At 39.6% G+C, this 72089-nt stretch overlaps 1 protein-coding gene across 1 annotated transcript; it reads right to left on the reverse strand.

Moving 5' to 3' along the window:
• Nucleotides 1-4962: 4962 nt before the first annotated feature.
• On the reverse strand, nucleotides 4963-41959 carry MACC1 (MET transcriptional regulator MACC1). Its single transcript, XM_063324982.1, has 5 exons — nucleotides 41815-41959; nucleotides 22278-22392; nucleotides 17976-20014; nucleotides 15424-15612; nucleotides 4963-9469 (listed from the first exon to the last, which is right to left on the reverse strand). The coding sequence occupies exons 1-5, from the start codon at nucleotides 41815-41817 to the stop codon at nucleotides 9254-9256; spliced, it is 2562 nt and encodes an 853-aa protein (XP_063181052.1). The 5' UTR covers nucleotides 41818-41959; the 3' UTR covers nucleotides 4963-9253.
• Nucleotides 41960-72089: the final 30130 nt, after the last annotated feature.

A 72089-nucleotide genomic window follows, 5' to 3' on the forward strand; every position in this document is an offset into this window, starting at 1 on the left:
AGGACTCCTCTATCAATGTCTCTGTCTGCTAAAGTTATTTCCCAGCTTTTATTTTTATTGGCCATATGGGCATTGCCAAAGCTGAAATAAAAAAATAACAGCAGTCAGGATTTCTACAAAAACATCCTGTTTCAGAGGTCCACTGGTAAGTGAATAAAAACATCTCTTACATAGTTAATTTTATAGCTTATCAGACTTCATAGCTTATGGTTTCAATCCAGGCTAGGTCTTTTTTCCTAAAGGTCCATCCCACGTCCACACATAGTGTGAGGGTATCACTGACCCCCCACATGACTGCGCCTCCGGTCAGGCGGAGTGTACTTTCTCTATGTGCAGTGACACGCGTAGATAACACATGGCAGAGGACGCCCACAGTTTGGTCAGCTGATGGATATGTGTCTGGTTAACGTGACAGAAAAAATGTTCACTGTATACAGCCTGCAAATGCTGCCTGTGAAGAACCTGTGAACCTTGCTGCAGTCAAAAGACCAGTATTTCTTAACATACTGCTTCATGATAAGCCACATAACTATAAAGGCAGCAATACCCCATGGATAAGGCCTGAACTAGCATTTGGAAAAATCCTGGAGTGACATCCTTTGGGTGACCTTGAAAAAAAGGTTTTGTCGCTTCACTTTTCTTCTTGTGCTTTTTCTCACTTTCCATTATTGGAGATCACTGCGCAATAAATCTTCAGCCTCAAACAAGCCATTGATGTAGTACAAATAGATAACAATAATAATCATCCAAGTAATAATAAACTCTCTTTCCTACCCCGCCCCCTCCTTTTTTAGCTTCCCCTCCTCTCCAGACATACTTTAGAGCAGACAAAAATAAACTGTGAAGAGGGCTTGACATGTGTTGATTGGCTGTTAATATCTTGTAGTGGTTTTAATTACTGTATCATCCACGTCCTGTGTTTTGGTATATTTTCCTCTCTGGTGAAATAACGTGACACAAATTTAAGTAGGAGTGCAATCGTCCCACATAAGCTCCATCAATATTGTTCCTAGACTCTAACATGCCGTGTTTCTGTGCCAGCAGTGCTTACCTTTATGCAATCCAATCTCCAAAGTATAATCCTACTTGCAAAGAGTCTTTCAAAAGGACAAAAGCCATGTGAGGTTAAAGCGACTGTTAAGAAACAGGAGACTGGCCTCAACTTCTGTGCTGCTGTGAAATTTCTTGGCTTAATTCATTAAAAAAAATGTATAAAATAGCAAGAAAGCAGGAACCTGTGAGAAGGTGTCTTTTGTCTAGGGTCAAAAAATCATCCTTTGTCTTTGTCTTCTCTCTATTAACGGACAGGGCTATCACGTTTCTGTGTTCTCTTTCGCTCTTTGTCTGCATATGTTCTTCTCTCCTGCCTTCAAAGTTATGCGTGGGCAGATTATTTTGGCTGAAGCAGCCTGTGTCCAGGTTGTTTTCAACCTCATTAGGGGCTGGATCCTGGAATCTATTCCTGAGCAAAGAGCCAAAGGAAGGGCTGAGCTCAGCCACTGTGGCACTAACAGGAGAGCGTCGCACACGATTGTCCAGGGGACTAGCAAAGGGCATCAGCAGCATTTGTAAAAACCCCGTAAGGACCCACAGGGCTGTGAGGTGGTGGGCACAGGGTAGAGCTGGAGAGATGCGCACAGAGGTGCCGTATAGGTGGTAGAAAGCCTGGGGAGCTGAGGCTGTTGGAGGTGGGGATCCACCTTAGGAGGAGCTTTGGGGGAAGGAGAAGGTGCAGAGGGATGGGTTCAGAGGAAGTGGGGGGGTCTCAGGGAAAACCAGGACCCAGGGAGGTGGGTGAGTGAGGGTGGCTGAGATGTAAGGTGGGGTGGGAGTCCGCTCAATGGCTGCCAGATACGTCAAGGAAAGGACACCTCTGTGGAGAGAGGCAGGAGGTTTTTAAGGGATGAGCAAGCCTGGGAAGGCAGGCTGGCAGCATGGGTGGCAAAGGGGTCTGCGTAACCAAGGCGCCAATGTGAGCTCTTCTAACCAGCACCTGTGGCGTGAAATGCGACCAAGACAGCTTCCACACGAGCCTGGACAGCTCGTACTCATTCTCCCCATCTCAGCAGCACCATCACATCTGCTTTATGGAGCAATATACGCCTTTTATAGACAAATAAATACTGGGAAAGGGCAAGGTCCATTTAGTTTTTCTACAGCAGTTCGGTATGTTTGATACCCTCACATGCAGTGTATATGGACAGCCGCTGACGTCATTTTGCTGGCTGGAGGTCTCCAGGTAAAGAGACTTGTTTGTAGGTATGAAAATGGGGCTTCTGACCTAAAACCTTTAACGATGCTTGCAGGCATATGGATCCAGTTCAGATTTCTGTTTCTATGAGATAATCCCCTGGCACTAATGACTAAAGGTCTGTAATTTATTCAGCAAAATGTCCCACCTCCCTCTTGCTTTGTGACTTCTTCTTCAGGCTTCAGGATTATTTTTTTATATTTTTTTTAGATTTGATAATCCTATTTAACCCTACTGCAAATGGGACCCCAGGGAGAGCTTTTCAGTTACGCACAATTAGTTTTATAAGCAGCATTATTAAACCATCCATTAGCTGTTGTTTTTTTTTTAAACTCCTTTATTAATAGCAAGAGAGGCTTTTGTATGAAGAATAAAGGGTGGCATTATATGAAATGGTTTCAGACTCTAATAGTAACATTTCCTACTTGTAAGTAGAATTTAGAAATGAGCTTTCTCATGTGAGATTTCCTTTAAAATCTGCCACTCCTTTCCCCCACACAGCCTTTGTCACCTCCTTGTTTTTCCCTCTGATGTGTGAAGTACGGCTATGCTGGATCCTGAGAGAGAAGAAAGGTCACGGAGCAGGGCCAGCCCTGGGGAAGTGGCTGGGTTACCAGCAGTTTAGGATTGTGCTCCCGCATCACCAACCCCATTGCCAGAGACAGCTGGCTGGAGGATCATGGCTCAATCCAACCAGCAGCTCTTGGCACTTGAGGCCATGGACCATAAGAGGGGCCACGGTTGTTGCTGAATGAATTGCAGCTGGGGGCAGGAGGGAGACGGGGTGCTAAAAAGGAGCATACCAGGCTGTGTGAGGACTGTGCCAGCCTTATATTTATAAGACCACTGGGAGAGTCAGGGTGAGAGCAGGCGCCTGCCTGCTCCAGCCCCACAGTCTCCAGGGAAGAGTGTGAGAAACAGAGCAATCACGGGATAATATTTCTCCCTGCTGCATTTTCAGTATCTGACTCTGTGTTACACAAAGCTGCTGGCTGTACACAAACCACCACATCCACAAGGCACTTTTTTCCATAAATTCGACTAATTGCCTTCTGCACCCATTTACGCTTTTGTCTTCTACAATATCCCATAACAACACATTCCCCAGTTCCTCACTGAGTGAAAAGGTATTTTCGCTTATTTTTAAATCCATCGCCTGATAACTTCATTGTTATGAGACATACTGAGCAGCCATTGCTTAGTCACTTCCTCCCTGTCACTCCTGATTCCCTTTGTTCGCAGGGTATTGTATTTGACAAGGCTGTATTTAGGTCTTGTTCTGAGTTTACCACAAACATAAGGTTTAAAGCTCTGAAGTTGTGGAGTGGAACTGAATGCACTTCGTCTTTGTCTGCTCTCTTGGGACTGTTGTGCTGCCATCCCTATTCCTGGCAGGCCAGTTCATTTACATTTTAAAACCTGGGATTTAGAATGGATATGTAAATGGACCTTCTAGTCAGTATAGTAATTCCTTCTACTTAGTTTTAAATTAAAATACTGATCATAAATTTAGGATTGAAGATATAGGCTGTACTCTTAGCTAATTCGTACTGAAAAGATCTTTAAGTAAAAATTTGATTTGAGAAAATTGAAATAAATATTCAGTTAAAGCCAATCAGCAGTATTATTTCTTTCTACTGAAGGTTCAGAAGCTTGTGTCAGTTTTGACTGACCTTTTCAAACAAAGATTCGCCTTTTCAAACTTACTTTCATGATTCTGCAACAAAAAAAAAGAGAAAATTTGAGGGCATATTCTTGTGAAGAGGCCTGGCTTCCCCGGCAAGCTCCACATACAGCCCTTTTTTCAATAGCAAATTCATTCTGTTTCAGGAAAAAATCTAAACAAATTACTTTTGCTTATGAACACATGTTGTGGTTTAACCCCAGCCAGCAGCTAAGCATCACACAGCCACTCACTTGTACCCCCCAAACGGTGGGATGGGGGAGAGAATCAGATGGGTAAAAGTGAGAAAACTCATGGCTTGATATCAAGACAGTTTAATAGGTAAAGCAAAAGCTGCGCACACAAGCAAAGCAAAACAAGGAATTTGTTCACCGCTTCCCATTGGCAAGCAGGGAGCCATCTCCAGGAAAGCTGGGCTCCATCAAGCGGAATGGTTACTTGGGAAGAAAGACGCCATAACTCTGAACAACCTCCCTTCCTCCTTCTTCCCCCAACTTTTATGACTGAACATAGTGACAGACAGTATGGGTTATCCCTTTGGTCAGCTGGGGTCAGCTGTCCCAGCTGTGTCCCCTCCCATTTTCTTGTGTCCCCCCAAGCTACTCGCTGGCAGGGTGGTGTGAGGAGCAGAAAAGGCCTTGACTCTGTGTAAGCCCTGCTCAGCGGTAATGAAAACATCCCTGTATTATCAACACTGTTTCCAGCAGAAATCCAAAACATAGCCCCATAGTAGCTACGATGAAGAAAATCAACTCTATCCCAGACAAAACCAGCATAACACAGTAAAAGGAGCAGACGTTAATCCTTTTAACACAGAGAATTTTTAAATGAAGAAAAATTAGGATTAACAGAACCATGCTCTTTCACCCCGTGGCCATTTTCCTCTTCTCTTCTTTGTCTGCCAAAAGCAAAACCAAATCCACGCAAGATTCCAGTGGACAATATCATTTTCCTTTATTTTGTTTAAAAATATATATTGTGAGTTAAAAAAAATAGATAATATATATATACACATTGGCAACAAATATAAAATGGCACTTTCTGTTCTAAGACTAATCACAGGTTATTTGAAGAACGATGTCCCATACTGTCTGGAGACATTTATTGACAGCAGAACTCTCAAGAAAAATGGTTATCACCCACACTGGACTAACATTTTCTTTACATATCTACAATTGCTTTAGGACTTCTCCAAAGAATTTAATAGACTGGCTGATGTCTCACACTAATGTGCAGAATACCATTTGCTACATGCTTTTCCTAGGGTGGGAAAAAAAATCCAACCCCCTTACTCTCCATTGTATTGTCTTTTCATGGGTAATTTTCATAGCTACAACACAAACAGAACAAAACAGCAAAGCTTTATATTCCTATTTGGTTCAGCTGACCACAGCTGAAAAAGCTATTAGATGATAAAAAAGCTAGATCACTGGGTTTAGCTGGGAACATGGTATTACCATCTTCAGTTCTAAACAATAGCCTTTATTATTTAGTAGACCATTGTTGGCTTGATCACTTACTGAATCCAGAAGTACTTTAGGAATAAGTCTTCAGAGTCAACTCCACAAAACAAAATAGAGTTGTTTCTTTGGAGCTGCTTAGTGTTTGCTTTTCAAAGAGCTTAGGTTTACGAGAAGAATTTGTGAAAATCAGTCATTTTCACAGCAACAACAACAAAAAAAAGGGACTTAAAAGAGACACTTGCCCACCTCTCCCCATTTTTCCGGCCTCAGTAGGAAGAAGGATGTCTGATGGTTCCTCCCCTTCTCTTCCCTGGACAATTCCCCAAAGAACGCCCTTCAACCTGCAGCTTGCTCTTGGTGTCTGACCTGCTGCCTGTAGACTTTCTTGGGGAGTAGCCCTTTACTTATATTTTAAAAGAAACTTCCTTTCCCTTCCCTAAACCTCTGCTTTCCAAAAAAAAGTGAGTGAAATCTAAGGAACAGAATCCTTCCCAAAACCCAACTGGACGACTGGAACTTACGTGGGGGAATAATTTACCTTTTCTCTCCTGTCTTGACTCTTCTTAATTCAGAAATATGTCACCTTACTGTGGTAGTGGAGCATGGAGCTGAGATACCTCTGCACTGTAACAACAGCAGTGGCTTCCAACTTCATTGGAAAAACATCATTTCTGACAGCTAGATTTTCCTTGCCGCTGCCCACTGTGGAAGGTGTCTGCCCCACTCAGGTGCAGCCAGGCCTGAGGGAACCATTTTTCCAGCTCTCATGGGTAGGTGGAATTGTAAAGCAATCAGTGCACTCACAAGTTTTTCATTTGCTCATTTGCTTAAGAAACATACCTATTCAGAGCTTAGAAGGAAGGTGAAAGGGGTGTTTTTTCTGCCTACACATACAAAGGGAAATGGAACTGGCTGACACAGCTCTTTTCCCCAGGCTACTCAAAGAAATTGGTAAACTGGAAGCAGAGGGTCATTTAAGGCAAAGACCAGGGGCTGGTATTTTTCCTTGTCTCCTCCCAAGGAGTTGTTAGTCTCATCCCACTTCGCAGAAATCCAAGAAGGTATGTGTGCAGGCTCATGGGAAAGCTGTTCTCTCTTGACAGGGTGGGAGGAAAGGAGAAAAGGTCAAGAACAGAGTGTGTTTACCAAAGCCATGTGCTCCTAGCTGTGTGCTGCCGCTGAGTGCAGCTGCTTCCACTCTCAGTTGGCATTTTGTGGTTTTGAATATTAGAGAATAAAATATGGGGTTTTAATACCCTTTTTTTTTTTTAATATATCCAGTGTGGGCTGCTAAAGTAAACAGAATATTGCACGAGTGCACATTTCATTCATATGAGCAGAAGCTTAAAGTAAAAATGGGGAGCGCAATTAGCAACCAAAGCCCACAGTCGAAGACCCTGGAGTACAGCACAACTACAGACAGATATAAATTCCCTTTTAAAGAAATATTCTTGGAGGATCAGTTGCATAATTCTGCAAGCTAAGGAGAACACTGACTCACTAAGTCAATATTTGCTAAATCTACTGGGCCAAATTCAACTCATTCAAGACAGAAACAACTTTGCCGTTGTTTCACAGCAATGAAAGGGCCTGGCCATGAGAAGAACCGGCAGCAACCTCTGCTCCCCAGGCACTTCTCTTCCCAATCCTGATCACTGACCACTTTCTCAGGATGGATTGTCCTTCAGCCTTGAAGACTTTGGGCAGCTTGTCCTTCATATTTGGTAAAATCACACAACTAGGAATGGGTGCTTTTGGTAGCTTTTCCCCCTCTTTCGACTAGTAGCAATAACAGAATAATTCAGGACTGAACCAAGAAATTACTTTCTTTTTCAATAGGCCGTGTAGTAAACACACATTTAGTAAAGGTAAGAAATTAAGATGTGCAAAAAAAAAGGATGGAAGCAGAGACCTGTCTTCAGAAACAGGAGTAACCTGAGTTGCTTAGCTGCTGCAGCCAGGTTAACAAAAGAGGGTAAAAAAGAAAAAAAGAAAAAAAAAAAGAAAAAATAAAGGTGCTTAACAGGCTTTAAGTAAGTGAGCATGGCCTGCTGGGACACGGGAAGAACAGCTGGTGAGAGAACATCGTGAATCTGAAAGATTTTCTCTGTGATCTCCTCTGGTATTTCAGCTATTAGGGAGCAAAAAAAGTATTTCCCTGCAGTTTTAAGCAGGCAGATGGTGTGTGACCTGTTGCACAACTGCAAAATCCTGTTCAGGTTTCACAGCAGCAGTCTGAGAAACCTCCAAAAAGTTTTCCTGGGAATGTGCGGTGGTACTTTGTAAGTATTATTTTAAAGAATTTATTTTAATTTAAGGTCTATTCTGCTTTCTATTTCCTATTACTGAAGCAAGTGCTCTTTCCTCAGCCTCCTTCCTGAGCTATGTGTGCTTTGCGAAAGCCTAATGAAAGTAGAAAAGAAAGCAGGTTAGAGGAAAGGGGAGGGGAAGAAAAATATTTAAATGTACAGTTTTGTTTTAGAATCACAAAACCTCCCTTCTTAGTAGAGATCAACTAAGTGGAAGCACAGGTTATGGACTGAAATGTTACTCCTTTGCGGTACTCCTGAAAGAATTTAGCTTTGTCTTGTCAACTGCAAATGATGGCAGAACACCAATTTTCTTTTCAACTGGTTGTCATGAGTATTTGCTGAAGTTTCTGAATGAATGTTGATCAAAGCTGCTCAAAATGGCTTTAACCTTTTACATCTACCACTTAACTAAAAATATATTTAACATCATGTTAAAAAATTAAATAACATCGGTTAGCCTGTAGCTATTATTCATCCTGTATTTTCTGTATTTATAATAAGCTACTCTGGAATCGAAATATTTTTGTTGATAGCAGCTAAGCAGGGTTCTTTTTAGAGCATATGACTAATGATAATTAATTGCTCCATAAATAAATGCATCTAAAAAGCATGCCACTGTTAACTTTTTTTGAGAAAATAATAGCCATCACCCCATATTCTTCATACAGTAAGGTGGAAGAAAATTATTAACAGAAGCAGGTGTGAGCTGTCTACAGCCCTTGTACCCACTCTTCCCTATTTACCTATTTATTAACAACAGAGTAGGAATAAGCAAATGTTCAGAGGGACGGACAGTGTACGCCGAGAAGGCTTCCTGAATTTCCGCTCAGCAGAATCTAGACAAATTTGCTGGAATGTCAAAAAAACCCCAAAACAACAACAACAAAAAAAAAACACCAAAAAACCCCCACATATACAAACAGTGTTGAATTACATCAACAAACCAATCACCTTTGACCATGACATCGCTTTTTTCTCTTCCAGTCTCCAGAAAAGACAGCAGAAGTTGTTTTGGAAGGACTGAGCAGCACACATCAATTTTTCCAGGTGCAAATAACTGTTGAATTTCTGTTTTGTGAGATGAGATTAATTTCGTCTCAGTTGAGAACAGAAAAATCCTAAAGTTTTTTTCTAGGCTACCCTGCACCCATTGACTTAGAGTTGAGGGTTTTGGGCACGAATTAAAATAATGTATTAAATATTTAATTTTAATACCCTACTGCAAAAAATGTAAACCTAGGCCCCGCAGGCTGAACTCAACCATGCATAGTTCTGTTTTTAAAACTGATCTCCACCTGAAAGTCAGTTGAATCAGAAATAGCTCCTTTTTGCAACCTACAGTGCAGAATTCAAGTCATTTTTGTTGACCTCACTAGTTGAATCCCCCACTCTTTTCTTATTTATTTGGTAGTCCTTAGCAAGTTCTGACGATCTGTAGCTGAGAACCATGGGGCATTCTGTCCTGTTCTGCAAGCATCACTGAAACACAAATATCAGCAGTACAGTTTCTCAAGAGATTTCCCCAAAAACATATCTTGGTGAACTATTCCTCTTCCTCTGTTTTGGAGAAAGCACTTGCCCTTAGCACCTCCATGCAGTTCACAAGAATTAACGTTCCAGTTAACTCTCGCCACTGTTTTGTTACTGGGTTTTTCATTTTATCCAAGGCTGATTGCAGATCTTGCAGTACATCCCTGTAGCTGTCTCCATAATGGGCACCCCACGTGTAGAGAAAGTCATATGCAGGCTTCCACATCATCTGCAAATAAAGCAGAAAAAGGAAAAGAGTTTAGCGGCAGAAATTGAATTATTGAGCAAAAAATCTAAATCTTTCCAATAGTGGAATAGTCATCAAAAAGTAAATAAGTGTTTGATACCTAGCCTCACTGAAATGCTGTATGATAAAAGACATACTGATATAAAAAGTGCACTAACCTTACGTACTTCATTTCTATGAAACTCTCAAATTCTTAGAGGGGTAAATAATGGAAAGATAAATTCTTCATTTATCACCAAGTCGAAATATATCCCCGTCTGAAAATATAATTCAAAAAACAGGGGTGGAAGGAAAACACTTTCCTCTTGGTCATTTTTGCAATGCATATACCCAACAGCAGTTTCCCTATTTGGAGTTTGACTGGTTTTGATGGTAAATGCCTCCCTTTGTCTCATTAATCAACATGCCACTGTCCCCCTGCTTAGCCTGGAAATTTTAAACATGTTTCTTATCTTTACAAAAATGTCTTCTGGTAACAGCAGCAGGAAGATGATCTATCTGTAAAAACTCTGTTTAAAAAAAAAAAAACAAAACAAACAAAAAAAAACAAACACTCCAAAAGCAAGACAGTCAAAAGCTTTAATAATTAATTTTTTAAAATCAGGACATGCAATTTAAAAAGCGTCCTGGAAGAAACAGAGGAAATGAAAAGACAGGTTACCAGTGCTCCTTCTTTCAAACTACAATATGTTTATTTTATGCCAAACAAATATGGAGGAGATCCTTAGCAGGTGTGATCTGTCATTGATTTAGTGACATTAATTAAGCTATGACAGCATGATTCAGATACCAAGCTGGACACACATCTTTCGAAGTGCTGATGTCCAGAGTAAGTTTGCTCAGTTTACAAACACAAAGATTGTTTTGCCAGCTGCTGCTTTTCCAATTTTAACTTTGGTTATCCACTTTCTAGTTTCCCACTCATCATTGGCAATAAAGGTTTTGCCAACAGCAATTGGGTTAGTAATTGCATCAATGATACACAAAGCAAGAAACCCATCGCTTTCCTAAAAGGTTCTGGCGTTTGCTGTTTTAACAGAAACACACTTATGCATAGTAATAAAAGCATACAGACTGATGTGTGCACATTTTTATATACCTACACACAAAAGTGATCAGGAAGTCCAGATTTTTTAACATCTTTTTCTCTTTTAATGGAAAAGCAGTTTTCATGGTTCTGAAGGATAATTCAGCAGGAAACTGGTTATTTCCTCAATATAATCCTATTAATTTACAAATAATACACAACATAAAGCTCCGCTTCCTTGATTTAAGCTTTATTTACTTGATCCATTGAAGAACTGAGTAGCAGGAGAATTTTTTTACTCATAGTTCTGCGCTTTTCTCCACATTTGGACTAAGAACTCTCAACTTATCCCAAGATTGATTCTATCATAGTTTCTGTAAACATCTCCCTCAACTTCTGCTGGCTTTGTCCCCCATTCCCAAATGGAAAAATCCATCAAACTCATAACCCCAGTAGCGTGTCTTGTAGTCTGATTAGTCTGGCTTCTGCCTTCAGTTTAAGATGTAAAAAAGTGCCTATGTTTTCAGTGCAGTTTCTCATTTTAGGTGTACAGAAGGGAAGGGTACCATCATTTACCTAAAATCAATGCTGCCTACTTCTCGCTTTAAGCAAGTCTATCTTAAATCATAACCATCAGGTTACAAAAGGAGGAAAGAAAAGTAGTTTGGTGGTAGGTGGGAAGAAGGAGAATGATGACTTCTTCCCTTTTATTAGACAGACTATGTTGAAAAAGGTTTTAATGTACTACTGTAAATACTACGTATTACAATATATTTTAATGAACTAAAGCAGCTCACCACTGTTGTATTTATGGTGACACCAGAAAGTGTCTGTTTTTAGCTTGATAATCAAAGCAGGCAACAGGAGAAGCTGGGATTTCCTGATATTCTACTGCTGGCTATGCCTTTTCTCTGTCTTATGCTTCCTTTCCTGATACTCCTGACAGACCAGGATATTTGAAGAATTGGGGTACCACCTTGGGTCTTCACCAAAATATGAAGAGACAGTATGAAAAGATATGATGCTTTGAGTTATGCTGAAGGTCAGTCTGACACTGCAATCAGAGAATTGGCTGAAATGTGTTTAAAATACAAATCCTGCTTTCCTCTACTTTGTCACAATTGATTTTTTTTTCCCTGGGACAAAAGAAAAGAAAAAAAAAAAAAGGGGGCGGGGAGAGGGGGCAAGGGGGGTTAAAAGTTTATAAACTGGTCATCAGTGATACACGGTTAACTCAGCAATAATCTATGCCCTCACCACAATGAACTAACACTGCAAACCAGGCTTCTAAGGCAGGTCCTTCTCCACATCCCCATACTTTAATGCAGTGGCTGAAATGAATTGCATTTGACTTTCCTGAATTATATTAAAGCAGATTTTCAGGCAAAACATTAAATCACTGCAGCATGCTGGGCCAGTCTCATCTCAGCTGCATGCATGAGTTTTCCCTCTGCTCCCAATGCCTCTGCTGAGTAGGTAATAATGATACCTACATCCTCTGTAAAGTGATTTGGAATTTACTGATGAAAAGCACTTCAAAATCTAGGCACCAATTGTATGTACCTCAAGTTACCTCCGTGATCAACTGGGAAAAGACTTCTCCTACTATAAAAATATTAAGTTTAAAAGTAGAAACATTTTTCAGCCAATCAATTCTCTTGATGGGAGAACAGTCCTTGATGGGTAATGAATTGCTTAATGTTTTCAGATAATCCTCAATAATTAGCCAAGACGTATTACTCCCTCATCTGTGTTTGGCTTCCTATTTTCACACCAACAACTACTATCAATAAGAAAGCTTTTCCATTAGAAAACTCCAGGCTAGGACAAGGTGGTTTTAATCAGGGTTCTGTTATGCTTGCTAAGTAAATGTGAGGATCAGCAATCATTCTGAAATTGGTCAGACTAATGCTAACTTTGTAACAACGCTAGGGGCATCTCCACACAGGTATGAATTTACACTGCGTTAGTTGCATAAATTTTGCATCCCTACTGAACAACATACTCAAAACTTTATAAACAGAGTATTGCTTTCTCTATGTAAAGGTTCAAATTCACCAGAACACTGAGAAGTTCAGAGGTCAGAAGAAAGCACTGAAATGCAGTAGAAAGTACTGAAACTCAAGGTTAGATTCACAGGACCATGAGGATGCTGAGTGTTCACGTGAGATACCAGGGCTAGAAACACAGTGTGCTTTGAACTCACACCTGTGTGGACAAGCACTGGTACAAAGCTCACACGAAACCAAGAAATTCCTCATGGGCCCATCCTAAGTCTTGAGAAATGACATAAAAATAAAGCAAAATTCTGATCTTTGATTGCTTGTTGAATGTTCTCTTGAAAAATAGAACATACTCTATTATTGGCTTTTTTATGATGAATTTGACTGTACTATCTTCTGGCAGCAGACACTGTCACTGAAAGGCAGAGGATCTTGTAGGTGGTTTATCATAAAAATAATGTAAAAAACTTTTGAAAATCAAAGAACAGAGTGTATGAAGCAGAAGATGAGCCTTATAAAAATAGACACACATTTAAAACAAAGTAAGCATACGTATTTTTTATATATTTATATATAAAACTAAATAGTTATGGTGCTGGAAAAAGAGTTTTAAGATTGTTTTTGTTCTGCTGTCTGTTAGCAAGGGAGAAAACATTTCCAAATACCATGAAGACCAGTAGAGTCACACATTGTTCAGATCTATAATTCCTTCTGTAGAAAGCTGGGGTTTTGTCAGAGAAACACAGAAAGCTTAGTAAGTAAAACAAAAGTCTAGGAAGTTGGGCAAGGCACTGCATAAAAGTTAAAAAAGAAACAAACAAACAAACCATAATGGAAATAACAAACATTCACATTCTGTTTTATTTTAGTATTTTAGAATAAGGTAGTGCAAAAACAGAGCCAATAACAGGGTGATTTTTTCGGTAAAGGAGAGTAGTAGACTAGGGATTGATAGACCTGAGAGTTTTATGAGAAAAAAATTTAATGAGAAAGGTGCATCCAGGCACAAGTAGTGTACCCAGAACAACTTAAAAAAAAATAAATACACAAAATAGCTCAAAGAGAAAAGCAAGATCAGAGGAGGCGGCAGTGTTTGCAAACAGCAATGATAGAAATAATTTTGCAGAAAAGTGCAGAACCTTGTAAGTAAATGTGTGGAATTTTGGTCAAATATTGATTCAGGAGGGAGAGTGGAGCATACAAAGGGAATAAGAGGTGGTGGTGCACGATTAGAGCAGAAATCTCTTGGTAGCTATCACCAAGCAGATAGAACTGAGATGAAAGACACTGGATTCAGACTATCGAAAGGAGGGTATGTTTAGCAGGGAATAGGAAGAATCAGCTACAGGGAAAGAAAAAGGAAGAAAAAGTTATCTCAAGTAGTTGAGAACCTGTGAATGGGAAATAGCGATTCCTTTGGTACTAAGAGGTAAGAGAGAAGGAATTCAGGCTGGATTGTGAGCATTACCTGCAATAATTAGGGGATGACGGTACAGGCAGAGGGAGCAGAGCCTGAGTGTAAGCACTCAAGGCAGAAAGGTCATCTTGAGTATCATTCAGCAATGTTTATCATAGAATCATAGAATGTGTTGGGTTGGAAGGGATCTTTAAAGATCATCTAGTCTTGCAGTAAGCAGGGACATCTTCAACTAGTTCAGATTGCTCAGAGCCTCATCCAGCCTGGCCTTGGATGTCTCCAGGGATGAGGCCTCCACCACCTCTCTGGGAAACCTGTACCAGTGTTTCACCACCCCACTGTAAAGTTCTTCCTAATGTCTAATCTAAACCTACCCTGCTCTAGTTTAAAGCCATTGCCCCTCGTCCTATCACTACATGCCACTGCAAACTGCCCCTCCCCAGCTTTCTTGTAGGCCCCATTCAGGTACTGGAAGGCCGCTATAAGGTACCCCCTCTTATAAAAGAGGATAATCAGGGTAAAACCCAGTCTGGGACCTATAAGTCATTGGCATATAACTCTGTGGTAAACAGTGGATCTACTGCATGCTTTGATGTTAAAGTGAGAGTAGAGAAATGGAGGAAGCAACTTGGCTGCGTGGGCAAAGGTGTGCCAGGAGCACGGGCTGGCTCTTGGCTCAGAGGCGCAGATGAGGGCCCACCCTAAGTCTTGTGGCATATCTGACATTGCGTAGATGCCATGGGTACCTCTGGGCACCTCAAATGGTACTAGAGATATAATTAGGCAGATAAAATTGCACTAAAATACATCTGAGAGGACAACTTGACTTTTATTCAGGACTCATACTTCTGTATAAGCAGAGTGCTTTACAAAGGAGGACAAATAGCATGACCTACCTGATAAACTATGAAAGTAGAGCATGTATTTGCCATGTTCATATAGCAAGACAGAAGTGGAATTGGTGTCAGAGCTTCCAACCTCTTGTCATGCTACCTAAGCTAAATGACCACAAATATTACACGGGCACAGAAAAGCGTTACTGGTGGCAGTAAGCTTCCTTTCAGTGGAAAGAACAAAAGCTGTACTGAGGGTGATTTGAAGTAGCTTTTGCAAGGACTGGATGGTCTTCCTCACTGTGTCTGAAATGACAGCGGAGGAGTGAGTAAGATTGCCAAGAGGACAGGACAATAAGAAGGGACTGAAAATGGCCCTTGGGGTGGGAGTAAAGAGCTGAAGCTCAAGACAGAGATCAGGACGTCCACAGCAAATTAATTAGGCACAGTAACACCAAACAATTGGCCTCAAAGGAATATCTATATAATTGCAAACGAAAGTTGGTGACAATTCCTCACATTGAAGGGCTTACAAATTAAATAAGGAGGCTGGACTGCAAAAGGGAAGAAGTGCACAATGCAAGGACAAAGAAAGGTCCCTGTCTGTGTTTGTGTGGAGGAGCAAGTGTGCACGCCCCATTACACCGGAGCCTTACCTCCAGAGCTACCACGCCATTTTTCCCTTGGTGGGGTACTTCATAAGCCTCGATTTGCTGCTTTGTGAGTCGGGCTAGCTTCTCCGCAAGCTCCCGCCAGTATTTGCCAAGCTTGACAGCTGAAGTCAAAATGATGGTGTCCTGGGTAAGACGTGCCACTAATCCCTGGCAATCTATTTTCAAAAGTGCCTGCAACAATCATTGTCATCAGTGTTCCTTCAACAGTAATTACAAACAGAACATTATCATTTGTTTTTATAGCACTATTCTGCATTTCTAAGCAGACAGAAAGGCTCTTTGTCTATTTTGTGTTCTTACAAATATGTAACTTTTTTTCCCTACAAAAAGTGTTGCCAACAGTTTCACAGGAAAACTGCCGACAAGCTTCAGAAAAAATTAAGCTGGCATTGAGCTACTTCAGCATTCCAGTGTCACATGGATCCTGCCAAGCTTACAGATCCTAAACGAAAAATATGCTTCTCCAACAAAAATATTTGCGACATCAAATTTAGCTTCTTAAAAGTATGACAGGAAACTTAATGAAGTTAGAGCATTATTATACTAAGGTGCGGTCCTTCATCTACTGCTTATCTGGAAAATCATTGATTACGTTGGCCGGCACCTTTTGATTTACTCCTCCAACAGAACTGATAATTTGATCAATATTAAGCAGAAATGCAAGCATAAAACTCTCCCCTCCCCCATACCAAATGAGCTTTTAACAACAAACAAATTAAAATGGTTCCAGGAGTGAAACCCTGAAATGCAGATATGTTGCATTCTCCTTTCTTTATTTGTTTGGATAAGAGCTAATGAGAAAAATAGGTTTGTTTTTTCTTCTCCTTAAATTAACAGCAAAGAGTTCCACTGAAAATGTTGACTTTTTCAGTGAAAGATCAAGAAAAAAATCCAGAAGTTTTCCTTGGTTTTAGATACTGATTTTTGATAAAATATCAAACATTGCTGCAGAAATCAGACATTTGTGTTATTTAATCGTAAAACATTTTTCTGTAAAAAAAACTCATTGTGAACCAGAACTTTTGGTAGGCACAGTACTGAGAAGGAGACTATAGCGTACAGTACCGAATCCCCCTATACTTTGGCAAAGTGGAGACAAAGTTGTTCAGTTTGCCTTTGCTCTGGTAGTCAAGAACCCTATTAAACATAAAAATAGGAGATTTATTAAAAGAAATAACCAGTAAATTCTACCCAAAAGTGACATGGGTGGTATCCAGCTTTAAGTCTAGCTTTACAAAGACAAGAACCTGCATCGGCATTTCATAGCTCAAGATCATATGCATCTCAATAAGATTAAGATTGTTAATCTTATTAATTTAATAAGATTGTTAAAAAGATTGTTAATCTTATTATGCCCCATCTTTCGCCTGTTATGTAATGAACTCTGTTTCGCTGTATTCAATTAAAAGTTTGGATCGTTTTCACCTTTAACTCACCCCTCCCCTTTTTGTGCAGAGACGTGGCAGACTAAACTGTACTTCACACTTGCTCAGTTTTATTCCACACAGTTTAATGCAGTCTTAAGAGTTGTAAGTAGCCACTATTACCAAAATTTTCTGAATCCTTCTGAAATTGCTGTCAGCACTTCAAAGGGCATGTACTAGTCATGAGAAGTAAACCCTGTTAAGGTCTGCAATTCAGGATAGTCAAAAGGCTTTAGATGAAAGGCTACAACGTGAATTTTTAAACACCCACTTTCATAATACTTCATTTTTATAGGAGAAATTTAATTCTCTTTTGTCCCTAAATAGGCTGGTAGACTTTTCAGTCAGAGCCAAGAACAGTACTGAGTAAACATTAACTCCAAATTAATTTGCACACAAATTCATAAGTAAATTAAGATGGTACACAACGAAACCTATTACCTGGAAGCATTTAGACTAAAACTACTTTTGATTCACATGTAACAGCATTGAATCATATAGAAGTTGTCCAGTGACTTACAAATGAGGTCCATGAAAATGTATATTGAAATATTTGCAATAGGACTTAAGTTGCTACAACATTGACTGTGAAGTTGTCATGTACATAAAATATCTTGTCTTCAACATGTGGGTCAGGATTTCCTTGCCTTAAAAATACAAAGTGAACTTAGACATGCACCTTTATACACAAGATATATAAATAATGGAGTTTCCACACTACAAGGTTAGTAAATACTTCACAATGGGAATGTGAATTGCTCAGGGGTGCAATTTACCATGATGAATTCCATGACAAAAGACAAAACTATTTCAATCATGGCCGTTTAAAAACAAACAAACAAAAAAGTCAACTCAGTCACTCTACCAAATGAGCAAGGCTCCTGGAACGTTTACAGAACACTGTTCAGAATTAATTTATGAAAGTATTATTCTTCATTAGAATCTGGATGTATTTTCCATCCACAGGTGTCTATAACTCTTAGTAAGATGTTCAGGTTTGTAAAGATTCCCACAAGGGTGCAGGAACATTTTTTGTTGTTCACACATTACTACTGAGTAGTTTCTTGGCAATGCATTCCCAATAACCAAGCTAGTTCATGCAATACTTACAACAATGAGCTCATAAAGAAATAGTCTTTTTTTTCTGTTCGCGTGGCAATCTTCCTTCATCCTCTTCACAATGTGCGCTACTCTCTCTGATTCTTTATCAGCAAGTGTCTCATTAAAGTCATCCAAAGACAAGTGTGAATATCCTAGCACCTCAGCCAAAGCTCTCCAATCATAAACACTCTCTGATACTGTAGACAGAACTACAGAGTAGATGTAAGTCAGTTTTTTGAATGGCAATGCAATTTGTTCAACAAGATTCCTGGTTGTTAGCTCACTATCAGCAGTGTCCATAGCTTGTTCTTTGGAAATCACTTTAATGTTTTTGCAATGTACAAGACCAATCTTTTTTCTGAGAACTCCTACATACCACTCTTTTATTTTAGTTTGTCCAATGGCTTTTACTTTATCTTCACCTAGAAGTGCTATTGTGTCCCCTTTAAAATATTCTAGCAAATAGTCAATCTTATTTTGACGTAACACAGTTTTCAAAGCCACTCCATATGTATTAACACTCAAAGTTTTATCTTGAAACTTTGGATATTTAACTGTTGGTATTAAAAGCAAAGGCGCAGACTTGATTTCTTTGCGGTTGTGTAAGCGCTTTGGCTTATTGATAATTCCACTTAATTTTGGAGCTGGATCAGGAGTCGTAACATGGAACTGCATTACTTGGCTACTTTTTAAGACTTTAATCTGAACGAGGAAAACAAAGAAGTGCATCTCCCTACATCCAAGCATGGAAAACAGGAATTGTTGGCGGACCATTTCACCAGTTTTCAGCTCTTCCTCTTTAATATTTTTGCTTTGGTCTTCCAGCTTCACTTCAAAATCTGGATCACAGGATACCAAAGAAATGTTTAGATCTTGTGGCTTTTCAAGCAGAAATGTATGTTTTCCCCACAGTTGAAACACAACAGGAGGCATACTTTTCCCCCCCTTTTTTATATCATAAATTGTAAGTTTTCCTGGAATGTAGTTGTGACCAAAGACTGTAAAAACTGCTGTAAAAGATGGATGAATATATTTGGGACCATAAATTCCAACTGAGACTGTTCTATGAACGTAGTCCCAGACATTAGTTGCTGGAGGCTGAATTTTGTTTGCTTGTACAGCGATCACCGCATACATCACGTGACTTAGGTCCGTTAGCTTCACTTGTATGGTATCTTGATAAGTGTAGCAATTCTCCAGTTTCTTAAAAGGCCCTTCTTTATTGAGACTAAAAAAACACACAATATCACTCATAACTTGGCTGAGTGGATCATTCTTCACTTTAGCTGCAACTTTCACCTCTAGGAAAATAGCTTCCTTCGTGTTGAGGTTGCTCAGTGTAAGTTCTATCAGAGGACTTACGGTGCTAGACATTTCATTATTAAATGATGATGGAGGGTTAAGGATAGCCTTTAAACCAACTTCTTGGAATTCCCCAGGTAACACATGGCCCACAGGCACGTGAATGTTGATATCTGAGTCAGGTAGCTGTACTGAACCCCCTTCATGATTCAGTTTACAAACCACGTGAATGTCTGTAGCTTGCGTTTGTGCCCATCCAGGACTATGGCTCATGGCTTCTAAATCTAGGCAAGACCGGGTGAGTTGTCGGTGACTCAACCAAGCCATCTTGTAGGCTTCACGGTCATTTTGAAGCCACGTCATGTCTGAAGCTATAGTTTTTTGAGGTGGTGTCTTGCGAGGATTAAATTTTCGGTTATCAACAATATCCAGGAAGTCAGAGACACTCTTGGATCGTCCAGATCTTCTTGATGAAGTCTTTCTTAGAAGACAATCAATATCTAGCTCATCACCTGAGGAAGCCAAAGAATCCCTGTTGCTAGAAACTTTGGAGAACAAATAGGGTTTTTCTTTTAAGATCGAAAGGTATTTGTTATTTTCATTTCTATTTGAAACAGCTATGTCATGTACGAAAGGATTGGAGGCTGATAGTTCATTCCAGAAAGGATTAGTCTTGGAAACAGCACGGGCATGTTTGAATACATCAGACCAGTGAATATCCAAATCCAATTTACTTTCATTGACATCTGTTTAAAAGAAAAAAACAGAAGCATTTCCTAAAGCACAGCGTCTTGAGACATTCCATTAATTTCCAACTGATAGTCTGTTAAGCTAACGGGTAACTAAATTTATCCTACTAAAATACATATAGATCATTTGTATATTTCTTCTTCAGTTTTTTAAAGAGTATCAATATTGATTGCTAAGTAGCATTAAGAATCTTTGTTAATAGAAAGAGTGCTAACAAATTAGTGCTGAAGGATGTAAAGCATCTTCTGTGAAGCGCTGATCATTATCAATTACTACAACTATTAACTGGCACCAAGTATGCTATGGACCCTTAAGGTTTAAATCCTTCCATTTCAGTAATTTTTGGCTTCTAACAAAATGCAATGGATTTCTTGCCTTTCTGTCTAATTCTTTGCAAAGCTTAAACAACTACTGTTTCATTTGTCAAACACTGTAGACAGTACAGATAAATGCATTATTCAGGATTCCTTTTCATGCTAGTGCACATGCATTTAATTGATAACAGCACTCTTACAGTTTGTGTCAGTGTGTGTGGAATTTGCTATACTAGCTTTCCATTAAAAAAATTCATTGCTAAAATTTATGAGGTCTTGTACAATTTGAAACTTGGAGAGAAATGTTTTTGTGGCTACTAATTTTTCTGAGATCACCCTTAAATAGACAAATAAGGGTGTAAAATTGATATTTTAATATGCTTTCTAATAGAAATACTCATTATTAACAGTAATGTCTATTTGTTCTGAAGACAAGATGTTCTTATTTTTTGTATTAATATGTGTTCACAGAGCTGGTTTATAAGTTGATCGAGACTCACATTTCCAGCAATGAATAGACTATCTGCAAGTTTTTGTGCTAAGGGCTTCTATTACTTCAGTTTGCTGTTATTTTTCTATATACAGAGGTTATACTATCCCTTCTTTCTATATCCTTGTAAAGAATTTTAATTTAAGTGGGAAAATTCAGCATTTCTATTCTTTCGGCAAATCTATATCCTTCATTATTGCACTTCCCATAATACCTTCCATATCCATGGTTACTAATTATTGATCAACTGCAAGAATGACAGTGCTTTCAGACACACACAAAATATTTAAATTTTATTACTTTTCTTTTTGTTTCATTTGTCAAGAATTGTGACAAAAAGCCAAAACCATGAAGTTTTCCCACAGTTCCAAAAAAGTCACAATTTGGAAGAACCAAAGTGGAATTTACCTGCTTCCCAGGTGCCCATCTGGAAGGCTCTATCATTGTCTTGACAAGAGCCTTCCAGGTGAGCTGTCACGGGGAGCAAGCCCAGGGGCAGCATCTGCCCCTCTGGCACCCAGCCTCGGCCAGGGCCACCAGATGAGATTGGGCTGCTCAAGCACCAGCTGAAAAGTCCTTTTGTTTCTGCCCACAGGCCAAAAGCTTTCCTTGTGCTGTGATGCTATTACAGTCACATCATTTTTGTCTATTAAAAAATAAATTAATTAATCCCAAAGGAAACATTAGGGGTTTTTTCCCTACCCTAAAGGGCATGTTTCTATATGAAAAGTCTGAGCAGAAAACTCTGGTAGAAACTGAGTCATTAGGTTGGACACTTTCTCATGTCAAGGTAATACACCACATTATTGGGGTGCAGTAGGTTAGCGAGGAAATAATTCCGGCTCCTGAACTCACATAGCAAGTGCCAGGCCCGCCATTACTCACATCTGCTACTGGACAAAAAGCTAAGAGAGTGCCTACCTTGTGGAGGGGAATGTTTTCTTAACTTTTGGGCTAAAACAGCAATGAGGTTAAATCAACTTTCTTAAGACTCCAGTTTTTAAACTGGGCTAACTCCAAAATTACCTTGCCTTCCTGGTTCTTAAAAACCTAAATAATGTAATTTGGCTAAGAACTCCCTCTTTTCCTCATCTCAACCCCCAGTGAACATACTCTAAATAGCATTTATTTACGAAATGTTAATGATTCCAGCTCTCCCTCTCAACCTGCCCAACCCACGTTTGTTATGGCAGTGGACAGAGGACTTCTCAGCAAGTTTCTCCTAGGGGACCTTCTGACAACACCTTGTGTTTTCGCTCCAAGGACATATGTGACGGCCTGAACAGTGCAAACCACACCCCAACTGAAAAAATGAAAGGAAAAAAAAAAACCAACCAAAAAAATGGTCTACAGCGGTTTTCAGAGTAGCTATGGCTCTTGGCACTACTGAGAGTTTTGCAAAAATACAGGCTTTAGGTGGAGAGCCTTAGTATGGAAAATAGCAGAGAGACATACTGTAGCTGGCTGAAGGTGTTCGGTCATCCACGTCAATCAAAGTCCCCTCTGACCTGCTCCGTGGAATCTCTCCACTGGTTAGGGAAGCTGTTCCACTACTGGAAGTGTTTTCCTCCTAGGAAACAGTTAAACATATAAAATGGCAGCAAGTATGCAGTTTGAAAAAGGGGAAACTCTTGAAGAATAATTATGCTTTGTTCCTGTGATGTGACACAAACAACAAAAAAAGTGAAGTTATGTTTTATGAGTAAATTTACAGAGTCTGCCCAAGAGCATCACAATCCTGAGTCTTACCATATAATTTGCAGCAAAAACACCAGATGCTACAGCTGTAGTACAATACAGTACCTCAGTCCATAGTGAAGCCCAATAACTCACATAATTAAGTATCTTGCAATTGGAACTGATCCAATTGTGCGATAACTTCTGTTCAGAAGGTCTTGAATATTTTTTTTTTTAAATAAACATCCTAATTCCTGTTTTCAGATAAGTTTGACCACAAACATTAAAGGGGAAGAGCTAGATCTGTACCTTCCTTTGCCAATTAATTTAAAGTATTTCCACCCTTTCTGCTTTATTATTCTTCCTATTCTCTTCCCCGAGAGAATACCGGGTCAGATGTTCTTTCTGTTCTGTACAAGAATAACTTGAAGTGCCCTTCTGCAGTGCCCGTGCCAGCACAGCAACAGCCCAAGAGAGAACATTCAGGTCTCTCCTCTTCCTTGTTCTGGCTACAAGAAGTTCTGTTTGGTTTTGATGCAGTTTGCACATGGAGTGCACGTGCACGAGCCTGACACGAGAGCTGTAAACCAGATGCTGTGGTTGAAAGAGAGAGGGTCAACAGCAAAGCTATCGCCAGGGCAGGGCAGGAGGGGCATCCCTCTGAGGCAGGCAACAGGAGAACGAACCTCTCAAGGTACCACTGCCCAATGCTGGTTTTGGCTGCCCAGAAAGGGGAGTTGCAGGTCTTCAAAGGAGCATTGGGTATCCTACACCCTGAAGTTACTGTGTCCCAGAAACAGAAGCTGAAGGAAATAAAACATTTTAGACGTTTTTGTGCAGGACAGCTCATTAAATCAGTGCCATAAACCAAGGGATCATTTAGTGATTTTACCAGAATCCTCTCTCTGACCCTATACATAGTGAAACAGAAATGCTGATGGGCAGTAGAGACTTTAAGACATATGGTTAAAAAGAAAAGAAAAACCAAAACATCAAAAAAAAAAAAAAGGAGAAGGGGTAAAAAACCCAGAAGTTTTTCTGGGTCCATCCACAGGATACAATAGTCAGCTTTGTTCAGGAGTCTGAAATATTGTAGCCTGCTGCTTCTGCAGCAGCAAATGCAGCCTAAGCAGATCTCATTTTACCATCTTTAAAATAAATTAAAAAAAAAAATTAAAAAAAGATGCATTGGGCATAGTTTTACTGTGGCTGTAAGAAAAAGGAATCTTCAGTTACAGTTCTATTAGGTGAGTTATGGGAATAGGGAAGCATACCTTATATCAAAGAGTTACTGAACAGAAACTGGAAGTCGGCTCTCTGTTTCCATTGCACAATGCAATGGTTTAAGACATCTTTTCTTTCCCCACTACAAATGTGGGAAGAACAAAAAGTACCGATTTACAAGAGCTACCTTCAGCTAATGGCAATCTGCTCAGCTGCTGATTTGCTCTCAGGCAGGACACCATGCTGAGGTCAGGCTGAGCCTGACAGTCACGCAGCCGCGCCGCTGTCACGGGACTGTACCAACTTTCAGGTTCCTCTGTTACCAGAAATCTCAGGTGTTGGCCCCAAAAGCTCTGATTTCAGGTGGAAGTGAAAACTAGCCTCCAAGACGAATACTTTGTGGCTTCTGCTATTAATGCCCTACCGGAATCAAACTGGAAACTAAAATACATCCTTAATCCCAACACTGTAGTTCCAAGATCAGACATGCCACAACTGTATAAAAATATCACCGTTCCCTCCATCTCTAACCAGGGACAGTATCTTTGACAATGTGTACTGATTCATTCAAAAGAAACCATTTTTGCTTTCCTGCTGCATCTCAAAATGGTGAAAAACTGAACACACTGTAAGAACATGCAAAATTTTTATCTTGGGCTTCTGCTTCAGGGATTGGGGAGGCTTAATCACCAGTGTAAGGTATCCATAGTCTAGAACTCCAATAAGTGTACAAAAGGAAAGTCTACTTTTTACAACACCCGTGTATTTGTTGCCAGTACTAATCTCTGATGACTTATTGATCAATTGACATACCAATCCAAGAACAGTTCTTTAAATAGTTAAAAAAAAAATGCAATTATTTCAGCAGCTGTCTGAAATGTGAGGCAGTAAGTAAGGATGAGGAAAGGGCACAAGAGCGCAAGGAGATGCACAGGGGCTAAAATAGGAAACCCTGGGGGACAGGAGAGGGAGAGAGAGAAAGAAAAACAAATTTCTTTACACAGTGGGAGTATATTGACAGAGACATGACAACAAGATTGCATATAGAAGTTTTATAAATGCTAAGAATTTCTGCAAACAGAACAAGCCATTTCCTAAAAGTTCCCTCTGGGAACTCCTTAAAACCTTCACCTCTAGCCTGGCACAAAGACAGAAAAGGCGGATACTGAAAAGGAAAACCACTTTCAAAAATAAGTCATGCCTCCCCCCGTCCCCACTCTGAAAGAATTCTTTGGTATGAGAGCATGGTGAGGGAGCCCTCGTGATTTAGGCATGTCTTCAGGCAAGCCAAGAAGAGGATGAGAGAAGGGGGAGATATAAACATTCCTGGGCAAAAGATGACCACATTTGGTCAGTATGTCAAGGGATGTGGGAAATGCTGGGGACAAGCTGTACACACGCTATTGGGTACCAGGCAACGTGCCTCCTGAACATGATCTGACACCAAGGCTGTGTCCCATCTCTCTCATGTTCCAGCCTTAGTGCTGGGAATGCATAAATCCCCAGTGCCTTTCTATGAGCCTAGGAAAATAAGAAAACCCAATGCTCATCCTTTTCCATGGGTACATTCTGTGATAAAATAGCATCCCAAATGAAACTTTTGATAGAACAACCCTATTAATTAGGAACTTACCTGGACAAATCCAGAAGAACGATCATCCACAAGAGAAGAGAGACGAGTGCATGTGGGATATAAAGCCATGCTGATCAGTGGCAAAAGGGAAAGGTATGAAACCCTTTTGCTGCAAAAAGAGGGAATTATGTATAGGAAGAATCAGAAGCTAAGCTTTTCATTCGCTGTAGCTACTGAGTAAGAAAGATGAAAACTGACAAACGCGTAATGGTGCAAAGAATTATCTGACTTGATGGTGTGTCAGCTCACAGTGTGAAGTGAGCAGGGAATGAAGTGAAGAGATCAGAAAGAGACCAGCTACGGAGGTGACCAGTGACTGAACCTGAGTGACTGCTGAGAGATGTGGCGTTTTTCTGTAGGAGAGCAAGAAACACTTTGCCAGGTGCACTCTGCTGTTCAAGCCTGGCGGGCATTGCTGGACCCATAAAAGCAAGGGACTCAGGACCCAGAGTGCTGCTGGCAGGCACGTTGCGGCACTGTTACAGAGGAAGAAAAACACATTAGAGGAAGAAGAAAGTCTCAGGTAGAAAGTTCAGCTTCACAGAAGTCAGGAGACAGGCTTGCTGCAAATTATATTCTTGCTGCATGGTGAAGCCTCCAGAAATCTCTTCCAGGTCTTTTAAAATTCAAGTGCACTTTTTTCTTTTTTTTTGTTTTTTTTTTTTTTTTCTCTTTCCAGTCTCTCTACCAAAGAAAACATGTCCTGCTGTGCTTAAAATAGTGGTAAGGAAGAAAATCAAAAAAGCCCACATGCAAACACATGCCCACTGTCTTTGCCCTCAAAAATGAGAGGGAACACATTCCCTTGTGTTTTTAAAGCACCAGCGTCCCAGAGCAAAACACTAACAATTTGCCTTTCATTCAACCTTAACCCTTCTTCAAAAGCAGGGTGTGTTAAAAGCAGAGCTCTCCTGTGGCAGCGTCTCCCTACAAACATCTACGTGCACCTTAGACAGACAATACTACTCAGCCATACCATTATTCACAGTGATTCATGGTCTTTGTATCCAGGGGATGAAGTTTATGCATTTGCAGAGAGAGGACAAGCAACACAAGCAGGAGATGCACCTCATTCCTCTGGCTCACTTTTAGCTGTCATGGGGAAAAATGACTTGCTAGTTATATAGGCTGGGTTGTTAGACTTACTTTACAAATTTATTTCTGAAAAAGGAGCAAGGCATATTCACCGGAATGTTAAACACAGTGTTCCTGATCTGACCAAATACTGAGTATACTGAATTATTTAAATTCTATTAAATAGAGAGAAGAAAAAGAATTCTAAAAAGAAAGCAATACACAGAAGAGAGATGGTTTCAGAAGGCCCTAAACATCACCATCAAATCTAAAACACTGCCTGTTCTCAGGAGATTAACATGTTTCTAGCTAAACATTAGTTACAGTGATAGTTAATATTTTAACAGTTCCTCAGTACTTGTGGCCTGGAACAGCTTTACGCAGCTCAGAGTTTGGTGAGAGGCAGTTGGACACGAGTTTACTGATCTTTGATTATGGGGCTGAACTGTAGCTAATGGCAGTACAGGAGGGCAAACGAAACCATCAGTTGAAGTGATAAACTCTCTGACTTGTTCTCTCAGCCTGGTGCATGTGAGGCGGTCAAGAAAGTGCAGCTGTATCTCATTTTGAACAGAGACAGAAATAGCTCTTAATGTTCAACCTTGAGAGATCTCAACCCTTACCTTCCTAACGCTTGGCAGCAACCCTAATGCTTTAGTATGACCCTATTACTTGTCACTTTGCCTATAATGGTAGAAAGGCATGTTCAATTGATATATCTACTAGTTTACTCTCTTGTTTAATAGTTGCCAAGTTTGGTACCTACTTTTTCAATGTTCTGAAAATTTATCACCCTGTGGGAACTGTAGAGCCATTCACCCTCCTTCCTGAGCCCCGGGTTTAAGCTTTCTGCAGGCCCCAGATATGCCTGCGCTACTGCTTGTAATGGACGTAATCGTTCCTCGTAATACTTCACCTGAGCTGGCATTAAAGGGTAGAGCTAGTAGTCTCAGCACAACAAAAACAGGACTTGAAGTGGGTCATCCTCTCAGTAGATTTCCACAAGTTCACAAGGTGGGTTTTTACAGCCTCTGCTCAGCTCTGCACGACCCAGAACTGACTGCTTCCCAGCCCCATCGGGGAACACTGTGCAAGCAAAACGACTATACTATAGACGCTCCCTCTACAAGGCAAGAATCCTTCCTTCCATTCCACACACCTACGCTTCTAAAACTGCTTGTTGTGAGTACAAGGGCTAGAGCATTTATTTTCAATTATAAACTTTACATTTGGGAATATTGCTTTCCGGAAGCCTCAAGAATCTGTAGTCAAGTTTTGATGTTGTCTTTTGGGTTTCAGCTACCACTTTGAAATAATCCATGGTTTCTCTTTGGCCTCAGCAAAAAATAAATATGTTGCCTTCTACTTACATTACTAAGTATCTTTTTTTAAGAACAGGAAATGGAAAGTAAAGTTGTCACTAACAAATTAATGAAAAGATCCAACTTTGTACTATTAAATTGTAGTATTTCTTCTTTTTTGCTGAACAGAGAAAACTTAGAAAACTAAAACGCAAGTTTATTAGCTTAATTATTCTATGAACTCATTTCCTTACCACCTCTCAAAAGCCTCTAAAACAATAATAGTTAAAAATCACACTGAATTCTCACTTAACCATACCTACCTTGGAAGCACAGCTAGTTTCTTGACTTTTGGAGGTCCTATGAAAACACTTCTGGCTCCTTCACAGAGATTACAATACTACAGGCTATTACTGACTGTGATGCCAACAGACTTATTCCTTCAAAATGGGTGTTGAAAATACTCTGTAAGGAACACGGTTTATTTAGCAGTTTCATTAAGTGGTAAAAGTTTCCATTTCTAGGTGCCGCAGGTGTCTCAGTGCTGCCATAATACATGCAACATTGCAGAGCAAAGGCAAAGCCTCTATGTACCATGTTCTGCATGTAAACCAGGGCCCTGCTGCCCCTCCTTGGGTGCTTTTAATGCTTGCTAGGATGAAACAAAAGCCTCAACTGTCAACATTTTTGAACAACCTAGAGGAGTGGGAGAGACTGGGAATCTCAAAATCTCTGCTAGCTGTTTATATCCTTGTGAGCTACAGCTGTGATACCGGGTTTGTAAGTACAGGAAGCCTCCAAAATGCTCAATATATTATTTTGTTACTCTGATTTCTTCTTCTCTTTCTATTAAGTTAGACTTTTACTCAAATCCAAGCTGCATGCAGAAGTTACACTGGGGCTTTAACTGAGCAGCTTACCTGTCAGGGCGAGTGGACATAAAGCCTTAGACACCTGCACACTAGCTTGGCTTAGAGATCACTCCCAACTCTGCGCAGCATTTATTATGTTCTTCCCCAGGAAAGGCCCATGTCTCTGCCTGTTAATGCCAAAAGTCAGCTTTGCAGAGAGACAGATATGAGCTGTGGTCTGTGAGGGCAGGAAGCAGTGGTGGGGGACAGAAGCGCTAACTGTAGTGAATGATTTACAATCTCAGAGCTGACTTCAAGGATAATAAAGGAAATTTGTTTTCTTTAAAAAGCAGAAAAGCCTTTGTATGCCTCAGTCACAGGGCCATGACAGGGGAAAGAAAAAAAAAAAAAGGCTTCCACTGTCCAAAAACTTGATTTTGGCAACATCTTACGTTTAACACTCTTCCAGTTAGATATAGAAAATAGCACATCTACTGTCCACCCAGAAAGCGAGTAAAGGGTAAACTGACTGTTTCCAGACAGTCAAACCCAGGTCAAGTAGCAAAGTAGTTCCTCATTAGGAACTGACAATCAGGCACTTAGGAGTTACATGTTTCACTGAAATAATTACTTTTAAATTTAAGGGCTGAGAACAAGCAGGGGAAAAGTTCCTCTTGGCTTTCAACACTTAAATGTCTCACCCGGTCCAGTGAAGTGACAACAGAAATCCTGCAAGAGCTGTGCTCTCTTCACAGCGTCAGGGCAAAGCAGAACGCACCAAGGAACACACCTGCAGGGAAGGGCCAGTGTTTTACTTGCTCACGACTCTTAAAGTTCTTAAAATTATAATTGTAACTAACATTAATAACAGATTTTAAGGACCTGTATCATCTGGGTATGTTGCAAAGACATAGGATGGGGGGTTTTGCTGTTCCATGCTAAAAACAATATAACAAAGCGATGTGGCTGACACTCCAAGACATCAGGACCTAGTCTTGAGCATCCAACTGTAGAACTGAATTGCCTGTCAGTATGCGGCCTGGATACTGATGCTTTATTTTGGACAGATGTAGACTGAAGATGTATGAGCAAAACATGCAATGTAAACCTTGAAGTGAATTGAACCTGATATCCAGACACATACAAGGTGCCTTTACTCTTCTGATGTTCTGTTTTCAGCAAACTGAGGTGAGCGCCTGAAGAAAATTCCCAGGGACACTGCAGTGTGTTGTGCTTTTGATGAGACAGAGGACTAGAAAGGTCTCTTTCCATAAGCATGACAGACTTTTGCTCTAGGGAAAAGGAAAAACACATCAGAAAGCCTGCCCTGTCAGGTGGGCCTCTTTATGTGGAACCACTTTGGTTTGGTGTTGGTTAACTTGGAGGAGGGACAAAAACAAAAAAAACCCAAACCACAAGACACCCCCACCCTCACCAAAAATTAGTTAACATGAAGACATACTTGAAGAGTTTGTTTACAATGTTTAAACTATGTCAGGCAAGCTTTCAAAATGTATAAACTAGCCAAGAAGCAATCTCAGTTGTGTAGGGCATGAATGGGGGCAGGAGAGGGGCACAGGACAGGACTCAACTCAGTCACTTGTTCCATCTCTCCTGGGGAATATAAAGGGAGATCAATGCTGAGAGGGCAGAAATGACGGAAGGTGTGTGACACGTGACCAGCTCAACGTGGGGAAAAAAAATGAATAAAACAGGCAGCCACCTGTGTTGGGAAAGTAATTCCATTAAATATGGTAGAAGAAAGTAAATCCATTTGGCAAGGACTCCTCTGGTTGTCATTAGAGGTTAGTTTACAAAGTTAATAACTGTAAGTGAAATCATTTTTCACTGCATCCACAAATTACATTTTGCTCTACTTGACTGACCACACAACAGACACAGAGAGTATGTAACAGCACAAATAGTGTGTTTGATAGATTGTGATAATATTTACAAGGAAAGACTGATACCCATTTTTTGTGTATTGATCTGTTTTGACTGAAGAACTTGTTTAATAGTCCTTGGCACTTTAGGAACATAGTGAAGAGAGCATCAGAGAGAGAGTCTTAATCATGGGGACACTTTCCAAGGTATACCGCAGAAAGTGCACTTTTTCTTTGTTGCTTTTTATGGCAATTATAGTCCCCACAGTTTGGTCAGAACTCTTCTCCAAGAGTGTGACATCGTCACATTTAAAACATTTTTTCTGTGTTGCTAATAATAGGCTGAGCTGTCCATTAAGTTACACCTGCCAATATTTTAAAGTTATTTTTGACACTGTAATTTTGAAGGGAAGAAGGGAGGGGAATTCATAAAAATGTATTTTTTCCTCTAAAAGCCAAACCCAGTACCTCTCATTATATTGCAGACTCTCCCTTTACATAGCAATTATAACATGCTTTTCACAAGCAAAAAACTCTCTTATTTCTACCAAATGGGATTCATGTTTAAATTGATAGTTTCTCTACTAATGAAGGACATTTGAATCTCTGAATTGTGCTTTTAACTACTTATTAACAGCATTGTTAACAGAATACTTTTACTGAAATAATATGACTGCCAGATCGATTCTAAAATGGTAATGATCCAGCCACAAAAATGAAGTCAAAGGAAGATAAACTGCCATGCAACATCAGATCCCATTTAATAATCCACCTCTGATGACAGAAGACTACATATTTCAGAGAAAGAAGTAAGAAGACCTACGTATGAAAATGAGGAAGAGCTGCTTCCAGTATTGCTGGTAGTTTTAAAACTGAAATAGGAGTGATTCCATTTTTTTAAAAAAAAATATAAAATACATTAGTCTACAGTATCACTGTGATCTTCTTGTAAAGGAACAATCAAGTTCAAGAATATTTGAGTGAACAAGTTCCCAACAAATTACATGCCCTTATGTGCCTAAATTTAGGTCTTAAATCTAGCTGCCTTACAGGCTCATTGTTTGAACCGTCTATTCCTACCTGCTGAGAAGACGGCACCTATATTTTTGTTTGTTACTTTTTGGTATGGTAAGAAGAATAATATGTCCATTCTCACCTATTTTTATGCATCAGTTAAAAGTCACTCTTCAAAGATTTTCTCTTCTCATCTTTTTCAGAAGTGAAATTTAAGAATTGTGTGAGAGAGTTGTTCCAGGTCTCCTCTTCCTCCAGTCCCGATGATCTTTATCCACCTTCATTCTCACCGTTGCATCACAATGTCCAACTGTCTTTCCAGCAGCAGTTCTCCCTCTGGTGATGCATACCGTTAGCCTGGATGCAATACCTCCATGGAAAGCTCATTTTCCCATCCAGGAAAACCACTCTATTATATTGTAATGCATAGTATTACCCACTGGAAGCATTTTAAGGATGTGTATTCCCTCATCCTGCCTCCCTGGAGGGCTCAGGGGCAGAAATCATTTCTGAGGTTCTCACCAGCCAGTTGGCTGATGTCCAAAATTGATCAATGAACTGCTCATACAACAAATCAGAGAATTGCCCCATGTCAGCCAAGGCTATGCTGACTTTAATCTCCCATTGTCTCTATTCACCCCCAAAAGCAACAGCGCAGCTCCAGCTTGCTCTTTCTAACAGCTCTACCCCTTGGGCTGCTACAGGCACCCTACTTCCCCACTGGTTCCAGCTCCTCCTTCTTAGCCAACATCATTGACTTTTGAGGGAAAAAATTGATAAAGCAGCTGAGAATGCTGCAATTGCTCAGGATTACCACGAGCAGGCACTATACACAGATGGGTGCCTACCCATTCAAGAAGTTTCCCTGCTCAGCTCTATAACATCTTTCCATGCCATTTGCCATGAAAAAAGCACTTAATGTTATTTCTTCTTTGCATTTAATATGACAATGGTGAGAAGAGAAAGGAGGCATAAAGCTGTTGCTTCCTTCTTTCTTATTTCCTTCCCTAACACCACACAGGTGCCGTGGCTAGGACACTGTGTTAGAGATGTGGACGGAATTAGCAAAGGACAGAGAATGAGGGGGTCAGTGGCTCAAGCTCTATAATAAGGAAGACTCTCCACTCAATTCACACATCAAAGGGGGGGGGAAATGAAAACTAATCCCTAAATTATCATAAATTTCGTCCCTTTATACACAAAAAATGGACAGTTTAGTTGAAGAAAAATTTTCATCTGCCCCAACAAATCTGGCTGATACTCTTAAATAAAAATAATGGCTGGAGCGATGCAGTTACAAATTGCTCAGAAAGTTGGACAAAAATTGAACTTATCAAATTCCCAGACAGTGCCTCTCAGATAACCCTGCAGAAAATCTTCAGGAAAGTGATTCAGAAATGCTGTGGATTATACTTATTTATTCTGCCTCAGCAAGCTTTACTATTTTTCACCACAGCTGAAGTTATTGCCTTTCTAGCAGAAGCGGAGGGCTGCAGATCAGTAACTCCTAGATACGATCACAGCATTTCAATATGTTATCTCCAGCTTCCCCTCTAGTCTATCCCCCACAACTCCAATCGGTCCTGCACTCCTTTAAGAATTTTTACATGCAGTAAATTAATTTCACTCATATGGCAGTCTCTGTAAGAGCTGGACACTGTCCAGCCTTGTGAAGATCCTGGTGTCAATCCTTTGGCTTGCCTCACCCATCACGGATACTGCACATGCTCATCTTCCAATGTCACATAGACTAAGCATGCTTGGTGTTTTATACTATTAAGTCTCCACAAAGGTCGCAGTTCTTTGACTTCACTGGCTTCCTACACAGAAAAACCCTGGGCATCATTTTACTGCAGCATATGATGCTCCATTCACTAGAAAGAATAATCACCTGGTACATGAAGTGAAACTGCTATTGTCAGGCTACAGAAGTAAGTTACAGAAAATTGATTTGAGACTGCTACGATATTTAAACATCATGCGAAACCACATTAATTTCACAACTATTACTTCGAAAGAAAGTTTTCATGCACTGCAGAGTAACCTTTGCTTCAGACAGAAAGAAATGGGGTACAAGGTTACAAGAAAAATAAGCTGAAATCCAGACCGCATTTATAACAGCTTTTTAGTACTTTGACTTTCCTAGTTAGGAACCTGAAGGAACCTGCCATGTGTTGGCTCCCAGAGTTCAGCTTATTCAGCAACAACTTCAAAATGTCAGCCCTAAAGAAACACTTTTTCTGGTTTCATTTTCATAAGTTTACTGTCCTTGCTCCATTTGTACCGAAACGTGGGAGGAAGCATTCACAGCTTTTCCAAAAGGTCACTGACTTTGACGATCAAAGCATTTCCCTACCCATCTCACCTCCTTGGCAGCAAGTCTCGAGTTTTCCACCTTTAACTAGCTCCAACCTCTCAAGATAATAAGGCTTCAAAACGTGTGTCATGTTATGTGAAATACTGCAAAATCATATATGCAAAATTCTACTGTTTGTATTTTTTTCTAACCAAATTTGTTATTTTATGAATTTTCTATAGAGACCAACATACACACTACATTTACAGTGCAGTTGAAAGACTGTTTAGATCAAGCAGCTCACTCCTACCATTACACGTGTATCCTCACCATCACTGCCAAGGGTTCCTTGATTAACGTATATAACTGTCATAACGTGTAGATATCATTTTAACATTTAACTTATAAACGTCAATTCAAACACACACCTTGATGTGAGAGGCAAGTTACTTTGCTTAAGATGTTTTTCTTTGGCTGTAGTGAGTCAGGAGACTACTGTTATACGCTTTGCTACAGACACCTGTAATCTTGGCTGTGTGATTTATTGGATGAAATTTTCAGTCTCCCTTTAATGGCAATTATTCTTCTATGTTTCAGGTCATTAATGATGACAAGCAGATATTTGCAGAACATAACATTCTCCAACAAAGAGCTGTCTAGTACAAAAAGGGAAAGAAAAGCATGATGTACGAAAATCAAAACTCAAATTAAATATATTCTTCTTCCAAAACTTTACCTAAACTTTAATTTGGCAAGTATCCTTGGAGGTGCATGGTGCAAATGTTGTGCAGCATGAAGACAGTTTAGGTCAGCTTCTGACAGATTATAACCCAGGGTTATGTTTGTATAGGTTGCTTTGTCTGTAATGAACAGAAATGTGTACAACTTTGTTCAAAACTTGAATCATCATGTAGCTATGTCACACCCACCAGAAGTGAGAAGTATCAGTCAGCAGATCATCAGGAAGAAAATGTAAAGATATTTGTCTAATTTGGTGCAATTTCTAACCTTCAGAACTTCAGGAGATTCTTCTCAACTTCACACCAATCAGAAATGACTGTATGCCCAGATGTCTCAATAAACTTAGCTAAACAGTTTGTTCTGTTGTGAAAGTTAGTTTAGTTCTTTTTTTTTTTTTTACAGTGCAAATGCATCTCACATTGATGATTTTAGCAAGATTTTACAATTGTAAGTCAATGTCTGTCGTCATCGTCCAGTATGCTGAATCACTAGTGTCCATACAAGTAATTTCGTTTTAAAGTTCTTTAGAGATTAACATTAAAATAACCTAAGGCTTAACCCATAACCCATACATGAACGTTTTGCCTGGAGGGAAGGAGTGAGCTTTCGCTTTGCTATCTCCATATTAGGAGAGAGGTTATTTGCCACCTGAGAAACATGAAGGTTTTTCCAGTCTTCCAGATCTACGTGTCCCAAGAGGAAAGGGGATCAAGACACACCAATTTCGGCACCACAGGCATAGAAGATCAAAACCTGGCAGCACCAATAGTTGCCAGACTGTTTCAGAATCACTTAATTTGATTTATTCATAGATTTCAAAGCCAAAAGAAATAAAGCAATTATCTTTACTCTTCCTATGCCTTTACTCTTCCTATGCCTATACTCTTCCTATCAAGGCACCAGACTTTTATCTAGCTGTTACTGTTTAAAAAAAAAATATCCAATTTTGAGCCCCAGAGCTGATGTTTACATTCTGTTGGGATCCAAAGCAGTGTTTTCTTCTTCATTTATATCACGGTAGAACTAGCTGGAATAGCATTCCTTTGCTAAGCTTTGTACAAACACATAGCAAGCATAGCCTGGTGACAAGGAACCGATTGTTTAAGACAAGGAAGGGCAGGGATGGGGGAAAAAACGAAGATAGGCAAATTTACAGATGCAAAGACTAAAATACAAAAAGACTGATAGCCACATTCCAGTGTCTTCCACCCCTACCGTAAGAATTGCCTAAACATGTGCTAACCACATAAAAATCCTGCTCCAAACTTGTCCCAGACCACTCAGGAAAACAGTGACAAGAGCACAGGACGTGTGAGCGCCACAGGAAGAAAACTGCCGCCAAGACCAGGGCTTTGAAAAAAACTGCATAGATATCACAAGAGCCCTTCTCTGTCCCAAAGTGTTCACACCCTGAAAAGGTAATTAACTTGAGAGCAAGGCAGGTATTCGTAACACCTCCTGACAGCCTTTGGCATTGCTAAGTTTGGCCTCCCTTTCCAGCTATAAGCAGAAATCGCATATCAAAATCAGATACAAGTAATCTGTCACTACGTATAACAGAAAATTACTGACATATACACACACCCTCCACACTGTTTTCTCTCTCCCATTTTTTCATTTATCCAGTAAAACAACTGAGCAGTAACCAAACTTAGAAGTCTATCTTCTGTTATTTAAAAAAAAAAATTAAAAAAAAAAATCACAGTGATAATGAATGCAACTTCCATTAAGTTGAGAATTCAAGCAAATTGTCCTTCTGTTTCTGCTACCATACACTACATGACATGAGGAAAAGTCTAGGGAAAGTCTTACTTGTCTGGGGAGCATATCAGTAGTGCATACAGTGCCTTCTGCTAGTGTGTTTTGTGACTGGAGTACAACCATTACTGGTAAAAATGCACCACGGAATTCCAAGTTGCAAAGGGCTCTCTTACATATTTTCCAGATTAGTAGCATTTTTCTGCCTGGCCATATAAGCATCCACCTGACGGCGCAAGCCAAGCAAGTAACTGTGGGTGGGATCCAGCTGACAGAGCATAAGTACCTGTGCTGTGGCAGACAGAAAAGTAACTCTGAGAGCCATTAAATGAACCTCTTGCTCTCCACTGATGAAGTAAAGACATTAAGTTATTTATGTTAGGATGATGCATGCATTAAGAACTTACAACTAGATTCATACACATACCTCAGAGTCACAATGCTTCCGAATGCTCCAAAAAAAAAAGTAGTTATGTCACTGGGGAAGCCACGCTAGCTTCCCACACTCTCCTCAAAACTATATGGAGTTTAGCTTGGAGGCTTTCAAGCTTGGTTCAATTAGGGTAACCCATGTTCTATGTCCTACCCGTCTAGCTGTAGAACTAAACAACTTTGGTCCTTCTCAGTTTGTCCTATATATGGAAAGTGAGGGGACAGTTTTGAGTTTAGCTTTCCTCTTCTCACCCCTTAAGAGAGATATTATGAGCACTTCAATCAGAAGCTGCTTCTGCTGAGGACTGTTAGATGTTTCCTTGGAAAACTAATGAGATTTTACAAATGCATTTGTGATGTTATTCATTTCATTTGATAGTTGTATACAACTTCTTGGAAGCAAGTTAACAGTCTCAGTCCAGAGCTGAAGAGCTGGTGTCCACAGTAAAGAACAGACTAAATTTCAAATAGGAAGAAGAAAGAAAGAAAAAAAAATTTAAAAAATCACTGAGAAGAAGAACAGAGTGACATTACTCATGTTCATAGTACTATAATTTCACACGGAGCAACAGGTGACAATTTGTGCTGCAGAAATTAGGGCAGTACTATGAATAAATAGAGAATCCTTGTCTCCCTGGTGCGTCACACCCTCCCACCTTTACAGAGATCCTGTTAAATTAAGGCTAGTGGATCAGAGGGAGTGAACTCATGAAAAGGTTATCATCACATCATAGGCTTTTCTTCAGGGCTCAGAGTTGGTATTGCATGAGATCATGTATGAATAAAAACAACCTACCTAAAAGTCTTGCCAGCTGCCTCTCCCCTCCCCCCAGTTATTTCAGACAAAGTCATTTCCTTTTAATTACGCAGCTAAGTACATGTAGAAATACAGCTTATTCTCCATGTAAATACATATCCAAAATTCAGTCCCAACTAGACCATAGGTCAAAAATTAGGCTGTAGGATTTGCCACTGATGGGTCACAAACTTCGAGCCTGTTGGCGAAACTTCTGGTTTTTTTACAGACATAGGCTCAGGTGGGAACTCAAACAACTCCTTGTCAAGTTGTTGCATGAATGTTTTGTGATACCGCCTATTGCAGCCAGTGGGAAAGGAGCTGTTTGCTTTGGCATGACTGCAAGATGACTGGCACAACGGACAAGCAAGGCTGTTGGCAGTTGATATTAGTAAGTAAAGACGCAACCTGAATTAATAACATTATATCTAACTAGAGGTCAGTGCAGATTAAAGTGTGAGCCAATACATTTTAGAATCAATTTAAATACATGTTAACTCCCATGTAATACAGGGAAGTACTATATGCCTCCATGGAGAGAGACACAGAGATTAAAGAATTAATTCAGAGCAAGTTTGGGATAGAACTAGGGTCAAATCTCCCAAGTTTTTAAGGTATTAAACAAGAGACAAGATCATCTGGCATTCTGCTTGAGGCTAAGTCTGCTCTTGGGGATGCCATCTGACTAGGTGGCTGGCTGTCTGGCTGCTCCAGAAAGCAGCAGTCCTACATCTCCTTTGCATCAATACTGGTGCTTATCTGGTCTCACTGGGAGCTGGCCCAGGCACAATGAGTCAGTGTTCACCTGCGCTGGGCTGTGGGAAGTAATGGCAAGGTACGAGAAATGGGACTGCCCCGTTCAGCAGCAGGTAGCCATTACAGCAGCTTAAATGCAGTGCAAGAACTTATCCAATGTAAAATGGCAGCTCCCTGTCTCACAGGTGTGTTGTAAAGAGGAACATAAAGATGAAGTACTGCAAGTCTGCAGTGAAGGCAGACTTCCCCTAATAATTCAAAAAGACTCTTTCCCCATTGAGAAAGCTGAAGAAAATGGCAAAGAGATTCAACTATTTACATTTTGGATTCAAATAATTGCCATCCAGAGTCTTTTGTAAATACATACACCAAGCAGAAGACCTAGAAGAATCTCTTCTGGGCTGCCAGAATACTCATTGGTTTTCCAGAGAATTTCAGCCTGCAGAGTCACCCAGACAGCAAGGGAGAGGCAGCATTTTGGGGAGTGTAACACAGCTGTCAACAAAATAATCAGCCAGCTTCTTCCTGAGCAGGCTGGCTTACGACGTGAAGCTCAGCGACACAAGGAAAGGACTCCTACTGTTACAGAAATTTAGCAGTATATGCCTCCTATAAAATTCCTTGGAAAGGACGTCTGGATACGTCCAAACTGAAAAGCTTTTCCTCTCCACCAGGAAGACACCAAAATAGAGCCCAAAACAACACTTGCTGCAAGCTATAAAACTTTGTTTCAGTTTTCTGAAGTTTTCAGCAGTTCAAAGCCCTGATTCAACTTCATCACTGGTCCTTGGTAGGGAAGTGCTGCAGTGCCTCTGCTTATTGCCCTATACAATAGGCACTTTGAGTAAATTCTGGAAGGTGGGACAGGAGGGTCAGCAGAAAGTGTTATGACACTGTTTGCTCATAAACTGAAATTACTGAGATTACTAACACTAAAGCAGACTACAAAGAACTGCTCGAAAGCTTAATGAATTGAACAGTGTAAGATTAAGTTTGCTGTAGATAAGAACATGAAGAGTCGCTTTCAGAGGAGCAATTTAAAATTACTCATACACATTGATTTCTAAACTAGTTGTAATTTCTTAGAAAAAGTTTAAGTATGATCCTCAGCACTTTAACGTTTGCTCAATGTGCAGAAATGCAAATAAGATACAGGTCTGTACCGAGAAGCAGATGAAAATAAGGTAAAATATTACAAAACCAATACATAGATACGTTTTTCCATGAGTATATTACCTCACCTTTACTCCAGAATTCACTTTCCAAAAAAAACCCTGTCTCCTCCTGAAAATACAGAGTTGAAGGAAATGAACTGAAAAGAACTCAAGAAAGAGGGTAAGAGTTGAGAGGAGAAGGCTTCCACAGAAGTAGTTGTTAAACAGATAGAAGATCAAATTAGACTAAACTCTTTGTGGTAGCAGCAAAGTATGGGAACGTCAGGAAAGGGATGCTGGTGAAATAGCTCCTTTTCTCCTCTCCAGTCATGTTTCATTTCCCATTGTGGGATCTGTGAGGTAACTTAGGATCCTATGCAGTATTTCATAAGAGAAGGGATGGAAGAAACTATAGTTCCAGACAGAGCTATGCCTATTCTTTCACAATTTTTTTTTTGCAAGTACACTCCATAGTCTGGGGTGCATAAATTTACCTCCAGCTGCCACTGCTGTAGAGCTCAGCTCTTCAGACAGGACATCTTTTAGAGACCATCAGATTAGGTTGACTGACTGGCTGCTCTGTCCAAAAAGCCAGTCTTTTGTCTTTTATAGCAACATGATTTATTTTTCTGCATTGTATGCGGTTTTGGTTTTTCTTCTACCTATTTCGTATTCATATTTCAAGGGTGGACTTCCCTGCAGGGAGTTACTAAGTTTACAGTAGCATAAACTTGTAGTTTCTCAAGGAGCTCGAGTTCATCTGTTGTGGAAAATAGAGAGGAAAGGCATCCAACTCCAGTGGTAGAGAATTTGAAAGCTTTTTCTTCCCTGGGATACCCTTCATAGAAATCTCTCAGAGACAGTCCACGAAACACAAATATTCCTGGGCCACGGGCCGAAGATCACTGTGATAAAGAGTTAAAAGGAAGTTGAATAACAAAGAAAATTGCAATTGAACCCAATTAGCCATTCTCGTAGTAAGGGGAGAAAGGGGGAGAAGAGAGACAGCACAACATTTTAAACCCAACATTTAAATGCTCAATAAGCCTTCTATTGCAACATATAATTAGCCTGTTGAGCACGTTCCCACAGGATATTGTTGTACTATGTAGTTTAGTGAATACGACTGTAGGTATTCCTCATTTTTAATGTACCCAAGGTAAACACTATTTTATGGCTTCTAGCATGACAATAACCAGCTTGTGCTTGTGTTGTAAATGCCATTGTATATCTCCCACCCAACACAGACACTGTGCAACTGGTTTCAGTGTGCGAGTTCTGCATTGGAGCATTTCACGTTAACCGCTGTCAAATACATGGTTTTGGGCTAGGGAAAGTGTTGCCAGTGTGGCAACTTGCACCTCCCCAAGATCTATTGGGTACGAATGATCCCCTCCCTCCTTCCCTCCCTCTTTCACTTACTCAGGAGGCTGGCTACTGCCATTTCATAGTAAAGCCAGTCAAAAATTATTCCCAAGCTCTTCAGTTTTTAAACCCGTCTCCTTAAAAACAGAAATCTATATCAACGAAGAGGTGTTATTAGCTGAGTGGTAATAACAGGTGGGAAGAGAACAAGAACTGTTTCTTTCTTGTCTTTCATTTAAATGTTTCTATTTTTAAAGAGACTGACCAGCTCTGCTTGTCATTTTTTAGCCATAAAGGGAGTTGGTTCAAGGTCTGTCAACATGATAGGTCTTGCCTCCGTTTAGCCTGGAGGTATTACCTTTCAAGTATTCTTTTAATAGAGAATGAATATTTTAAAGTTCAGAAGTATATGTGCTCTTTAAACTCCTTTTTTTCTTATTTCTAATAGCTGCCTTGTTAGCAGGGAGGATCATTACGCAGTGTTCAGCACCCTGTTGCATGCTCCTGATCCCCACCGCACAAAGCCAGGGGACAGCCCGACTGCTGCATGCAGGAAGAGGAGTATTTCAATTCATATAGTGCTTCAATAAACCCAAACCTACCAACCAACCAACCAACCAACCAAACAACAACAACAAAAAAAAAACCCAGACCCCACACATACACACACACGCCCCCCTACAGCACCTTATTTCACAACAGGAAAAAGACAGAGAAGGCCAGCTTAATATTGGTTGATTAAAAATTGTAAGAGGTTCACCATTATTGGCACTCTCAGGAAAGGCAATCACCAGCACTTAGCAAGTGCCGTGCCTTTCTCCACACATCCCAAACCACCCTAGGGTACAACATCGTGCAATTCAAAATGTACATGGGTCCTGCACCTTCTCCAGAGGTGCCTGGCACTAGCTATGGCCTAAAAGAGGGTATTAGACTGCGGCATTGATACCAGGTAAAAAACTACAACATTTCAGCCCTTCCAAAGTATTTTAAACAAAAACAGGAAAAGATACTTTAAAGAAAAAAAGCAAACTCACCATTCTGGGAACTAAGAGTTTTCTCCTAGATCCGAATTATATTGTTGCTCAAGACATCAGCAGTGTTGAAGGAGCACTTATTCTTTCTCCAGCTGTGAAAAGCTCCGGCGTGTTCGGGGTTCGGGTAGGTGCTGGGAGCACACCTGGCGAGCCTCCCTCTTAGGGGCGCTGAGCAATGCCTGCTGGAATGTGCAGTCTAGCAGGTACCTCACACCACTTGTTCAAACAGACAGGAGGGAGCAGTGGAACTACGTTACCCATAATTGCCTTCAGCTGGTGTATGATTACACCTGAAACCAGGAGAGGTGGTGTGGGAGTTTCACCTTAGGGAGGAGAGATAGGCACGCGCGTGAAAGGAGAAGGAAGCGTGTGCTCCTTGTCTGCTGCTGGAAGAGAGATTGGGTTTTCTACTTTCACACGCCATGTTGCAAATACATTGAACTCGCTGGGAGGGGGACAAGGGATGACCTTCTGATAAAGGTCAAGGTTAGAAATCATTAGATTTACAGGCAATGAACACAGAGACCAAAATCGTGTGAACCTGTATGACCGGTTTGGGCATCTCTGTGCATGTGAGAGAATCAGACAACTGGGTATGAGGAAGCAAGTGAAAGAGGGGTGGCAATGGCCTGAGAAGACATCTACAGAGGAGGGAAAGCAGAGACATTCTGGAGGGATGGGGGGAAAGAGTTCCTTTCTGGCTTCATGAGCTTGAGGTAATAGTAAGGTTTCCCAGACATCATATTGCAGGTGCTTTCCTCAGTGATTTCAACATTTTGTAGGATAAAGTTGATAAAGAGGGACAAAGATTATAGCCACAGAGAGATAAGATAAGTGGTCTTTACACCAGGAATGTCACAGGGAGTTGGAGAAGAGGTGTTTTGCCTGTCCTGTTGTTATTCGCTACCTGTGTTTTTGTGGCACTTACTTAGGACTTACAGCTGAAACTCCCCTTTGATGAAAAGAGGCTTCACAGGCTTTTTAAACCTCTCTCTAAAAAGCTGAAGTATAAATCAAACAGGATAAAAAAACGAAGAAAGGCAGAATCTGGCTTGTTTTGGGGGAAGATACTGTCAATATTGTTGGGCAATTTCCACCAAATAAGCTACTCACCAAAATGAGTGGTTTTGTTTGACCAGGGCTGGCAGCAAAGTGGGGTAAAACTCAGCAAACAGTTTCATCTGGAAAAAAATGAAGTTGAAATGGTGCCAACACCATTTCAACATTTCAATGGTCAATCAATTGCAGCACAATTCAGTTCCTTCAGAGAACTCAACACTTTCCCTCTCTGCCCCCATAATCCAGAAAACAGCCTTTCCCACCTGACCATATGGGATTTTGGGCTGGGAATCTCTTCTACTTTGTATAATAAAGTAAGGCATTGATGATGACAAAGATGAAAAAAGAGATGCCCCACCTCCAAATGCTTTAACCAAGTATGTATATTGTTGAGAGAGCTCTGTTCTGCTGTTGGAAGCAGAAGTTTAGAGTAACGCAGCAGGGTTATTCACTTTATACTAAAACTACCTATTACAGAAAAATTAAGTAATTTTTACTCCCAATGCCTCTCTAAGGGTGTAGTTTAGAAATTCAAGATCTGGAAATAGAATATGTAGGGCAGATAAAGCCCTGTCAGACACCAGGAGGAGAAGGGAAACATTTCCAGAGACAGTGGCTTACTCAGAGCTATTAAGAAAACAAGTATTTAATTTTCGTTATATACTTCATTTTCTGGGTTTTTTTGAGGTAAGTACTGTCTGTCATGTGTTTCTAATACTAATGACAATGACACCCTAAACCAGTTGCAACTCACTGTTACACTAACGTAATTTAACAATAAATAAAGATCTTGGTATCTTAAACTCTAAATTTCAAGCCCTTTCCTGTCATCTCAACCTACTCCTTAAAATTTCCATTTAGATAAGACACTTATCCCCAGACTTCATTTCTCTGAATGGACCATTAGCTCATAACACAGATGTTGGTTCCCAGTAGAAGCATTTTCAGAGACAGATGTTTTTGACAATCCATTATTTTGATTCAAAGAATAATTTTAAAAATATTAGTAGCATTTTACCTTAAACAGAAAGACTCTGGAGCACCTCTCCTATGAGGACAGGCTGAGCGAGTCGGGGTTGTTCAGCCTGCAGAAGAGAAGGCTCCGAGGAGACCTTATAGTAGCAGCCTTTCAGTACTTAAAGGGGGCCTACAGGAAAGATGGGGACAAACATTTTAGCAGGGCCTGTAATGATAGGACAAGGGGTAATGGCTTTAAACTAAAAGAGGGAAGACTTAGACTAGATAGAAGGAAGACATTTTTTACAATGAGGGTGGCGAAACACTGGCACAGGTTGCCCAGAGAGGTGGGAGATGTACCATCCCTGGAAACATTCAAGGTCAGGTTGGACGGGGCTCTGAGCAACCTGATCTAGTTGAAGATGTCTCTGCTCGTTGCAGGGGAGGTTGGACTAGATGACCATTAAAGGTCCCTTCCAGTACAAAATATTTAATGATTATATATCAGGCTGATGATGTTTAACATCCCTTTTTATAGGGATGAATCAAAACTCAATCAATCTAATATGCTTCTTAACTGTTTCTCTACAGAGAAAATCACTACAAGAGGGTATTTGTACCCTTAGCTTTGTGGAACCCTGCAGGTGGGACCCTGCTGACCCACATAAAGCATAAAGATTTCAGTTCACCTCTGGGCTTCAGAAAAGGGCTTGAGTATTAACAAAGTATATCTGGATTTTCTGTTCAAGGGTGACCAATTATTCATTCCCACATTTTTATTTAACTCTGCAACTTCTGTCTTGTTGCATAATGGAATTTACCTTGAAGGTGTCTCAAGTAGGTGCTTCAAAGACAGCACTGCATACCCTGCTACCTCTCCAAAAAGAGATCTGACCAGTCAGCTTCTCTTTCCAGACTCCGCTGAAACCCAGACTCTGCAGCAACATTTCTTTGAACATCATTTGATGAGACGCTGTGGTTTTCTGCAGTTGGACTCATTTTCAAGGCAAAGTCTTCCGGAAAGCAGATTTAGACTGTTAGGTCTCAGGAATGCTAAGTATTATGTGGACAGATAATAAGCAATTTCATGTGTTTAATTAACTGCACTGTTTGCGTACAGGGGAAATCCACATGCTGTACACGCAGACAAAAGCAATAGCAGATGCTCACAGGCCTATTTGGCAATATATTTTTCACATTTTTTGTTTGCTAAGCTCAATCTATTTCTCGGATATGTTTCTGTCACTGAAATCAATGGAATTTGGGAAGGAATATTTTGGGACAGAAGCGGGACCGATGAGGTTAATTTTGAGTTGGGAAGTTTGGAAGCTGAGAACACACCTCTGTAGGAAGCCCTGGATGAAAGCTGGACATGATGGGTCAGTCCGTGTGAGCGCAGCGACTGGTGCAGCGAGAGCAGGCGAGGTGGGCTGCAGCAAACGGGGCACAAGAAACGCCACGGGATACTTACCTCACTTTGGGAGTGGGTGAATGCCGCCAAGCCACATCCTTTGGCTTTTGCAACCTTACTGGTAGTGGTGGCAGGATCCTGGAAAGCTTGGGAGCGTAAACAGTCACGGTCTGGCTTGACATAACATAACATATATGGGAAGTGGCGGCCAAGTCCTCACTTTTCATTTGATTACAGTATGTGCTTTCCACTTCACTGATTTTTTCCTTCTTGTTTGTTTATTTAAATAACTACATATTTTGATGGCTAAACCTAGCAATGACTGCAGAGTCAAAGGGCTCAATTCAGTTCTATCTGTAAACATATTTTATTTGCCTGCAACAGATCGAGTAGCTGGGGCAGAAAGTAGCATATCTTTTTGGACCTGATCTCAGTTTTGCTGCAGTTCTCGTGAGAGGAACATGAAACACCAAGGCTTCCGTGTACATTACATATTGTTCTCATCCCGTTTGTTGCGGTCATTACTAAAGCTCATGAGAAAACAAATATGAACCCATCGACCATCAAACCATTAGAAGAGAGGCACCACAAACCCTAGGCTACGTGACGGTTACCTGTACAATGATTTCCAATGAAAATTAGCTGTGGCCACTACCCCGTGATTTATGCAGGCATGTGTGGGATGAAACAAAGGTACAATGTCAGGTCATTCTGTATATAAAGAAGCCACTCAGACATGGTCAATTTTTATTTTTTTTTCCTCTCATCCCTCCCCACCAGTGGAAGAAAAATTTCCATGGCAGACAATATTCTGGCCAAAGATGTTTACAGATGAGGTAGCAGCTTGAGTATATCTCCCAATGAAATAACATTTAATAGCGGAGAGGTGTGGCAGTGAAAATTGGGTTTCTGCCAGGTCTATGCTAGAAAATGTTTAATAGTATAGTTATGCTGGCAAAAGTGGTTTTGGATCCTTTTACTGATTCCAGAACCCTGAGTATAATCTATACCAGCAAAAGCACTACTTCTGCCAGTTCTGTGTCCACATCAGGACTGTTGCCAGTGTCAAACACCGCCAAAAATCACATTCCTAAGGGACATTACTTATACTAACAAAAGTTCCTAATACAAAGCAGGCTTTACAAACACTAATGAATACTCCACCCAGGCAGGCAAAACCACCTTTCCTGATAAATAGTGAACAAGAGCAATCGGAAAGTTTTACCTGGTTTCTGAAGGGCAGGATATAGTTCTGGGCAATGTTAAACATCAGAAAAACAGCTCTCAAAGCATGTTGTATCCTCAGTGGGCTGCCTTTTAGACTTTAGTCAAGGTGAAGACTTGGTTTAAAAAAAAATCTGTGGCATCTCATTTTAATGAACACATAGAACTTGTGGCAGCAGTACCACAGTATGGGAAACTACAGCCAAAGCCTGCAGCAAAAATATGTACTGAAACTGCTGAAGGCAATAGACCAAACTGAAATAACACTGTGGAGCATGGATAGTCAGTAAAGAAAACGTTATATTGAGCAGCAGAGGCTATATCTGTATTTACTATATCTGCTTGTGCTCTGAAAGAATATAAATAAATGGAATCAGTTCTCTATGGTGAGCTGGACTAAGAACTGAATTTGTTTTAATTTTTTTTTTTAAGGGAAAAAATAACACACAGAAAGTCCTAGTGTAAGCATAGTTGTTCTGGTTTGCACATATCAACAACTACAGGAAAATCGTTGGTTTCCTCTAGTATTTATCTAGTGAAGGAATACGTATACCCTGCCCTTATGATGATTGAACATTAAATTTTTTTTAAAGAGATTTTTCTTTTCTAATGAAGAGAAAAATTTAAGGAGGATCATTCAAATGAAACATTAATATAAATAAGTAGCTGGCAAATTGGACTGAAGAATATCAGGGCAAGAACTTTCCTGAGTGATCAGCATATGATTGACAAAAGGGACTTGGAGGAAGAGCTCTGAAAACAGGAGAAAAAAATCTCTTTCTTGAAATAGCAAGCGGGTTGGAACTTATGCCCAAGGGAAGGACCCACAAGATGTTTTTTGAACCATGAAAACATTTGCATTTCCTCTCTGTAACTAAAGCTGCTTAGCTTGGTTAGTTGCTAGATTACTTGATGCAAAGTGTGTTCATTAAACAAACAATTTCTTTCTGCGTTTACACCATTTTCACTCTGTTGGTAGTAAACCTCTCTCTCCCACAGCGGAATCTGCTGCGCTCTGCAGGGAAGGTTCACTTTACTCCATTCCCACAGAGAAAAGGCATCAGGTGACCTTGGAAGAAGGAAAACAGATTTGACTTTAGCATGCAAGCCTGCCACCTCAGTCAATAAGAGACAGCCAAAGACCCCCTGGCCCAAGCTTTTGCCGAGCCCCGTCCTGGAGAAGTGCTCGCAGTGATGCCTCCAGATCCGAGGCAGAAACAGCAGCAGATGACAGGGCCACAGAGCACTTACTTACTCCTGTAGCATCAGACTGGGCACAGCAATAACATCTTTCCGATTAGGAAAACCCTATTTTTGCCCTAGTTCTTCATTAAATCCTGCAGACTCATTAAGACGGATAGCTTCACTTACGTTGCATGGCACCAAGGAAAATGTTCCATGTGACAGTAAAAACAAAAATCTGCAGGTGGGAGTGACAAGGCCAAAAAATGGGATCCAGGCCAAAAAGTTCATGTCTTAAAGAGTAATGAGCAGCAGGGCAAGAAAAATACTGTTCCATCTCAGATTTTCTTATATTGTGTTTTTAGAAATTATTAGCACACTGTACTCTGCCACACTTGGGTAGAAAATGACTGATTACTAGAGAAGATGCGAATATGATTTTTTTATTGTTGTTTTTAGCTGGGTTTCCTGATGAAACAAAGTGTATACGATCATGCTGTGTTTGTCTATGAGTCCGACTGATCCTACTCACCGCTACTTTGTGAATCTTTGTGAGCCAGTTTAGCTCAGTGCAGAGACAGAAATCTCCAATTTGGTAGAATGCTGCAGTTTTCATGGCAAGGCTCATCCAAGTAAAAGAGAAAGCTGAAAATCTCTGTGGAGGAAAAGTTGCTATATTATTAGACCTCAGAGAATCACACACAAAACGACAAATGAAAGAGGGACTGCTATGAAAGCACAAAATCCAGAGGTTTCCTTTTTTAACAGTTCAAAATCCAGTTCTAAACACAAATTCATGAGAAATTCAGCTCCAGAAGCTCCTCTTGATCATAAGAATACATTTTTCTTCTTTTTTTTTCTTTTGGTTAGTCAATGTCCATACAGGAAAAAAAGAAGGTATTTATGTGCATTTATACATCATAGACATAAAGAATCATCATCTGATCTCCTTGCAGATCCCAAGCAGCTCTGGTGAATTACGTAGGAGGTGGCTAGCTTTGACCATATAGGTTGTCAACATGGACCAGTTTTTCAGCAACGACTATGTTAAGAACTTGAAAATCTGGCCATGGGTGCCTCACTGGGAGTCAGGAGATACCAGATGCTTTTGAAAGTCAAGCCTTTGTTTAGGTGCCTGTATGGAAAGCAGGTACTTCTGAAAATCAGATGTGAGCTAGCAGGGTAAGACCTGAAAAACATATTCTAGCACCATTACAAACTTAAAACTGATTGTTTCCATGTTAGGTAGGTGTTGAACACAGTCATAAACAATAGGAGTTTCATGTTCTCTATGCCAGTTAAAGATGAAACTAAGTATATACTAACTGTGGTTTCTTCCTTGTACTTCAGATTGATAAAAATGCAACTTCGGAAAGGTTCAAACACATTAAATTTCTTGTGTCACACTTTCTTAGCAATTTGAGTAATTATTTGCTAAGTATTTATCAATTACAGTATAATTATAACTTTTTACCTATAAACCAACTATTCATCCCTGTAACACAGATTATAGCTCCACTAATATAGGAGCTAATAAGCCCTGAAAACCTAGGGCCACAAATTCAGTGTTTTCTTCATTGTAAAGTGAGGGGTTGTTTTGGTTTTTTTCCTCCAGTTGAGAACATTTCCTCAGTTTAGTAGAAAACATTTCTCCTATTTTAAGTTTAATAATGCTTTAGCCTGTTTTTAATGATAAACCCAAATGTAACTTATTTGCAGAACTGTGATCTAAAAAGTAGCTAAATAGCAAGTCAGCAGTGAAGCTGTGGATGGAGCTAAAGGCTGACTTCTAGTCCCTTCTCGCAGTCACCTGGCATCCTTAATAACAGTATATTTTTGCTCCCTGTGACATTTCCTTGAAATGTGGTCTATTACAATAAGCCATATGACTGCATATTTCTGCAATAACTGAAGCAATAGACTAGGTCTACTACATTTTTGACCTATCATACCCGGAACTTCGTGTCTAATACCTTAAGTATTCATTAGTCACATATTGCGTAGCATATCAGATAAAGAAGTGTAAAGATTTCCTTTCAAATGTTGCGTACAGCTAGAAATTGGAGTCAGGGTTTGGATAATGTCTGTAGCTTGAAGAAAGTGTTATCTGTAAAACTATCGTAGAATTGTATGAGACCTGGATTGATCAAGTTTTATACATCGGTTACACATAATCTTTGTAGACTAAAAACGTACGGGTTTTTGTTGCATTTTTCATCTATTTTCCTTAGATAATTTGATCATCTTTATTTTTCTAGTGACTCTAATCAGCTAAGTTCTTCTATGCCTTCATCACAGATTTGACATACAGAACTGTGGACCTGAGCGCTCACTTTCTGTGTACTCGGTTACCTGGAAAAAGGGACTCTGTTTCTCACCATCAGGTACATCAAGCAAGGGAAAAATCTTATAAGAATGAGAAGAAAAAAACCCCATACCACTGATAAAGAAACCATTCAGCTAGATAATCACTCAAGTGTTCAATCAGGTTTCTGAGTCAGCAAAGCATCAGTTAATCTTGTTGTTGTTGTTGATGTAATTCAGATGCATATTTAACTGTGTATTTTGTTGTTTTGCTCTTTAGGAATAGTATTATCATACTTACATTGCATATGTATATGTTTTTTTCTGAGCTGGAATCTAAGCTCTGGAGCACATATCTTAGCTCCACAAGCAACTGATACCAACCAGACACTGTCACCATCCTGATAATACTGTCTCACTTTTCAATAACTGAAATGTAATTTTCTAAAAGCTCTACAAACACCCACCCGATCTGCAAAACACTATTTCTGGAACAGAAGTCTTTTCCCTATAACCAGAAATTTCTGGTGCACTATGAGCATATCACAATTCCTCCTAATGCAGAGTGACCCCACTCCTACCAGAAAAGGCCTGGCATTATCATCCTTTCAAGGGAAAAACAGGACCTGGCTTCAATTCCCAAGTGACCTCACATGGCTAAGCTGCAGCACACGTAATGGCCCTGAGACCTTCCTAGACGGTCTTTAACATCGCCTACCGAAAGGCAAGATCATTTCTGGCTGCCTTAGGAGCAATAGGGCTGGAACCCAAGAGCATTTCAGCCAAAAACCACTCCCAGACCTGGCCAGCTCCGGGAAGAGCTGCTGTCACCTCTGGGCCCTTGGTACTTAAAAGAGATCCTCTAATTCGGTAATACCACCAATTGCCTCTGATTACCATAATGACTGTAATTCATGCCTACGCTACCAGAGCAGTGTGTGCTTGTAGAGCAGCCCTCCACCCACTGCTGGCACCCCCAGCCATTCCCCACAGCATACGAGGCAGCAGCTGAGCATTCCCTGAAAATCCTGACATTTTTTGCATTGAGGCTGCTAATATGGGAATAATAGTAATGCAAGAAGACAATATTCTGACCTCTCAACCTTCTGTTAATACCACGTTTCTCTTTGTTTTAAGTTTTCTCTTTTAAGGCTTTCAAAGGTTCTGACTAAAAATGATTTGCCAGCTTAGAGAAAACTGGCAAGGTGTAATAAATAGTATGATTTAAGTACAGCTTATGCTGAGAATGCAGTTATAAAAAAAGAAATAATGCCAGATCTTCAGCTAACATTAATCAGAACAACTCTGCTGAAGTGAAGGGTGTAATTCCAGTTTACATCTGAGGATCTCATTCCTACATTTACCACCAAAGCTGTTAAACATGGAACATTGCTTCAGCACACCAGGTCCCTGTTAACTGAAAGCTGTGGAAATCAAAGCATATTTGGTTTCAAGGCCTTTATGAGACTTGTTCTGCAAGGCAGGTTGCTGCGATGCACTGAATCTTTTCAGAGCTGACTGGCTCAAGGGAGTGCTCGCTCAGAAATCTTGCAAGGTTTGTTCCTGTTGCTTTATTTTGAATGTAATGATTTATCTTTGTTGACACCTACAGGAGCAGGATAAGATCAAATAATGAACTGCTTTAAACTTCTCTAAATGACATGGGTGGTTTCAGGAAATATTTTCCAGAAAAATAATACAACCTGTGCTTAACCTGGCATCTTGCAGTGTGGTACATGATTCTCTTTGGCATTTAAAACAAATGCAGTGAGGAAGCTGTGATTATTGAGGGGTGATGAAATTGCAGTTCTGCACCAAAGCTGATTGTGGTGTTAACAGCTGCGACTTCGCTGACTTCGGACAACTTTGAGTTTAGACCAGCAGTGACACTGCCCTGTGGGTGGAAGTTCAAGTAGGAACTGCAAATAAAAAGGGCTGTAAAGCCATCTCGAAATGTAAGGAAAAAAAAACCATCTGCATCTCAGTAAACACACACCAAAAAGTTAATCGGTTTACGAAGTCAGATGGTTTTGAATAACAGTTTGTGTCTCAGAGGATACACGCCGATTCCCGTTGTATGCATTTCTTGCTGAAGGCCAAGTTCAAAAACATACAAAAACTGGACAGTGTTGCTGGCACACTTCAGTAAAACTTCTAGCCTATAGTGATGCAAATGCAAAAACACATAAGAACTGCTCATAAATACTGCCCATATGAAAACCTACTTTTTTGCTTTCATATTATTACCTACTCTTTTCACTGGCTTAGTTTACTGGCATTTTGGACTTCATTACTATGTAAAGAAATACTTTTTGGAATAGGGCTCATTATCTCACATTATTAATAGTGGACAAATTTAGTCATAGTAAAATATTATTCATTAAAATATTAATATTTTAAATATGAGAGAAAAGGACAACTTACAAATCTGAAAAATGTCCAGACAGTGATCTTCCCGACGAGCATCTTGAAATGAATTCTTCAGCAACATCTGCAAGCAGTAAGTCATCATTTTTTTTCCCCTCATAAATATGTAAAATCATATACAAGTTCAGTCATGATTGTTAAATTGTGGATCAAAGCCATAGTTCGTTATAATGAAGGGAGTACTTAAATACGCCCACAAACAGCATTCATTATCAGTGCCACCAGGCCTGTTGTTGCTGCCTTCGCTGCTTTTGAAAACAGACAGTATTGGCGCTTGCTTGAACAAATATATTATTTCTGATCTGACTTTAAGAGTCTTGTGAGCTGGCACTGTCTCCCAACAGATACGACCTGTCAGGTCTCACACACTGAGAGTCAGGGTCATGCGTGTGGCTGCTGCCTCCTGCTCCTCTGTAGCTTGGGCCACGTCTCCTGTACTGGCCAAGCAGCGCCTTCGCTTTGGTTCCTTTACTGCTGTTTATTTGCTGACCAAAGTGTTTGAATGCACCTGGAGCATTAATTACAGAGTAGGGGAGTGTGCTGGGTTAGTGCTAAAGATGATGATAAGACAAGTGGTAGCTAATAGTTGCCCCATGTAGAAGGACTTCTTCCAGGACTCGTTTCTCTGGTTAAAACAGTGCTACTTCCATGCCAGCCCCTTCGACTCAGGTCTCAACCTCACAGCCCCCTTTCCATCATCCCAAATCTTCCTTATGCATTGAAGCAGATGAATCTTGAAAGGAAACGTACTAATAAAGTTGGAAAATCAGTCAATCACAGTTGCCATTAGGGCCATTCATCCAAAGCATGTCTGTGTGCCTGTTTCTATTCAGGTTGACATCATTATGAATTTCCAGATCTTATATAATTGGTGCCTCTTCTGTTCACAGTTTGATTGAGTGCTGGACATTGGGAAATCTATTTATGAGCCAATGAAAAAGTCATAGAATACTTTGATGAATTTGAGTGTCTGGTTTTATTTGTCAGCCATGCTTTCTTTGGAACTTTCCTCTTCCTTGGAATCTGAGGCACCTCCAAGAATTTCTAACTTCACATCTTTTTGGTGGATTTGTCCTAGAAAATAACCCTTGGCAAATCATTCCTGCCAAAATGTCTGTGGCAGTTCAGAAATTACACCCTTCACAGATTCTTATCCTTGCTTCTCTGCCAAGGATTCTGTAGCTACAGCTCTTCTAGCGTAACATATCAGGTGAGCGCTCCTCATTGCATACATAATCTGAAACTACCATGAAAAACCTCCTACTGTGGCCCCATTCTGCCACTTGAGCTACAAGGTGCTAATCTTTCTTGATATCTTATTTCTAGATTTCAGCAATGTCAGTGGACAGGAATAAGGTTTGCCTTCTTTTGCTGCAACTTGCATTGGAAAGAAGGTCTACCCTCTTTGGAATTTTTCCATATAACTAGTATGAAAGAGGGTGATTTTTAAAACTCGCAATACTTTGCCATCAGTTCAAACAGTCATTTTAAATTCTTTCTTTGCATGTCTCCTGGTTTTTCTATTGCAACATGTTCTAGCCAGTTCAGAAATTAAAACCAGTGGTCCTCCACATGTATGCTTTCCTTACAATGTCATCACGACTCATCTTTGTTTGGCCTGAAAAACAACATTTCATTTGTGTCATTTAAATTAAATTTGATAGTTTGGTAAACAACTACAGGGTTATCACATACAATAGTGGTATTTTTACAGCCTGAAGCCATGCCAAATTCCAAGCATGGGCATTGCAATGAGCAAACGGAGCCCTTGCCAACTCCATTTTGCTACATATGGTACCAAGTTTTCCATAGTATTGGAATCCTTGCAGAAGTTTCCATGACAGTTGTTGCGCCTCAGGACTGAATAAAACATTGTAACTTCACCATTACAACTACTTCTCCACACTGAGTAATCTTGTGGACTCCATATGAACCTTCTGTCGTTATCCACAAATGCTTGAATAAAGTCAGTTGCTTTTTCTTGCAAGTTTGCTGTTTTGTCAACCATAATTGGATACTGTTTACAAGAAACCATTGCGAAAATAGCCCTCACAGACTTAACATCCATGATTTCTGTCATCTCATTTTGAGTAACTGGAATTATGCATTTGTTTTGACCCTTTTCCAGTTGTTGTAAAGCACGGGGATCACATCTGCTTGCAAAAAGCAGTTGAATCAAGTTGCACTTGGCTTCTGAGAAGCAGGCATGTCTTTGGTTTATTCAGTACAGTGATCTTGTGGTGTGAAATCTTTGTCTTGTAAGATGATGAATACAATTTAGGATTTTGTTTTCACTTGCCTTTTTCCTTCTTTGTCCTGTAAATACTGAAAACTTACCAAGTCACCGGCATTCTTTGTCGTTACTTGAAGAATAAGAGCTTGGATGCCTCAAACTTCTTTTCTGATTAGGGGACCCAGGCTAAGTAAATGCTTCTTATGAGTAGTTTATCAGAAGTTATTCACAATTAAAAGCTGCATAACCACAGAAATGGAGTGCATTGTCACAGATTTCAAAATAGAAACCCCAAAAACCTTCAAATTACAGTGAGCAGAGGAAGGTTTTGTTTCCCAGTGTTGCCCAGACGAAAGGCTTCAGTGGCCTCTGATGAAATCTTTCAGCTGTTTTCCCGGGATCAAGCACTGTTTGTTCTTGTTTCAGGTGCTAATAAGTATAGGCCGTTACTACAGTAAGAAAAAAAGGTTCACTTTTTGTCAGAAATAAAATTCCATTTTTTAATTAAAGTTTTAAAAACATATTTCATTTTCAATATGCTTCATTTTATCTTCAGAAAAACATTACTCTTATTATTTTGTTCAATCAGTAATTATTACATTTCTTAAAATATATAGGAATCCTGACAAACTGTTTAGTTGAATGTGGGTTTATTTGTTAACTGTTCTTCATAAAGTAATCTGAAATACAGCAGAATGATGAAGAGAAAGTTATAAAGTTAGGTTCGTACTTGTCCACAGAAGAACTACCTTCTCCTGGTTCTTAGATAACTAGTTGTAACAAGTTTGTTAAAATAGAATTTTAGAGCGGGGGGAAAAAAAAAAAAAAGAAAAAAAAGTTAAAAACATTTCCTGCAAATATATTTTTTTTTTCTAAAAAGGTCTGGGAACTTCATAAAAATACTTTTATTTTAAAATATTTCCAATAGCAAAAAATAATTAAGCTGAGGTTTTGACTAAAAACTTTTGATCTCTTCTTCTATTTAAGAATCATCCCAAAGTCACACATAGATTTTGCAAAACAGAGATGCAGATTTTTTAATCATAGTCTAACCTCACAACAAGATCTACCTTTACCTCGGTGCCTCACACGAAGCTCCCGAATGACATAGGCCAAACTTTCACGAAGTATCAGCCTTGCTGTAATTGCCACTTGCCCTGACTTTTTATTGTTCTTTTGAAAAGCAGGAAACCAGGAAAAGAACTATGTCTGGTAAAAGAAAAAACCTTACTATTTATTTACTTTTGGAGATGTCCTGCCAAATGCTCCAGGTTCATTTTCATGAGAAAGAGCAATATTACCAGAAGTGAAATATGTCTTTGTGGCTCTAAACATCAGCAAAATACTGATGAATCAGAGAGATAGAAGTACACTGCCAAAACACAATTTCAAAAGAATATTTTTTTGTTTCTTTAACTGAATACTTTGTTAGAGATAAAGCACTATTTTACCAAATCTCCATTAAACAAAAGAAGTTAACTGTCCTTTCTTCATTCCATCAGCAGCAACACAGTGGCTCTGAAAAGTAAAAAGCCAGGAGCCACATCTCAGGGTTTTTCAGTCTAAACAGAAAATCTGGTTACATCCATGAAGTCTGAAAGGTATATTTTTCTCCTTTTCCCCTTCCTTCGCCTTCTGATTTCTTTATAAATTATCCTTTACTCAGTCAATGTTCACCATGAAGACCAGCAGAAGCCCACTTATAAAAGATCAGGAAAGTTTATATTGTTCTATAAGTTCAGGAGTTGATGGAGGTTTAGGCTTTTATTTTAAGTATCTGGATGTTGCCGACATGTTTCTTAATAAAATAAATGGTCATTTCAGCATGCATAATGACCTTATGTATACCTTAACAACTTTCTTAATATTACAATCTTTTTTTGTTCTCATTACTTTTTCTATAAAGACCTCATCCCAATTAGTCATTGAATTCTGAGTGGTACTGATAATTTTTATTATTAATTTAACTTCTGGGGCATAAAAGGTTTTAGTTATATATTTAACTTGAAATCTTTGTATTTAATTTAAGTGTACATTTACATGCTTTTCTGATGTCAGATATTTAAACAAAAAAAATTGTTTACAATTCAATTTCTATAGTAACAGGCATTATTTTAAAAAATCGACTCTATTCTCTAACCTGTTGTATGGAAAGTTGAACAAAAAATGTGATTAAGTGACTTTTATCCACACCAACTTACTTTCAGATTATTTGAATCAAGAGATTATTGAATGTGATCTGTATCTAAACATTTAAAATCAGGGTTAACAGACATCTTGAAAACAAAAAATACTCTAACATCTTTTAAAAACGTTTCCACTGACGAAACACCCATGAGTCATATTTTAAAAGCTTTGCAATAAAAAAGCTGCTATAACAGGGCTCTATTCCACACGCACACACAAAAACGGTTGGAAACTCACATTAGTTTGATAGTGGAATAATTCTATTCCAGAACATGTTCTTTTGCCAGCTTTTTTTTTTTTCCTATGGAAACAGCAGATCTTTCCCCATGAAATACAAGGCTGGAAACACAGTGTACTCAATCACCAGAAAAGCATGTGCATTTTTATAGAGCCTCCTCGTAACAGGATAATACAATTAGAAATGAAAGCATATTTTCCTTTTATTTATATTTCAGTCAATGAACTCACATTTTAAATGAAGAATTTAGGCTTATCGTGACATGTAGAATTAAATATTGTTGGTCAGGAAAACAGAAGTGAAAAAGAAGTTTATAAAGCATTGTCTATAAACTTAGAATTTTCAAAATCTAATGAAGCTTTGTTTCAGTTTACATAAAATTATTTAAAAGCTTAAATTCTGCATTGCTAATTAATATACTATAAAATGCAGTCAATCTACCCCTGGCTTACATATTCCAACAAAATGAAGCGAGCAGATGTAAAGCAGGCGTGTTTGTGCCTTGCAGCCTTTGTTCCAGGAACAGAGCTTTTTGCGAGAGCAGCAGAGAGATGCTGCACGCTACAATTGCTTGCAGGTGATGACCTTCGGAGTACTCAACGGGCCTGGCACCTCGCCACCTTTGATAAACCCTACAATTTGTTATGCAGATCTTTACTACTGAGGTACTATCAGAAATGGTGCCAACAGACAAGAGTCCAGAAAGTGAGGAAAGTATTATATTGAAATATTTGCCTGGCATTCCTGGATGGGAAGCCTACCAAGAGCTATCAGAGAAGCCCGGGGCAGATCCTCCTGCACAAGCAAAGTTTTATGGTTCAAGTGCAATCTTTTTTGGAGAAATTACGTGGACTGTTTTATCTGGGAGGGCAAAACAGATGATCACAGCAGTCCCTTTTACCTTTATGATCTATGAAAAATGAAGGATCCCATAAATGCCAGAAGAGTATTTGAGACAAAGATACGGCCAAGCCTGTGAAGGAGAGAATTTATAGAGCCAAGACAGGCCTAATATACTACAGCAACAAAGAGCAGGCCAGGGATGGTTTGTACAGAGAACACACTGCTAACACAGCTGAAGGGTTTGGGAGAGAGGGCTGAAATAAATCAACTCTGGAATTTTTAATGGGATGAAAGATGTAGAAAGGCTTGAAAGGGCCGTATGATAACTTTAGCTGAGTGAGATGCGCAAAGAAAATGCTTGTTATGGAGACTTCTCTTGACAACACACTTTTCATGCAATGGTTAACAGTAAGGCAGTTTTTTAAAATTATTTTTCCTTTCTAAAAAGACCTGAGGACCCGCTTTAAATCCCATCGGGCTGAAGAGACCAATACACAGCTCGCACAAATACTTGAAGGCTGCTTTTTTTGCATCCGTGCCGTGTTGAGTGTAATTTATCACTAGCTTCCCTGCAGTGTCATTCTTTACCAAAGAGGGTGAAAGCAGAAGGCACACAAGCAGGTTTTTGCACTAGTCATGACATCGCTGTGGGCAAATCAGCATGCTCCGGGGGCTTGCAGCAGCCCTGGATGGCTGAAGTAACCTCACCAACTTCAGGAGCCAAGGATGACAAGAGCAGAGTCTCTGTTGCCATGGTACCCCTTTCCCATTAAACAGAAATCATCCCTGGGTTTCGTAAATGACGTCGCCCAATTATCCAACTGAAGCGTTGCTAAACACCTTTAAGTTACCAGAGTTTATGCATCCTTTTGCATTTTTTTCAATTGTTGTCTTTGATGTTTAGGCTGCACGTGTTGTCTTAAGGGAGAAAGAAAAACTTTCTTCTTGTTCCAGAGCAGCTTTTCTGTGTTTTCTTTTTTGCAATACTGACTGAAGATAAAACTCAAGGAATCGAGTACGACTGTTGCCAGATACATTGCAAAAAGATGCTAGTGTTGTTCCAGAAACTCTACAAATATTTGGGGGATACCTGTTTCAGACCCACATCTGCTCTATTGTCTAATAATAATTATACTCCAGAAGAAACCCACAGAAAAGAGGGGGAGAATGAGGACACCTTTGGGCCTGGCTGAAATGCCCCTCACTGGAGGAGTTGTAACAGGATCTTAAAGGAATTTGAGACCTGTTAATCCCATGGATCTGGAAAGAAATTGCCTTCTGGAACAGAGGGAAAAAGACTTTGTAATTATGTAACTGTGCACAAAAGGCGTCTTAGCTGCAACATTTCCTAACTTCTGAGCCCTTGATTTTGCAACATACATTTTCAACACAGCCAGGAATGATAGAGAGGAGAGGGCACACAGGCCACCTCTCTATGGTCATAATTAGGTGAAGAGAACACAATTTTCTTATGTTTGATGGGATATTTGCCAGGCCTCTGTGGGATTTTAATCGTAGCACTTTTTCCTTGCGCTAATGAGTGCTGGGAAGAAATTATCCATTTCAGGCTAGAAGTAAATGCTCAGGAAAACTGTAGGGTGGCCTCAATGCATGTTTGGTTCCTGGTTACCCAGTAACTCCAGGTGACTAAGGCTTTTTCGTGTTGTTCAGAACAAGTGACTGCTATCAATCTTCCAAGTTTCTCATGGAAAACCTCTTAGCACCAAAATTTTGACTTGTGTATCTTTTTCGGTCTTCAGTATGACCTGGTATTGGCCACCAGTGATCTGCAGACCACAGTTCAGGAATCTGTGGTTTAAAACACTGGCTAAATTATGCAGAACTGGAAAGATTTGAAAGGTCTCTCATCATTATTTGCAGTAAAAAAAATGTGGGGTTTGTGTTGGTTTTTTTAAAAAAAAAAAAAAAGTCTTACTGTGTGCTTTGTAGGAACAGTTTGTCACTTTGAAATAGAAAGTATTGGTAACAAGGGAGGTGTTCCATTAAAATGTCCCTTTTTCAGCGTGATTAGCACTCGGAAACTTCTCCGTTTACAGGGAAATGATTCCACACCTAGCCTTCTTTTGGCCTTTCATTGCAGGTCTCAGTGCCAGAACAAGTCACCGTTGACAGTTAGAGTTGCTGCAGGTTTTGGTGGCAGATCTCTCACCGCAGTATGGTAATACTATTTTGTATGAGGGGGACTCTGTGTTGTAGTCCTTAGTGTTTAAGGATCAGACCATGGATAAGGTAAACTTGCTATAAACCCACTTTGAATAAGATTCTTACTTTCCTTTTCGAGACCGCTCAAAGGAGGCAATATTCAAAAAGAGGTTTTCAAAAATAAATTAAATTCCAGCTTACTTTTGGCATTGGGGTGCACAATACTGCAGAGCCGCTTTGCCTTGGAGAGAATCTTTTGCTGCTCAAGCTCCCTTGGCATGGAGAGGAGGAGCAGCCCTTGCCAGCCACCTGGCTGGCTCCTCTGCCTGCAACACGGGGCATGGAGAAAAGTGCATTATAACCATGAGAATACATATGAGTAACAGTTTACAGTCATGCCTACCTAACGTGTGTCTGTCAATGCAATGTGGAATTCACAGGCTGCCCTTCCAAAGCGCAGCCTAGGTATAAAATGAAAGAGAAAGATGCCACAACCATTTGTAGATGGGAGAGCACATTGTACAACCACTGCTAGTCCTCCAGCTCAGCAGGTTCAAGAGTGATAATAATCTCTCACAGCATTTAAAGGACCATGTTTTATAACAAAATCACTACTATGCAGTTGTACACCTAGAAAGATAATCTTGTATACTGGGAATTTTATCAGGTTAGAGCAGAATAGAAAGTGAATGCGCTCTTCACTTGGTGAATTAATGTTTGCCATACAGGTAATGTGCAGAATATCGAAGACTCTGTTGTGTAATTTTTAGCCCTTTGAAATAGTAACAACCAAGAGAATACAGCCTCTCTGCACATTAAGTTTTGTACTTTGGCCCATCATGAGAATATCAGCATCTCATACAAGAGATAGACTCCTTTTAATTTTTTTCCATTTTGGGTTATGGAAAGTTTTAATTTCTCTAACAGGTAGAGAAAAAGAGAGGTAGCTAATAATGGTGTAATTCTGGTCCTGAGAAGGAAACTTTGTCCAACAAAAGGCTGGTGGTAGTTCTGTGTATTTCTCATTTAGCCAGTCTCCTAGCAAGAATGCCCAAGATTTACGCACTTAATTTTTGTTTTGATGATCTGTATTCCCTGGAATAATACAACCTTCTGAATAGTTCATAAGATTATTGTAAAAGTTCTTCTAGTGTACTTTTATGTCTAAGCTTTTGCATTTGCAAAACCTTGAATTCAGCATTTGTGTTTGTTGTTTCCCATGTTTAATTTGAACTTAAGAAAGAAAAAATGCAAAGTCTGTTTTCTCTTTGTTGGGAAGAGACTCAAACCCGTACATATGAAAAACAGTGGGTCTAAGACCTGAGGAAGCTTTGGGATGGGGATGCTTTGAAAAATCGATCTTTAATCAAGTGACTTGTCAAATTCTCAGGAAGGGGTTAGGAAAAATCTGGGTAGAGAACTCCGTTTATTCAGAGAAAGCAGTGCAATTCAAATACGTGAGTGACAACCTGCAATAAAGAATGCTTGGAAGAGTGATTGCACCCTGTGGCATGCATTTATTTGTCAGAAGAAAAAGCACTCATATGTTTCTGACCAGCTTAAGGAGTGAAACACTTTAGTACACTTACAGGTGAACAGTACTGCAAAATACTGTGTACTTTCTATTCTCAAAAAAATTAGTGGGAACTGAATGAAGGTTCGAACCTTTGTACAACTGACACCTTTTTTTCTAAAGGATATGATTCCTTTTTCTTTTTTTTTACCTTTTCCCTAAGGGGATTTCGGTAATCTCTTCTAGCAGTATATTACCTTGCATATTATACAGTGTGTGGAGGGCACTAGCCTGGAATCTGAGACCTTACTTTTCTCCAGATTTCCCATATGACCTTCAAGAAGTCAGATTTTTTAATTATTTCTTTTTAAAGAAACTAAACCCTTTCGAACGTCAGACCTTAATCTCTCTTCTCTATCTTCTCTACTATTTTTTTGGTGTGTAAAGTGGAGATAACAAGACTTTTCTATCTTACAGATCATAACAAAAAATAAATTTAAAAATTTAATGCAGTCAGATACTGAAGAGTTTTTTTAATAAGACTGTTAATGAAGCATCATCCATGTAGTCTGTATATTTGTTCTTGCTGGGAAAAAAAAGATGAAATCATACAAACTATAATTACTGACTTGTCAGTCTCTGTTCTTTGAAAGCCAGACAATGCCCATAAATTAAGAGACTAACTTGAAATTTAATATATGATAACCACTAAAAATTAGGCTACTTTTAATTGTCACGACAAACCTGTTTAATCAGATCATTTTGAAAGATCTAAAATACAATATAGGTCAGTGTAACTGGCAGATTGAGAATATACATGCAGACATGAAAGAGTTCATATAGCTCCCTGTTATCATGGTCCCAACAGAACAAAGTATTTTCTGCCAGACAGGCTATGGAAAACAGACATTTTGGGTGTGTGCAACTGGGAGTAATTTTCCTCTGGAATTAATATATATATGGAAAAGTAAGAACTATGCACAGACTTTCACATACTTAGATGTGAATATACAAAAGTACACATAGGTATGTGTATCCAGTTTATATAGATTGAGAAAAGCTTAAAAAAAAGTTAATTATTAAAAAATGACAGGCGAATTAAGGAGATATAATTTCACAATTCTGGGAAAATGAGTTATGGCTTATTATTTTGAGGGCTTGAGTTTGACAGTAATGACTCTGTAATAGAAACATCAGTAGTTCTCTGTTTCTTGGCATATTACCTAGGACAAAATAATTCTGGAATTCGCAGTTTGTGGCAACATTTTCTCATTTTTATTTAGCATAAATTTAGAATTCATTTAGAGTTTACATACTGAAAGAAAAGGGCCATATACACATACACATGACATACGTATGTATGTAATACTTAACTCAGCAAGTGGAAAATGTGCTGCAATTGATCCCTCACTTCATAGCTATGAGCCATACCACAGATGACTGTTTATTCATTTTGCTTGGTGACTGTGGTAAAGGACACAAATGCTCTTGCCCTAAAAGCCCATCCCTGAATGGTAAAAAAGTAATTACTGCCCATCAGAAATAAGGATTTCTGATTCTAGTAACACAAAACACATATTCTTAGATATACACACACCAGCACTTCACCAACAACATACAAGAACATAAAGCCCTGTTGTACCTCTCAAATTGTCAGTCCTTTAAATCTAGACAGTGGCTTTAAGTCTCTAACATGGCAATCTCTGATACTTCTTTATCATATACAGGGTTTCTGTATTTCATAAGCCTAGCTTTCCGTGCATGAAATACACTGCAAAATATAATGGCAGGCACCGATTTATTGAACAGGCACAGCTGAGAAAGAACAATCTGGAACAATCAACAGAATAAAAGTATTAGTAGAATGACCTACCATGATATGAACATTCGGCTGCATGATTATTCATTAGAGTTTAAAATACATACTCGGGAATGAAGAATCATGTTCTTTTATTCTGAATTATATCTTCAATTAGGAAAACAAAATGGTAGCTCTATTTAGGCTGTAAGGAATATTCACTCCAGTGTATCAAAGAGAATTTCCTCTAATGTGTTCTGATGTAGAAGATAAATATCTAAAAGTCTAGCTTAAATTTAAAACTCCTGTATGATTTTATTTGCAAATGACTATGGCAGGGTACGTAGTAGAAGGAAGTAGGGCGGTAAAATTAAACAAGGAAAGAGCAGAGGAGGCCTCTCACAACATGTGCATGGGAGCTGAAGACAAGCTTATTGTCATGGGTTTTGCTGTGAAGAAATGAGAGCTTGTACTGAAGTATCACTTGTTTTTTCAAACATGCCTTAACAAAGAAATTATATTATATATTATTATTAATTGTACAGTGCATGCTAATGTCATTCAGTCTTTCTCCCAAAACCTAGAATTTTCTTGCACGGCAGACAACTTTTGGTCACATTGGTCACACATCATATTCTTCCATCATGACGATTTCTTTGGGGACCTGGGAACGGGAAAGCTGTTGGAGATGCAGAGAGAACAGAACTTGTAGGGAGAGGAAGAACGTAAAAGACACTTAGGTATTTCCCAATGGGTAAAATGAGAAGTGGAAGGATGAAAGTCACCAAAATACAGAGAAACTCTGGGGCTAAGCAGAAGCAACCTCACAGTCACTTTTCTATGAACTTGACATTTTTGTTTCATTTTGTTTCAGATGCTTTTTTCTGTTTCATATTTTCCATTAATTATAATTTTAATTTATGTCACACTGTGCCTTTTTAATCAGTTGACTCAATAGAGAGATCCGTTTATCTCTGATTTCAACCTTTCTAACCTTTCAGCCTCTCTAACCAGAAGAAATATGTTAATTATGCAAAACGTGAAATATTGAAAAGGTCACAAAAACCTCCTGAAGAGTGAGATGTAAATTATACTTCTTGGGACAGATGTGTATGCTTGTCAATCTACCTGTATTCACTCAAATGCCAAGCTTATCCTAGCCTTCTTCAGGCATGCACTTTACAGAGGTCCACGTCACCCTTCAGATAAGTTCTCCAGTGCTTTTCTGGTCATTGCTACTTGCATTTTCCTTTGCTTCAGTCTGACTCTTCAGTCTTTTTCTAGACTAAGCAGTAGGCCATGTGGTAGGGAAGAAAGCACAGCACAAAGCCACTAGAGAGGGATGTGAAATCCGGCAAGGTTCCTCCGCAAGTGGGGCAACAGAAAAGGCACAAAAGATGCCGTGGTGCTGTGCTGTGTGGGAAGGTAGGGATGGAGATGAAGGCACGGGTCTACCAGCCAGGATGGGAGGCTTGGCAGGTCTGCCCTGCTCTGTGCCTGCCATGGGTTCTCCCGTCTTGGCTTCTGGTTCAGTTTTACGTCAGATGGTGAGTGCCACCTACTGGGTGACCTTCTGAAAGTAAGCCATTAGCTTATGATTTAAGATAATTGTAACAGGAATTTATACAGAGCAAAAACACAGCAAGGGCCTAAAATTAATGAATTGGCTAAGCAGACTTGGTGAGGACAAATTGCACTTAAAGTAGCTCCCCTACAGTTTCATGACCAGCTTGCTGCCACTTTTAGTAATCCTTTTGTGGCACGCTGGTCAAAAATCTGTAGAGCTGATCATAACTTGCCCTCTTTATGTGTAATGGAGCTTTTCAACAGCCAGCATGCAGAATCTACCTGCCTGCTAAATCTCTCACAAATCGTAGGGTTTGAGTCTAAAGTGCAATACCGTTGTCTTTGTACACAAAGGAAAAGAAAGAACTGTCCATCAGCTCTTGACAAGGTCTTATACCTACACATAGCAAAGTCAATAAAAAAATATTCTGAGTCCTCCTGGAGATCCTGTAGGAATTTTCTATGGTTCACTCAGTATAGCGGTGAAAAGCCAATGGATGAGATGGATCAAACTTTTCCAAGCAGTGTATTTTAAATCTGCACACATATCACTCTGCTAATCCTGACTCCAGGATTCCTGAAGCAGGGAGACTCACGGCACACGTCAAGAAAGGCAGACTGTTGTCTTAGCTGGGGACATCAGAGAAGATTAATTTTATAAGTTGTTTTAGGTTTTCTTAGATATTCAGTCCCTTAGATATGCTTCCGAAAGCTAGTCTAAGGAAGTTTAAGGAAGAATTTTACCTATAGAAAATGTTGTAAACTACATATAGAAACTGCATTTCTATTACTTTCCCTGTTATGGGAGGTGTTCTAAACTAAGGTGAAGGTATAAAAATGTGTCTCTCTACAACCAGATTTGAGCATCTGTGACACATCAGGTATAGCACATCATCTGCCTAAGGGAAGAATAACTATGATTTCCAAATAAAAATATTATGCTTGGTTAGTTGATGAAGTTCGCATTACACATGAAATCTCAATCTTTGTCTGCAGTTATTTGGGGGGAAAAAAAATCAAAACAAAATGCCAAAAATACATAATATCGAAAAGAAAGAGGAAGAATTGAAGACATAGCTGAACTAAAAGAGAAATAAAATCCCAGAGGTTCATCACCTGATGATAGATTTCCATGGGTTCCCTAGGAAAACACAGCTAAGTCTGTAGTGAATGTCTTGGCTTCAGAACCAGAAAGGAGGCTACTTAGAGAAAGTCAATCAGGGTCCAGCGCCTGACTGTTACCAAAATGCACATTGGAAAGGTGGAGGTGAGCACTTAATTAAATGCAACAGCAGTGCCATCATTTCCCAGTCTGACCACTTCCTGATAAAAGAAAATGGTCTAAAACATAGCAAAGTGATCCTGTGAGAGCTGACTGGAGTAAATTAATCAACTTCGGTGTGAAAAGGCCAGCAAAGGATACAATGTGACTGCAGCAAAGGGTAAAGCAGTAGAAAAATCACACATACTGGCATTAGTTTAAGTTTTTAAGATGATCGTCAACAACCAAACAACACAAAGGTTTCAGTTCAGTGGCCATCTGTGGCAAAATAAAAGAAGGAGAATATCCTGCTGAGGGAATTTTGAAAGGACTGCCTACAAGAAGATGAGGAAGGAACTGAGAAGGTGAACCCAGGATGTTCATAGCAATGCGGGGCGCCGGGGAAGGGGAGGGGGGGAAGATGAGAGACAATGGGCATAAATTGAAACAAGAAAATTTCAGACTAGATACGAGGAAAAACTTTCACCATGAGGGCAGACAGGCAGTTGGAAAAGGTTGCCTGGTTATGAAAAGCGTGTGTTGACTCCATCCTTTGTTTTCAAGACCATGATAAAGCCCCGAGCAACCTGGTCTGCCCTTGTAGCTGCTGTGAGCAGGAGGTTGGACTAGATGCCTCCTGAGGTTTCTTTCCAGCAGAATTTTTTGTGAGTCTATGATTATATTATACTGTCAAAGTAAATAACTGAAAAATGATTTAGACTGATACAAATCTACATGGGAAGAAAATAGTTTAAAAATTGGTTGGCAGAGAAGAATTGTATGTTATGATGAGAAAAACAGAAAGAGCCCAGTAAAATTCAATTATATAAAGATCACACAAGAATTGAAATAGCTCAGCTGATGTATAAAGATCGCACAAGAATTGAAATAGCTCAGCTCTTGGGTAATGACTGTGAATAACACTGTTGGTTTAAATGTTAGTGGTCAGGAAGAATAGAAAGAGAAGTTGGAAAATCCCTGCAACAGGAATACGCTAAATAGACGGCAATGTCAAGTGAACTAGATGATGATTAAGCAAGTCACAAAGTACATGTCAAATTGGTGGCCAGCAAGGAAGGCAGAAGAATGACTACTGAATAGAATGAAAATGGGATTTCTCAGCAGAGTTCTGCATAAAGGGGCAGATATGGAGAGAAATTATAATCACAGTCTAGGGAACCCCTCTCACAGAAAAGCTGGGTGAAATGAAAAATTGCCCAAAAAACCCAATTTATAAAAGTTTAAAGAAATCAGAGGAAAGAACAGAAAGACCTGAAAGAAACTGTGGTCAACTTGAAGATAATGAATGAGTTTTGCTGACTCCAAAACCAGAATAATAAGACTACTTAATTTCACAGATCTGCATAACACTTGAAGAAAGAGTAGAATGCAATAATAAGCTCATTAAAAATAATAGTCACTGATATAAATCAAGCGAGCATTTCACCCTTGAGTTTTGTTCCAAAAAGATGATAATCTTGAGATGTACCCTAGGAGGACTATCTTTTTGTGAGTAGTTCTGCCCTTGCTGTTATACTAATAAATGCTATGTGAACATGCAGCTCTAGGCTGAATACAACAGATGATGATGCAAAGGGAACAGACGAAAAGAAAATACAGATATGAAATTGCTCCATTTTACCTGCTATTATTAATATTTTCAAAGGGTTGCATTGCTGTGCTAGTCCTAATACAATTTCTTGCATTTTATACCCAGCTGATCAATTTTAATAATAATAATTTCCAGCTTGCCCACGTCCACTTAGCTGTCCCATCTTTTGTCTTAGATATTGTTTCATATATTTGGGCACTTTTTTTTCATTTTATCTTCCCATCATTCACCTGTGGTGATTTTTACGGCAACATTTCTCTTTGAAGATGGTCAGGAAACATGGTTCTGCTTCCACAAAAAAAGAAAAATAAAAAATTACTTTTTAAGAATTACAAATCAAGATGAAATTCTGAAAGCTGATAATTTTTTCTTTTAAATGGGAGTCTAAAGCTATAATTTTTAAACTAGCAAAACATTACAAGAGCTGCATCCATGTTTCTGAAGCCAGCTATGTTGCCTCGGCTCCTTTGTGGGTGGATGTTTGGGCAATGAGTTCCAAGGGGCTCTGAGCTTCCCAGCCCTTTCACACGCTGCGTTGCAGTGGCCTGGAAGGACTGAGCTCTCGGGACTCAGGAACCAGCAAGTTTCTGAATTGATGAAAACTCTGGGATCCTGGTGCCTAGGTCAGCTGCTAAGGTATAAAACCCACTTTGTAAAAAAGACAAACAAGTGCCTACAGAGATCAACATTCCCCGGAATATTTTCCGTTTCAGCAGATTAGTTTTCTCCAGCAGAAAAACTTGACATCAGAAAATGTCCAGTTGTTATTCTCAACTCATTTGCATTTCTGCACAATGGGCCTGTATTGTACGAAATAGAGTATTTCATCATGGCTCCAGCTTCCAGCTTCACTGATCATTCATTGACCTCTTCCCAAATCTGAATTTACCTTTCTAGACAGTTTGGAAGCCTATGCCATTGTAGCATCCATAAACCCTTCTGATTTCTGCAATAGTCCTTGATCTAGATGTTTTGGGGTTTGTGCTAATATAAGGAAATATGAGCTTTTTCCTGTCAAAACATTGTGGAGCAGGCGTTCACTAATCATGTTGACAGCTTGCTCTTCCCAAGAAATTCTTTGGGCAGGACATCATTTGTTCACATTATATATCACAGCAAAGGGTGTCATGCCCAGTAGTGCTTGGTGACAGCTTTCCATTAGATAAAATGAAAGACAGCAAAAACAACACCTACCCCTCCACCCCGCCAAAAAAAGAAAAAGTGCAGTTTAAGAACTAGAAAAGAGATGTTCAGTTTTCTTGTGTAGTTACTATGTGTTTGTTCCTCAGCAGTAAAGTAATGAGTCTCCTCTTGGAATAGAGAAGTTATGGCCTCGTATTAAAGAATTGTGTTTTTCCCCTTGGTTTAGCAAAACATGAAAGATTTTTTATTGATCTCAAAGTTTCAAGATGGTACTGAACCTGGTTGATAAAAAACCCGCAACATATCAAACCATTAAAACCTAAAAGAGACAAGAAGTAAAGGTTATAACTGGGGTAGATAGGGAACAAAAAAGCCTAATACAAAAATAAGGGAGAGATGTGAAAGTTCTGGGGAGACTGGCTGGTTATTTCTGAGTGCTCTTCTGCTGTCAGAAATGTGCTTAACATGAAAAGAGTCTACTTTATTGCTCCCAGTTCTCACCTTTTTACACTCAAATCTGGCATTTGCATATAGGATGTCTGATTATGAAATGCATATATGTACATCTGATGATGTACCTGTTGATACATTTATTGTCTTCTGTTTGATTAGCAGTGATGTGCTGGAACATTCTCAGTGGCTTCAGTCTCATGCCCCTTATATGACACAGGAAGTTATACTGCTTGATTTGAGTCAAATCTGTTCTGACACTGGAGCTCTGCCTTGAAATACTTCATTATATGGCTTCAGATATTTTACATTGGGTTTTTTTGACTAATGCTCCTGTGCAAGAGAAAGTGCAGTTGTAGGAAAAGCATACAAGAGAACATGCAGTTGTAGGAAAACAATGTCTTCTAATTATTCTAATTATTTAGAAATAGTTTAAATTATGATTTTTTAAAATTTGATTGAATGATCTTGTATTGTTTTCATCACTCTAACAAAAGCTCAGTCTTAAAGAAAAGTGATACCACTTAATTTCTTCAGAGTTTTCATTATAGCCTCTAGTCCTTGGGGCTCTGGAGACAGAATAAAAATACTTACATGCATTTCATGACTCTGTCACTAACATAAAAATGTGTCATAGTCAGTTCAGGGCTTCAGTATTTACATCTAGAAAATAGAGAGCATGTGTACTTGCCTTTATAAAATATTTGAACTTCTAAAGTAATCAAGTTTCAGCAAGCTTAAGAGTAGAAGGTTCCCCTTGGGATTTATTTCATGGTAAAATTGTACTCAAGTTACATTTTTCATTTTATATATGCCTACATCTTGCTTTGCTCAGTTTTACTCACTTCAGTTATTCCAAGCTGAACCAAAATTTGCTTGTAGTTCACTTTTAAATTTACGTAAATTTTAAACTGCCAAACCCTAAAATTATATATATCATTTGGATTTTCCCACTAGTAATCTGAATACCTGCACAAACCAGACTTTCCTTTAAAATATAATATGGATTCCCCCAAACTGATATTTGATGACATTTTTGATGGAAAAATCTAGACAAGCACAAATATCATTAGATGTCACTAAACCATCATTTCCTTTTCAAAGATTCTACTTGTTTTCCATTTGGTAAGACATTTATATTTAATTAGTTTAGGTTTCATGTCCAGATATGACTTCATCTTCTATGACTGCTTTGCTTATCACCTACATTGTGTGCAAACCATCGTGCTGTACGCTTCAGTGCGGGGTTGCTTTTTTGGTCATTGGGTATAACTTGGGGGGGGGGCAGGTAAAGCCTCCTTGTGGGTTTGTTTTTATAAAGTATTCTGGTTTCACATACTCCAAGTAACATAAGAACTTCCATTTCTGGTAGCTTAATGTGCTTTTTTGAACTGAAATACTAAAAACTCTCTCCTCATTGAGAATACGTAAAGAGACTATTCATACCTGGCTTTCTGTGGAACTCGCTTTAGGTTTCATATGCACCAAACTACGTATTTTGCCGAAACTTTGTAGAGGCAGCAGAAAATGAATACGCAAGAGCAGAAAGGCAGCCATCCCTGTGCTTCTCAGGTTCTAGTTTTCAACAAAAGCCAGACTGGCCCCTAAAGTCTGCTTTGAAGGGGATACGCCAGCTTACAGTTGTCTCTACACATCTGCCTAAGAGGGACAGAGGGCTATATATTCCAAAAAGCCTCTACCTTGAGACAACCCAAGAAAGGTAAGGAACTATCCTGGCCCTGCTGAAATAGCCCAAGAATTCCAGCTGTGCCACTGTGCAAACACCTGGCAGGCTCGTCATGCAACCTGGCAGCAGCCAAGACCAGCCCTGGAGACCTCACCTCTGACCAGGAGACCAGCGCCACCAGTGACAGCAGAATATCCAAGCGGAGCTCACACTCTGCAATGCAAGAGAGGTTCCAGCATCGCCTCTTGCCTCCCTGCTCCTGGCTCTTGGGCTGCCAGTTATCTTGTTCTGTGCTTTCAATACCCAAATATCTCACTTTTGTGCCATGTTCTACTGTCACCAATAATTTGACATGATCCAGAATACGTGATGGTGCCACAGCTTATTTAGAAATGAGCGTCTAGTTTGAACATCTCTCTTGCTAACACAGAAAATACGTTTGTTCTGAATATAATAGCTCAGCTTGCCTGACAGTGTCATCATTTTAATGCATTTTTCTGCCTGAAGAACCTTGCCACTGTCCACTGATTTGTTATCTAAGTACCTTGGAGCATGCATGCTTTCCTTGGTGGGATTTTAATATAGCTGTGACACTTCCTAGTTCACAGAGGCTAGATTTGCCATGTTTCTTCTTGTTCCCTCTTTTTCCTGTCTGTCTGTGGTATACATAAACATTTTTCATGAAAAGCAAAACTTTGAAACTAATTATCTTTTACATAGCACTGATGTTTTCCCTTCCTGTTTAAGCTCTTAGTTATACCCCACTTACAGAAACTTGGTTACCCTTTAAACTTCACCAAAACTTCTGTCAATTCCTTCTCTGTTTTCCAGGACCAAACCATTCCTGTCACACACATAAAGCAGCCTGTTTCAGACTGCATTGGGAACATTTGTAGTTCTTGGAAATTAAGTTTTCCCTATTACTAACCTTCACAAGCATACGTCTACTTCTTTTAAACCCGATCTTACTAGTGAGAGAGTTAATAAGAGTGAGCCCCTAATAACCAGGATAGCATT

The sequence above is a fragment of the Chroicocephalus ridibundus genome, chromosome 2 (genome assembly GCF_963924245.1).
Source record: "Chroicocephalus ridibundus chromosome 2, bChrRid1.1, whole genome shotgun sequence".
In the NCBI taxonomy this organism is placed as follows: domain Eukaryota; kingdom Metazoa; phylum Chordata; class Aves; order Charadriiformes; family Laridae; genus Chroicocephalus; species Chroicocephalus ridibundus.

What these genes read in the sequence shown, in the direction of transcription:
- MACC1 (XM_063324982.1), bottom strand. An exon ending in AACACCTTCAGCCAGCTACA is followed by an intron (nt 20,015 to 22,277) that starts GTATGTCTCTCT and finishes TCTTTTAAACAG; the next exon opens with ATGTCAATGAAAGTAAATTG. An exon ending in ATGGCGTGGTAGCTCTGGAG is followed by an intron (nt 9,470 to 15,423) that starts GTAAGGCTCCGG and finishes CTTTATTTGCAG; the next exon opens with ATGATGTGGAAGCCTGCATA.